Source organism: Citrus clementina, unplaced genomic scaffold (assembly GCF_000493195.1).
Source record: "Citrus clementina cultivar Clemenules unplaced genomic scaffold, Citrus_clementina_v1.0 scaffold_8, whole genome shotgun sequence".
In the NCBI taxonomy this organism is placed as follows: Eukaryota; Viridiplantae; Streptophyta; class Magnoliopsida; order Sapindales; family Rutaceae; genus Citrus; species Citrus x clementina.
The window spans coordinates 14037523-14099140 of record NW_006262022.1 but is presented as its reverse complement, the minus strand read 5'-3'; the positions used below and the strand labels follow the sequence as shown (position 1 = coordinate 14099140).

The window sequence follows — 61618 nt, the reverse complement described above, 5'->3', positions numbered from 1 at the left end:
AGCCTTGCCTAGGAGATGTGGAAATTGCTGAAGCCTACACGATTTTAGAGGGAATAAAGCTGGCTGCAGATGTTGCTCTCTCTCCTTTACTTGTAGAGTCGGATTCAAAGAATGTTACCAACTTTATTCTCAAGGGTCACTCTAGCAGAGGAGAGTTGGATTGGATAATTAGTGAGATTGGAGCTTTTACAAGACAAAAAAATAATCAATATAAGGTGGCTTATACTCCTAGGTCATGTAACTTAATGGCGCATGAATTAGCGAAAATGTCCATGTCAGTTCGGAACCTCAAGTGTGGATTGAAGAGGTCCCGACAGAGATTGAAAACTTATTGTAATTGTTTTGTTCTAGTGGAATGAAATCTCTTTACCATAAAAAAAAATGCTTGTAATATCATTCGTAAATAATGTCTCGCGAATTTCTTTGGAATATAAATTCCGTTTTCACAATATGTTAAAGAATTTTTTTTTTAAATGCACGGCGATGTGTATCCAAGAATTTTATTAAATAAAAAATAATAACCGAAACATTTATTTAGAATAGGATATAATAAGCCTTATTCCTAAGATAATTTATAGTACTGAGAACAATAAAGAAAGAAACTCAATATAAAAAGAATTCAAATAAAGCATATTAAATGAAACGATATTTAAGAAAGCTATTAACATCTTGAGACAAGAACTGTTAAATCTCCACAAGAGGATCGTTCCACCAAAAAAGCTCATCATGATTAAGACCTAGATTTTCAAGACAATCTGCAGCACTATTCTTCTCCGCAAAACTGTGTGAGCAACGAAAATCTAACGCAGAAAGCTTTATCTTGCAATTTACTCATCTGTTCCTTGGAATCCAAGAGAGTTCCAAAGATTCTTTTAGAAAGAAATTTATGGCAAGCAGTTAATCAGATTCTAACCAAAGTTTAATGCCAACCATGATCATAAGCAAAGTCAATAGCCAAAATGCTGCCATTAAACTCTGTGTAATTAGCCGAATTGTGACCAAAAGCCATGACGGCAAAATTCCCCAATTGCTCTCGCAAATTAAATAATTAGAAAAATAGAACCACAAGCTGAAGGGTCAGCGTAAACTTAATTTATTAATCCAACGAGCTTGACTAGCAATGATATATAGCTTTTAAAATAATAGTTGTTAAATATATTATAGAAATAATTAGGAGGTTAAAAGCCCATTTAGTCTCTTTATTATTAAAAGTACTTCAAAATATCCTCGGCATCACTTTTATTATCGTTAATTCTAGATTTACGAGGGCAAAAATATATTTTTCTTGCTAAAATTTAAAATTAAAAAAACTATTACGATCACCTAGATTTGTAAGGGTAAAATCATACTTTAACACTAATATGATTTAAAAGAAAAAATCTCTGATAATAAAATCAATAAATTTTACTTTAGATATTGATACACTCAAATCTCAAAGAATAAGGAATAAAAAACAAACTTCTCATCCTATCTTATGCCCTTCCTATTTTGACTCTACTTTTGTCACAAAAAAATTCTTTGAAACCCTAGCTTTAAGAACTTCTATGACTTGCTTTTTCAAAGCTCTTAACAAATTTTCTTGCTATATATATATATTTTCTTTAACGGAAACGTGGTCCTGTTGTAGACGTCAAAACCATCAATAAAGGAAATTGGTTCACTCTGGTACGTGTCATGGTGGGTCTTGCTTATTTTATTTTTTATCTTCCATGTGTATTTCAGTATAAACAAATCATTATTTTTTTCACTTGAAAATCTTTTCCAAAAACTAAAATTCCATTCCTTTTTGGCATATTGTAGTTGAACTTTTTTTGTTTTACTTTTTTTTTCCTTTTTCCCCCTTTCATGATTGTTTTGTAGCTTAATATTAGTAGTGGAATGGATTTGTAATTGAAAAGAAATTATTTTAACTTCACTTGATTGATTATTTAAAAAAAAATCATAATCATACAAAGTTATATAATGTCAATTATGTATTTTATGAATTCATATGTAATAGTCTTAAGTTTCTGATATTTTTTGTTCACCTTTGTGATGGTAGATTCAAAATGAGTCAAATCAATATTTCTGTTCAATTTTTAGACAAAGATGTGGAGGATGCATATGATCCTGATTGCTTGAATCTGAGTCTTGTATCCCTCATCAACAATGTCTTGAATAATGTCTTTGTAAGGAACAAGCATTAGGATGAGAACTTTAAGTATACTGGCATTGTCCCTTGGTCAAATAAAGGGATTAAATTAAACAATGATAAAGATTATCAGAATTTGGTTAACTTAATTCAGGCCAAGGGTCTTAATTCTATTAATTTGGAGATGAATGCGTTATCCTCGATCACCTTGTCAGCTATTACAACTCAAATTCACCTCGACAATAATCATTTTCCTCATATGCTATTAGTGTTGATTTTTTATGGTGAAAATGATGCTGCAATCAATGTTGAGTCTATGGACTGGTCTGATGAAGATATATATTTTTTTAATACTGATTACACACCAAATTACCACATTGCACAGATATTTACAATTGTTATATAGCAGATATTACACTGATATTTACAATCAGATATACATAACTGGGACTTACATTATTACATTAAATTCTATGAAGTACATGCTCAAATAAATAATCCTCACAGAGGAGGGATGTCCCTGCTCCACTCGCATTTTGCAAGAGGGAAGAACTTATAAATATTTAGCCCCCACAATGTTTTTGTGGGGGCTTGAATTGCTATCCTTACGCTTGTGAGGGCAGCAGCCCAACCACCAGGCCAAGGGCCCAATGGCGTCTGATGAAGATATTGGTAATGCTATTAAGTCTGATAGTGAACTTGAAGTTGATTTGGGGTTTGATATTAATGGCATGCAGATTGTGAGAGTGATAATTGTGGCTATTCGAAGTGGTGAAGTATCTTTTTTGTATGGCTTATTTAATAGTTACAAGTGCTTTTTTAATCCCATAAGCTCTTATTATAATTTTTGTTGTTGTTTGGTTGTTTTTCTAAAAGAGTTTTTGAAGTTTAAATAAGTTATTTTGCCTCTGCTAGCAAAGCTCAAATTCTGGGCTTTTAGGAGTACAGGTTGAAAAGCTTTTTTTTAATGTTATAATATCTAAAATATCCTCTACTTATTTTACAATCTTATTTTATTATTTTCATAACTTTAAAAAACTTATCCATTAAACTAATTTCATAAATTTTTAATAAAAGTTCTTATAGATAACCAAACACCTAAAATTTTTTTGGTCAGAGTTTTACTAATAAAAGTTATATTTAAATAGCCTCTATTTGAAAAGTTATACCAAATGGAGCCGAAGAAGATGATACTATAATATTGAAGATGACTAAGGATTTAGGAAAAAGATTGTTTAGAAAACCCGAAGGTGATGATGATGATGATATTGTTTTGGAAGTTGGAAAAACTTCAATTGTGCTCAAGATTTTAAGATTGTATTGAAGGATTATGATATTCAAGAGTCAAAAGTTCTGAAGAGGAAAAAGAATGACAAAGGTAGAGTTATAGTTACGTGTGGTGGGAAAGACAAAGAAGGAGAGGAATGTCCATGGGGAATCCATGCATCTTTGTTGGTTGACAAAGTTGCATTCCATATTACAATTCTAAAAGTGGTGAATGTTGAGTGTTAGAAAATGTATATTTATAAAGGAGAAAATCGTCATTTTACACTTCAAGTCTTACTAACAACCGTTACTTTTATGTAATTAAGGTTCTTATAATTTAATTATGTGTGTTTTATTTTAATTAAGTATTTTATGTATTTTAGGGGCATCATAGTCATTTCACAATAAACGAGAGATCAAACGGCAAAACGGATATCACTTTTGAACTCAAGACGGTCAAAAACCTTAGGAGGAGTATAAAAGAAAAAATGGCGTTGTTCACATGTACAGTACTATTCACATGTACGGTACTATCTACATTACTGTTCACATATACGGATTGATGACGTGGCATTGACCGATGATGTGGCATTGACTGATGAGGTGTCATGATCCTGTTGGTCTAAAATTCTTATGAACTGTTGATGGTGATGTAGCAGCATATTAATGGACCAAAACTTGCGCGTACGGTACATGCATTACACAGGATTATTTTCAACCAAACCGCGTTACTATTCAAAGCCTGGTCAAATAGTGTTACTGTTCACCCGTGTGGTCAAACTGCGTACTGTTGACTGATAACGTGGCGCAATCTTGAGCGTCCAAACTGTTTTTAATCTGATAGCCATGATTTACTCAATGTATCGATAAAAAGGGGGCCTCCCCCCCTAATTTGATATCTCTGAATCTATTTTTGGACTCTATTTTCTAAAATTCTTATGAACTGTTGATGGTGATGTAGCAGCATATTAATGGACCAAAACTTGTGCGTACGGTACATGCATTACACAGGATTATTTTCAACCAAACCGCGTTACTATTCAAAGCCTGGTCAAACAGTGTTACTGTTCACCCGCGTGGTCAAACTGCGTACTGTTGACTGATGACGTGGCGCAATCTTGAGCGTCCAAACTGTTTTTAATCTGATAGCCATGATTTACTCAATGTATCGATAAAAAGGGGGCCTCCCCCCCTAATTTGATATCTCTGAATCTATTTTTGGACTCTATTTTCTGTAATTCTTTCTCCATCTTGTATTTTCTATGTGTTTTAATAAATTCTCATTTTGCCCCTAGTTCAATTATGAGTAGCTAATTTTCTTTCAAGCTTGGGTTGAAGGTGAAGTCTCAACATGTGTCATGGGCTTTATTTGGTAAATTTATTTTCTCTTCCCCTCTAGTTTTTGTGGATGTTTTGACTTCTTGTCGACAAATAATAATAATTTTGTTTAGATACCGCCTTGGTTACACTGGCTCTCTAGTACAAAATTATTATTATTTGGCACGATAAGCCCTTAGCATCATTTTGATTAGAGTGTGGTTCATGAGGTGTGGATTCCCCCCTCATGATTTAATTGGTATTAATAAGGAATATTTAGCTCATGGTGCATGTTGATACGGATCCAGATACCCAAGTATGTCAATTTAATAGATTTTCACTTCAATTTATTCTCATCATTTCAATTCCAATTTTAAGATAATCTAAGTCACTTTCACCACAAATCCAACCACACTCATACAAAATTAATTCTACATATAATTAAAATTCACCTCCTCGTGGGATCAACACTCGTCTCCATTAATCTATTCTACAATAGATTAATGCACTTGCGAGTTCAATAAAATTTGCACAACAAGTTTTTGGCGCCGTTGCCGGGGAGGTAAGTTATTTTAATTCGTAAAATTAATTTTTGTGAATAATTTCTTTTATTTATTTTCTTGTATTTTTTTATTTTTAAAAAAGAAAAAGAAAAAAAAAGTGAATCTACATTTAAAGGTTAGTATTTCTTTTCTTTTTCTTTTCTTTAAAATTCTGTAATTTATTTTTCTTTGTATATTTTTTTTTGTTGTTTATCTTATTAATTTATTTTTAGTTAATTTATTTCACGTATTTATTTTTGTGTGTTTTTATAGAAAGGTTGTAATAGCGCAATAAGGTTAGTATTGTAATTTCTCCCTCTTATTTATTTTTGTTTGTTTTGTTTCCATCTTTATTTTCATTTTATTTGTTTTGTATGCATGGTCGGAGGTCATTATTACCTAATCTTGAACCTATAGACCTTGAACTTGAGAAAACACTTCGCACACACAAACAAGTTAAAAATAAAATGGATTTGCAACCACAGGAGAGGCCATTTAAGGACTACTTCAGTCCTTTAGCTAATTTGAGCACATCATGCATAAGATACCCAAATGTAGCTGCTAGGAGTTTTGAACTAAAACCTAGTGTGCTAAATTGTCTCCCAACATTTTATGGCTTAGAAAATAAAGACCCATATAATCATCTGAATGATTTTCATGCTATTTGTCAAACTTTTAAATACGAGAATTTTTCAGACGATGATGTTAAACTCAGATTATTCCCATTTTCTTTAAAAGATAGAGCTCATTCATGGCTTAACACATTGCCTGCTAATAGCATTGCATCATGGGAACAAATGGTAACAAAATTTTTGAAAAAATATTTCCCAGTGCATAAAACCGACGCTATTCGCAGGAAAATCTCGGAGTTTGCCCAGAGAGAGGATGAGCAGTTTTTCGAAACATGGGAGCGATTCAGTGGGCTACTCTTGAAGTGTCCACATCATGCGTACAAAAAATGGCACCAATGCCAATACTTTTTTGAGGGATTATTGCTGAATGTGCAAGAATGGCTAATGGCAACAAGTGGAGGAGAGCTGATGTCAAAAAATGCATCAGAAATTTGGGAATTCTTCCAGCGACAAGCAGATAATTCCCAACAACGGAGTCAATCACTCAGGAATACTAGAAGAATTAAGGGAGTAAATGAGGTTCAAATTGGCGAGTCAACTTTGGGAATCAAAGAAGTCAATGAGATGGTTGAAGGTCTTGCTCGACAAATAGCATCGTTATCGACTACTAAATCAACAGAACCATATGACCATGACTCATACTCAGATCAAGCTAATGTCATAGGTGTAATGAGAAAACCATCAAATTACAACCCATACTCCAACACATATAACCCTGGATGGAGAGACCACCCCAATTTTTCATGGTCTCAAGGATTCCAACAGAATGGACCAGCAGCTCCAGCTCCACCAATGCAACAAATTCCTCAAGTTCCTCAAGCCTCTCAGCCACCATTTAGACCATACAATCAGAACTAAAACTACTCTCAACCCAGACCATGGGAGGATTCATTCCAGAATCTCAAGAATCTTACTCACTCCATGATTGAGCAACAAAACCGCACCATTGATGGACTGCGAAATGAGTTGAGAGCAGACTTCAACTCACAAGCTTAATCAATTTCAAGCCTCAAGAAGATGGTGGGACAACTAGCTTCTTCAGTTTAGACCTTGGCAATGACTGTTGAGAAAGGCAAATTTCCAAGTCAACCAGTGCCTAATCCTAAAGGAGTACATGAAGCAAGTACCAGTTCACCACAGCAGCATGGAGAGGTCAAAGCAGTAATGACCTTGCGAAAAGGAAAGGAAGTCGACAACAAAGTGGAGATGCCGGTGACAAAAGAAAATCAAATTGTACTTGTGAGTGTTGAGGACTCATCACCGGAGGAGAAAGAAGAAACCAACCCACGAGAATATGTTCCCAAAGCTCCATTTCCTCAGAGGTTAGCTAAAGGAAAGAACGGAAAATCCATGGTGAGATTCTTGAAATCTTCAAATAGGTAAGTGTTAACATCCCTTTGCTTGATGCTATTAAACAAGTTCCATCTTATGCCAAGTTTCTTAAAAACCTTTGTACTAAAAAAATAAACATTCATGCTCAAAAGAATGCATTTTTAACAGAAAACGTTAGTTTTATCCTCCAATATAAAATTCCTCTAAAATGCAAAGACCCAGGCTCCCCCATTATCTCATGTAGCATAGGGAACCACACAATTGAGAATGCTTTATTGGATTTAGGAGCTAGTGTAAATTTATTGCCTTACTCTGTATTCGTGAAACTTGAACTGGGAGAATTACACCCAACTCCAGTGGTGTTGCAGCTTGCAGATCGGTCCACAAAAATACCTCGTGGTATTGTGGAGGACGTGCTTATCCAGGTAGACAAGTTTTATTTTCCTGTTGATTTCATTGTAATTGGCACTCAACCAATCCAAGATTCAAGGAAGCACATCCTCATTATTCTAGGCCGACCTTTCTTGGCAACTGCCAATGCTCACACTCAATGCAGAACTGAAAATATACAGTTGTCCTTTGGCAACATGACTATGGAGCTGAACATTTTTAACATTGCCAAACAACCTCACAATGCAGATGATGAAATTGTTGATGTGGATTTAATTAAAGCATTAGTTGATGACACTTTTCTTTCAAACCTTAGTGATGATCCTTTGGATTTTGATATTGACAGATCAGTCGATGAGGTCAACGCCCTGCTTGACTGAGCACCATCCATAGACACTAATAAATAGAAGTCAAGAGTTGAACAACTAGCACCATCAGAAAAAAAACTCATCCCATCATCAGAATCACCACCGAAACTCGACCTCAAACCATTACCCAACACTCTGGAATATACATTTTTGGGAGAAGAAAGTACTCTACCGGTAATCATCTCATCATCCCTAAATGACGAACAAAAAGGTAAGTTGTTGGATGTTTTAAAAGAGCACAAAGGAGCATTAGGATGGACCATAGTAGACATTAAAGGTATAAACCCAGTAGACTGCATGCATTACATTCACCTTGATGAAAATGTTAAACCTACTAGGGAGATGCAACGTCGGTTAAATCCTAACATAAAAGAAGTTGTTAGAACTGAAGTCCTTAAGCTATTAGACGCAGGTATCATTTATCCAATTTCTGATAGTTCATGGGTCAGTCCTGTACAAGTTGTTCCCAAAAAGTCATGAGTCACAGTAGTTACGAATGTCGATAATGAATTGGTACCCACGAGAGTAACTACACGATGGCGTGTATGCATTGATTATAGAAAGTTGAATTCTATCACACGTAAAGACCATTTTCCTTTACCATTTATTGATCAAATGCTTGATAGATTAGCAGGCCATGAATTTTATTGTTTTCTAGATGGCTACTCAGGATATAATCAGATTCCCATAGCACCAAAAGATCAAGAGAAAACCACTTTCACTTGCCCTTTTGGCACTTTTGCATGTAGGAGGATGCCATTTGGATTATGTAATGCACCTGTTACATTTCAACGATTCATGTTAAGCATTTTTTCTGATATGGTTGAATGATTCCTTGAAGTCTTTATGGCTGACTTTTCTGTCTTTGGTGATTCATTTAATCAATGTTTACATCATCTAACACTAGTTCTGCAGAGATGTATCGAGAAGAACTTGGTCTTAAATTGGGAGAAGTGTCATTTTATGGTAAAACAAGGTATTGTTCTCGGTCACATCATTTCGAACAAAGGTATTGAAGTTGACAAAGCGAAGGTGGATCTCATTTCTAATCTTCCTCCACCCAAAACAGTCAGAGAAGTAAGATCTTTCCTTGGGCATGCTGGTTTCTATAGATGTTTCATTAAAGATTTTAGCAAAGTTTCTAGACCTTTATGCAATTTACTTGCTAAGGATGTACCATTTATCTTTAATGATTCATGTCTTGTGGCTTTTGAAAAATTAAAGCAATTGTTGACATCATCACCCATCATTCAGCCCCCAAACTGGAGCTTACGATTCGAGCTCATGTGTGATGCATCTGATTATGCAGTAGGAACAGTATTAGGACAAAGAGTTGATCGAATTCCTCATGTTATTTACTATGCTAGTATGACATTGAATGATGCACAGTTGAACTATTCAACTACTGAAAAAGAAATGTTAGCAGTAGTGTTTGCATTGGAAAAATTTTGATCTTATCTCATTGGTTGTAAAATAATTATATTCACAGATCATGCTGCTCTTAAATATTTTCTCACAAAGAAAGATGCAAAAGCTAGACTAATTCGTTGGGTGTTACTTTTGCAGGAGTTCGACTTGGAATTTAAAGATAAAAAAGACATAGAGAATGTTGTAGCCGACCATCTCTCTCGTCTGCATTTTAACACAATTATGGAATCATTACCATTGAATAAATCATTCCCAGATGAACAATTGATGAGTGTGGAAGTATTACCATGATATGCTGATATAGTTAATTATCTTGTTACAGGTCAACTTCCAGAGCATTGGACCAAGCAAGACAAAGCCAAATTCTTTGTAGAAATAAAGAATTTCTTTTGGGATGACCCGTATTTGTTCAAGTATTGTGCATATCAAATTGTCAGACAATGTGTCCCAGAAAGTGAAATTCAAAATATCCTTTCATTCTGCCATGAACAAGCTTGTGGAGGCCATTTCAGTGCTAAGAAAACAGCTACAAAAGTTTTACAATGTGGTTTCTATTGGCCAACTATATTTCGAGACGCTTACACTTTCTGTTCTTCATATGATAGGTGTCAACGAATAGGGAGCATTACACGAAGGAACATGATGCCACTAAATCCAATTTTAGTGGTTGAGATTTTTTATGTATGGGGTATCGACTTCATGGGACCCTTTCCCCCTTCTTTTGGCCATCAATACATATTGGTTGCTGTTGACTACGTATCCAAATGGGTAGAAGCAATTCCATGTAGAACGAATGATCACAAGGTGGTGATAGGATTTTTGAAAAGCAACATTGTTTCACGCTTTGGATTCCCTCGAACAATAATCAGTGATGGTGTTGTCCACTTTTGTAACAAAGCATTCAAAGTTCTTTTGACAAAGTATTCAATCACTCACAAAGTGGCGACCCCATATCATCCGCAAACCAGTGGCCAAGTTGAGATCTCCAATCGAGAAATAAAGCACATATTAGAAAAAACGGTGAGGCCAGACAGAAAAGATTGGTCATTAAGACTTGATGATGCAATATGGGCATATAGAACGGCTTTCAAGACCCCGATTGGGATGTCATCCTATAGGCTAGTGTATGGAAAAGCTTGCCACCTACCTGTGGAACTCGAGCATCGTGCATATTGGGCTATCAAGAAATTCAACTTTGACATGCAGCAAGCCAGCTCAGAAAGAAGATTACAGCTGGGAGAACTTGAAGAAATTCACAATAATGCATACGAAAATGCCAAGATTTACAAGCAACGAATGAAAGTCTTCCATGACAAGCAAATTATGAGAAAATCTTTCACTCCAGGTCAGAAAGTGCTTTTGTTCAATTCTCTCTTGCACCTATTCCCAGGTAAGTTACGCTCTCGATGGTCTGGTCCCTTTATTGTTCATACTATTTTTCCACATGGGGCAATTGAAATTAAGGACCCAAAGAATGGTGTCACATTTAAAGTTAATGGTCAAAGATTAAAGCCATATCTAGAGTACCAACCACATGGAGAAGACACTGAAATAAATTTGAGTGACCCACCAGATTTGAATTGATTTTTTTTTCTTTTCGGTGGTTTGATTTTTCTTTCTTTCTTTTTATTATTCTTTTGCTAAATTGTAATTATTTTTGCATAAGTGTGTTTGTTTTACCATTAAATTTTCTCTTATCATTGTTAATCATGAGTACCATACTTAGACCGTTCCTCCTGAACATTCTTAAACCACTTCAACGTGTTGAAACTCATCTCAAAAGGCAGATTCAATTTTGTAAAACACGTCGTATTTGGGCTCTGCAACCGCCAGAGTTAGTATCCTATGTTGAGGGTTTAGAAAGCCAACTCAGAGACATTGAGAGAAGTGTTTACGACATCCAGTTGGAGCTTGAGGTAAATTCAATAAAAGGACGATTTTAATTTTCTTTGTGTTTTAATTTATTTTTCTATTTGTGTGCTTTAGTTTGTTACCCCGGTGAAGTGGCGGATAATGGTATTCTGTGACAATTAAGTCAGTTACTTTAGTTTTCCCATAATAACTGATATTCTGAGGCGAAGGTATGGACAGAAACGTGATTCTAGCGAAGCTTCACAAGCGATTCCCTTCACTTCCTCAGAATGCCCTCCTTACAATGTATAAAGCCCGGTCCGAACACATGCGATTGCTCATGAGGAATAACATACCTGCTGACATCTGTTGGTTAATCGAGGCTAAAGTACGATTGGCAAGTGAGTTACCTCCAAAATTTATTGCATACATGCCTGGTTGTGGTAAAGGAAATTATGCAAGAAAACGACGAGTTCGAAGAATTTCTGTTGCTTGTCATAAGTGTGCCAGAATGAGTTGCGATAAAAAACCATGTTCTTTAGGAATGGTGTCTGATAACAGTGAAGATAAGATTCAATTCATTAAGGATGGCTTGAATAAGGAGTCATTGGATGATATCCTTTTGTCTCTTGAAACGCATCCCAGTGGATATGTGCAAGGAGCGATTCTCCACTTATGGCCATTATTCCAGAAAGAGCATGCACGATATAGTCTCGGGAATCTGACTCTAAATGACCATGTTTGCCAGTTTATAAGAAAACTGGATGGGAAGCCTATCCTCGACCCATAGAGGGCGTTCAAGCCGTTTCTAGACGTAAAAGCAGAGGAAGATGTGAGCCACAGTCGCAACTACCTGTAAATATCATTTCACTTCACTGTTATTTTATTTCACTGTTGTTTTATCATTCGCATTATTGTCTTTAATAATTTTATTTTATCATTGTTTCTTTTTCTTTTTACTGTTTCCTTTTTGACTCACTAGTCATGTGCTTTACGCGCTATTTGACATTGACATGCCACCTCATACACAGTTGTGACCCACTATCACCAAGATTCTTAAATATGACTTTTTGTTAAGCACTCACAAATTATTTTTGAGAAATATTTCAATGGTAGCTACTCCCAATAGACAATTCAAGAACATTTGTGTGCTTTCTGGATCTAACTATGGCAAACATAAAGAGTTCGTTGAGGCAGCCGTAGATCTTGGTCAAAGCATAGCAGAGAGAAAATTACACTTGGTGTATGGAGGAGGTAACCGAGGGTTATCAAAATTGGTCTCAGAAGCTGCTTTTGTCAGAGGAAGCCAAGTGTTAGGCATCATCCCAAGAGTCCTAAAACCTTTAGGCAGTTTGTCTGACTCACCGACTGGAGAAGAGTTAGTCGTCTCAGGTATGCAAGAAAGAATAACTGAAATGCTTAATCATGCTGATGCTTTTATTTTCCTTCCAGGAGATCTTGCAACACTAGAGGCACTTATCACATTAGCATCTTGGGCCCATCTGCACATTCACCAGAAACTCATCGGTTTGTTAAATGTCAATAATTTTTATGATGGCTTTATTGCATTTCTTAACCATGCAATAAAAAACGACTTCATTCCTTCCAATGCGAAAAAATTTTTTATTTGTGCTCACACTGCTAATGAGCTACTTGATATGTTACAAGCTTATAAACCGGAGCCAGACCCTTGGACCTTTGTGTTGGAGCGTCCAAATAATGACGGTAACAGTAGCCGCAGTAAGAAGTACAAATTAGATTTAACTCTCCGCTTGTAAATATTTTCTTCTGTGTTGCACCACTCAGGTGATCTCTTCTAAACTCTACTTCTTTCCTTTAAAACATTGAGGACAATGTTTCGTTCTGGTTGGGGGAATAGTTGACAATTGTGGAATCTTGGTTAAGTTTTTACTGATTTTTATTGTAGAAACTAACTGTTGCTAACTTTTTGTGTTAAAGATGGCTGAATATGGAGTGTAGTGACTCTAGAAACGCATCTTCATCGTTTGAAAAAAAAATAAAAACAAAAAAAATTAAAAAAAAAACTATTTTCTTCCTCTTTTTAATTTCTCCTTTATAAATATACATTTTTAAATTTTTGAGTCGAAGATGGCTGAATATGGAGTGTAGTGTCTCTAGAAACGCGTCTTATTAAAAAAAAATCATTTTCGTTTTCTATCATTTTAAGTGTAACTTTTCTAATTAGCTTTTCAGCATCATTTTCACATTTCTGCATGTATATTTTCCTTTCATGTTTAGAATAGGTTGGGGGGTAGGATGTTATTTAAAAACAAAAAAAAAATTTGTGTGATTTGTTTTAACATTGGATGACATGATTAATTTTAAATTTTAGTATCTGTATTATCTTTGGTCTTAAGTGATGTTACACTATGTTTGCTACTCTACATGTTGATGTCGGAGAAAAATATGAGTTGCTTGAAGGATTGAACATGTCATAATAAGTACCAAATGAGTTTTTGAGCCTATCATTTTTCTTGGAGAGTAACCCTTTTGCCCATTATTTATATAGCTTAGCAGTTTATTATTATATACACGATCTCTAGATTTCTTTTGAGTTAACCTTTAAAAAAATTGTAAAATTAAAAAAAAAGAAGAAAAAAAATGTGTGTTGCTACATTTGGAGGCACATTTAACTAGTAGATATGGAAGGTTATTTAGAGCCCTAAAAGACGATGGAAATGCCATTTTTGATCCGTTTGAGCCTTTCTAGCCATCCCTTTTGTGAAATATCCATAGTTAACCATTTTGAGCCTTTAAAAAAAAATAAAAAAAAACCTTTTATTTGTTAAACTTATCATCTGGACCCACTCCGATTTGGAGTATTACCCGATGTCTTATAAGTTCCATCACCTATTTATGTTTGAGAAAAATGTAAATAATTATTTTGTTCAGCGACGTTGTGCCACGCAAAAGCAAAAAAAAAAATTGTTTCAAAAAAAGAAGAAGAAAAAAATATAACAATAATAGGTGAAATCCACCTTGCAACTTCCAAAAAAAAAAATTCCTCTGCATTTTTCTCAAACATACACTTTGTTTTCCTTATTTCTCTTCTTTGTTAGCCATGTCCCTAACCTACATTACGTCCTAATAAAAGTCCTTCTTGATTTTAGGGAACTATAGTCTGAAGTAAAATCTAGTTATATGGGCTAAAAAGATGTAGTGATGTATAATAAAAAAAAAGAGAAAAAAAAAGATAAATAAATTGGATTGACTAGCATTTTTATTTGACTTGAGATCCTATTATTTCTAAGCTGATGGCATATTTCTTTCATCTTGGTGAGAGCATGTGATATCATTTTTTTTATTAGTTTCTCTTAATTACCATTCATTGGAGTGACTATTTTTATTGGATTTAATTTCTTTGTGAGAGTGTCACTACTTCCAGTGAGATTTTGGGGTTTAACATGTCATTCTTAAAGGTAGCTATGACAAAGTCTACTGGGCTGATTCATGTGGATGGTTGATGTGGGTGTGATGTTTCTTTAGACTTGAGATAATGCTTATACTTTTATTTGATTGTTATCATTAGTCTGATTAAATAAACATGAGTGTTTAAAAAAAAAATCATTTTGTGTTTGAATTTTGTTTTCGCTTTATTTGCTAGGGACTAGCAATAAGCTGGTTGGGGGTGTGTTGAGTGTTAGAAAATGTATATTTATAAAGGAGAAAATCGTCATTTTACATTTCAAGTCTTACTAACAACCCTTACTTTTATGTATTTAAGGTTCTTGTAATTTAATTATGTGTTTTATTTTAATTAAGTATTTTGTGTATTTTAAGGGCATCATAGTCATTTCACAATAAACGAGAGATCAAACAGCAAAGCGGACATCACTTTTGAACTCAGGACAGTCGAAAACCTTAAGAGGAGCATAAAAGGAAAAATGGCACTGTTCACATGTACAGTACTATTCACATGTACGGTACTGTCTACGGTATTGTTCACGACACTGTTTACATAGACGGATCGATGACATGGCATTGACCGATGATGTGGCATTGACTGATGAGGTGTCATGATCCTGTTGGTCTAAAATTCTTATGAACTGTTGATGGTGACGTGGCAGTATATTAGTGGACCAAAACTTGCGCGTACGGTACATGCATTACACATGATTATTTTCAACTAAACCGCGTTACTGTTCAAAGTCGGGTCAAACCGTGTTACTGTTCACTTTAAGAGGATATCCATAAATTTTGATACACTACGAAATGGGTTCATAAGTAGATGTTGAAGGTTCATTGGAGTTGAGGGCTACCACTTCAAGACATTATCCAATGGTATCTTACTAACAACTGTTACATTTGATGCTAATAACGACATAATCCCATTGGCAGTTTGCGTTTGTGAGGTTCAGTGCAAGGATAGTTGGAAGTGGTTTCTTGAGTTGTTAAAGGAACATCCTGGTATGTTGAATGATATGGCTCGTACTATAATGTCTGACAAATGGAAAAGGTTTAACTCAGGCAATTGATGAAGTTTTTCTCGGGTGTGCCATGAGATATTGTGCAAGATATATTTATGAAAATTTTAAGAAGTAAAACTCTACTGAGGGTTTAAGGAGAATGTTTTGGAAGGCTGTGAGAGAGCAAACAAAGTGGAATTTGAAAATGAAATGAAAAAAATTAAAGAAATCAAGAAAAAGGCTTATGAATGGTTGATGCATGATGAACCAGAAACTTGGGCATGTCATACTTTTGATCATTTTCCCAAGATTGATCATGTTACTAATAATATGTCAGAGGGTTGGTATTCTCTAATCAACAAGTACGAGAAAAAAACTAATCCTTCAATTGCTTGAATTTACAGATTGAAGATTATGAAAAGGCTCATTCGAAAATAAGAAAAACAATGTTGAGGCATTCTCTCCAAAAGTGCATAGAAATTAGGCAAAAGGCTTCAAGGTAATTGATTGTGGTGAAAGCTATTAAAGCTCAGTATGAGGTGTTGGAATTTATAGACGATGAAGAGAGATATTATGTGGTTGATTTGAAGAAATTTAAGTATGATTGTGGGGGCTGGCAAATTAGTGGCCTATCTTGTAAGTATGCAATAGCATGCATTTTGATACGACTTAAAGCATTTAATTTACTCTCAAGTATAAGAGTGCCTAATTATACTATATTTCAGTGAGTCTGAAGTTGATCCACAGAGAAATGATTTAATTTTATCTAAAAAAATGATAATAAAATTTAAATATATGCAATTTAATTTGAGAAAAACTATAAAATTGAATTAGTTAGGGTTATGGATCCACTCCTAGTAATAAATACAATTTAATAAATTCTTTTTATTTTTATTTTATTGCCCAAAAGATTAATTGTATAAATTACAATTATTTTCCCATTAATTTTATTATGGATTAAGTACTTAATGTGCCAAAACTTAACTTGTATGCAATAAGTCAAAATATCATTTTATCATACTTTATACTAAGATATTAAGAATTTATTATGCCAAACCCCATGTTTGTCTACAATAAATCAAAATTTCAAAATATAAAATATGGATAAAATTAGATGAAAAATAATTTAATTTATATAATTAAAAATAAAATTTGATTAAATCATATTTTTTTACTAAGAGTTTCACCTTCCCCTAACTATTAGTATTTAGCTAAACATATTTGAAATAAAGGAAATTATTAAAATTAAAAAAATAATTATTAAAAAAATTATTTGAAAATTGAAAATAAAACTAATTTTATAGATTGAAAATATATTACGAAGAGAGATGAGAAAAAAAATTTAAGGGAAAAGAAGAGAAGGAAATGTGTGGAAAAGTGTGTTCCCCCCTCTCTATTTATACTAATACATGATTAATCTACACCACACAAATAAATAAAGCTAATTAAATCTTAGCAATAAATTTGTCCCACTAACAAAATATAAACCTAACTTAATATACTCAAGTACATTCAATACATTCCACTAACAATTACAATACATAACATAGTAAAACTTATAATTTCACAATTACCTCATTTACCGCAGTAAAAACTTTTAAACTTACCACAAAAGTGGCAGATCCTTCTCGACAATGACCTAATTTCTTGGACTTCCAGAATCTAAATTTGACATCTGTACATTTGTTTGAAGCCTCAAATTACGTGAAATTATTATTTTTACCTAATAAACACATAAAAATACACAAAATCAAATATTTAGAAAAATAATTAGAAATTCATAATATGTTACATAATTACAAATGTAAATTATATTATAAGTACAAAATAACATTTTTACCCTTAATAAACATATAATTTTTTACACTAATCACATTTCATGTAGTCATCTTGAAACTGTTGACTTTGTTGATAAGAGTCTACGAAAAGATGTGCATTTACGGACTTACTATGAGACTTTATGCCCAATACTGGACCGATGTAATTGGCCTCCAATTGACAAGCCTGTCCTGTTGTCTCTCTAGTGAAACATGTTAAAATTGGTAGGCTTAAGCATAACAATAAAAGAGAAAGAGAAGAAATAAAGGACTAGCTTGAAAGGAATGGTACACTTTGACATGTAGCTAGTTCAACAAACTTGGACACAATAAGAGTTGTCCCATTCAATAAAGAGGTATTTAATAGCATTTAAAATGTGATCATTCTCATATTGATTCAGGTCACTAAATGTTCGGACATGGATTGCTAACGTTACATTTTCATTTTGATGAAGGATACAAATACTGATTCAGCTTTCGGCACAACCTATTCATCAAGTCATTGTGATTTGATTAACCTTTTAAATGCTTATTTAGTAATTGTAGTTTTTATTAGTTTATCTTAATTTAGGGGTTGAAAGTTTTATGTATGTGATTGTTGTACATGTTTTTGTACGTAATTTTTAACAAACAAAAATAAAATTAATTTATCAACCAATTTAATAAATAAAATAAATTTACTATATCATCCTTTTTTACTTCAGCAAGGCAATTGAGTGGAGGTCAAATCCAATTTGGACCTATTGGAAGTCAGCCGAATGCTAAGAGACAATATGGAAGTTGGTTCATCCTCTGGCACAACCAAACAAGCAGGTCTTTAAATCATTCTTATTTTTATTTTTAGATTTATTAGTATAATAGTGTGCTCATCTTTTTATTTTATTTTTTCTATTATTTCAGCAATATGGAAGTCAACCAAACCCTATGGGACAGAAGCAAAAAGGAAAAATAACGGTTTCTCTAATGCAACCCTCTCAAACTTAAATGGGAACAACATTATAAAAAGTAAATAAAAGGTATGTTATATCTTAAATTCTTTAGCATGTTAGAGTACCCTAAGGTAATTCATTTACACACAATTTTAATTGAGAACTTATTTACTTAAAACTGCAGCAATGATGATGCAACTTTGATCAACGACTGTTTATTTGCTGATGGGGAGAAGTTAACTTCAAGTGTTCAAAACTACAAAGCCAAACATAATCCATTTGCCTTTGTTTATTGGTTTCTTTATTTTGTGCTAGTTTTAGCATTATTAACTAGTTTACCAATGGTAACATTTTTTTTCAGAACTTCTAGTGGTAGGTACTTCTTTTTTTAATGATATTTTAATCAATAGCTGCATGAATCTTATCATTGACTTCATTTGCAATTGCCAATGCATTTATCTTTTAGCACTTCATCAAATAACGTTTAAGATTGGAGAAGTTTGAACATTGAAAAGCTCATCTAGTGCTGAAAATTATCAAAAATGGTATGGAAAACTACTAAGTGTGCAAAAGATAAATACGTGAGCTTTTACAAAAACTAATATATATATTTTTTGTTTTTATTTTTTAGGTTAAATTAGTAATTTAATTATTTTCTTTTTATTAATATCCAAATAAAAAAGAAATATTATTGTAAGAGCGTAATATTGTAAAAGTAAGCAAAAAAGAACAAAAAGTCACGACAATAGTGTTAATAGTTTAACGGCGAGAACATTTTGAGGCATTTTTAAAAATACAATAATTAAGCGGGCACTAACTTCAAAATATAAGAACTAAATGAGCTTTTATTAATGACTAAGAGTAAAGAGAATCAGTTAAACGTTAAGTAAAATTTATTTTTAAAAGTGCTCTGATTTTAAAAGCAATTGTATGTGTTTGGTAAATTTTATTATTAAACTAGGGTGAGAATTTAAATAATTGAATTTGATATAATGATGAACAAAATTTATTAACACATTTATAAACATGTATATAAAAATATTTTTTATTTTTTATGTATAATGATCAATAATTACTATTAGTTTTATTTTTTTATTTTGTTATCTCAATATAATAAGTAATAATAATAATAATCTCTTTAAATTTAATGATTTTATATCCTAATTAACAATGATAATTTTAAATTCTTTTAATATGTATGAGAATATATCTAAAATTATATCAAGTATAAAAATCACTTCTCAAAATCAGAGTTTGAAAAATTATTAGTTTCCTACTTTTTAAAATCTCCTCAAACTAATTTTATTAAAAGTGACCTAAAAAATTATTAAATACTAAAATTAATTTTTTAAAATCACTTTTGACAGCAAAGTAATCCTAAAATGCCGTAAGAGCTTTTGTAGGATTAATTAGTTATATTGTCGTTGCGTTAATTACGCTGTTTATTTTAGTTCTCTCATAACGAATAGCCGATTAATAAACAGCAAGGTTACAGTATTTGTCTTACAATCCAGACTTTGCTCCAACGTGACATTGAAATCTATTCACTAGATTTCAGTTCTTGTCACCCTTCATAATCAAACATCTCCATCCACAATATGCCAAGATCCTAATAATGCTCAAAAATTAAATTAAAATCATAATTAATTGGATTTTAAGATCTAGGTTGAAATTAATTAACGTAAAATCATCATCATCATGACTAGATGCTTCAGCTTCACGGCTTCTGGTGATTGGTTCTTCCGATACTCCTTCTCGAACGCTGGTCTCCGTTCAACATCAACGGACCTCGGAGACGGCACCGTCATGCAGTGTTGGGTCCCTAAATTCCCAAAGATACTGAAACCGAATCTTCTCTTACTTCATGGTTTCGGAGCCAACGCGATGTGGCAATACGGGGAATTTCTCCGGCACTTCACGCCGCGATTCAACGTGTACGTTCCGGACCTGGTCTTCTTCGGAGAGTCGTACACGACGAGGGCGGACAGAACGGAGTCGTTCCAGGCACGTTGTGTGATGAGGTTGATGGAGGTGTTTTGCGTCAAGAGAATGAGCCTTGTCGGGATTAGTTACGGAGGATTTGTGGGGTACAGTTTGGCCGCACAGTTTCCCAAAGTATTGGAGAAGGTGGTGTTGTGTTGCTCTGGGGTTTGTTTAGAAGAGAATGATATGGAGGAAGGTCTATTTCCAGTTAAGGATATTGACGAGGCTGCCAACATTTTGGTTCCTCAAACGCCCGACAAACTAAGGGACCTAATCAGGTTTTCTTTTGTGAATTCTAAGCCTGTTAGAGGAGTTCCCTCTTGTTTCCTCACAGATTTCATTGACGTAAGTCCACTCCCATTTTGGAGAAATTTTAGAATACTTAAGATTTATTACGTCAACTATACAATAAATATACGTTACGCATGCATTGATAATTGTATTATTTTTTATATATTTTAAAATTCTTATCCATACTGCTCATACTTTTCATTAATGATGTTTCTCAAATCAGCATGCATTAATCAAAATCTTTATTTTCAAGCAAAAAATTGATAAAATTTTAGTATTTAATATAAAGGTATAGATAAACGAATTGAGATTGAAACGCACAAATAAAAAGGAATAAAATATAGATTAAATTATGAATGATAATAAAAAATTTTATGGTAACATTATAGAATAAAAGTAATCAAAAGGACCTATCAGTTATTTTACCAGAAGCTGAGACATCTTAGCCCACTGGTGGCATGCATGGTAAGTAGGGACGGACCTATGCTGTATCCCAGTCTAGGGGAAAAAATTGTATTCGAAGAAGATAACAGTTGTAATGGAAAGTTACTAGCTCAATTGTTTGAAAATTTTACTTTTTTACACTCTCATTTTATTTATTTATTTAAATTTTGGTCCTCTCATGTTTGTAATTTATTAATTCTCACCATGTTGAACCAAAATTTTGATTTCGCCAGTGATTGTAAACTTTGCACATGCAGGTCATGTGTACAGAATACGTACAAGAGAAGAGGGAATTGATCGAGACCATTTTAAAAGACAGGAAATTTTGCAATCTTCCCAAGATTGCACAGGTAATTTAATTATTCTAGTCAGTAATTTTGGATAATTATATCATTTTGCTTACAAAAATAGTCTATATCTTCCTTTTGGTTTTCGTAAAGCAGCAAACATTAATAATATGGGGAGAACAAGATCAGATATTCCCATTGGAACTAGGGCACAGATTGAAAAGGTCTTTTTGTTTGATTAAAAGAATCTCGTTCAATATTCTTAATTCATTAATCATTATCTGAATTTAAGTTAATGTGTTATTCATTCTATGGCATATTTAGGCATATTGGTGAAAGTGCTCGGCTGGTAATAATTGAGAACACAGGGCATGCGGTTAACCTAGAAAAGCCCAAGGAATTACTGAAGCACTTAAAATCTTTTCTTATAGTTGATTCTTCACTTTCATCTTCTTCTTCACCATTAACTCTCATGGATTTACTACAAAGTGACGATCTGTAGATTTGCAATTTCCTTTAGGTAACAAATAAAATTCTAATTCTACTCTTTAATTAATGCCAATGCGTCACATTGTTTTTTTTTTAATCCTTTTATAAGGAAACTAAATCTTTCATTACGGGTCAAAACAACCAATACACCGTTGTAAGAACAGAAATACAATGCGTTATACAATTTAGTTATTGTAATTAATAACCACAAATTTAAAAAGAATAAATTGATAGCCAAATGTTGAAATGTGTACAAGCCTTCACAATTGACGTTAAAGATTTTGACACTTGGCCTTTAAAAAATTCTAAGGCTTAAATATTTAGAATATTCATTAATTATTAGATGCCAAAAACATAAGTTTTCAAAACTAATTAAATTACTAACGGAACTGACTCTGCGCAAATTACGTCTCTAATTCTCTTCTTTCTTCTTCAAAAATCCAAGAAAAATAAACTGGAAAGGCTTCTAAAAACAATTAGGTGAAAATTTTTCTCTCTCTGTTGTGTTTTTTCTTTCCTCATTCTATATCATCTCGATATCTTAAACAAATATTAAGATTAAATCAAATTTAAATTATTTCTCCTCTTTCTTCACAAATGAATTTTGATTTGGGTCCAACTACAATGCAACTGTAGTTTCATACCCATTTTTTTTTTTTTTGTGATCCAATCATTGGATCCAACTCTGGAGTTGCAAAGGCTACTCCAACGGCTTGGATGTTGTTATTTGGTTATTAACGATGTGGTCCCTTATGTTTACTAAAAGAATAAGAAAAGATTAAGTTTCAAAATTTTGACACATTGGTTTGTTAAAAAAATTTATTATCAAAGGTAATTTAGTAAATGAACATATTTATATAGTAAAAATATGGATGGATTATTTTAACTTGCTAAAATATTCTTCACTTCTATCTACTTAAAATATCAATTGGATTTTAATAATACTATTTTGTATTTAGTGTAACACAAAATTGGACAAGGTTTTATATAAATTTTGACAATATTAAAATAAAAAATAAATAAATGCTTGGACAGTCATTTAAATTCATTATAGAGTTTATAAATAATATTTCCAAAATAATAAATTTCTATATGTAAATTTGAGATTATGTAAAATTACTTATACTTTATCACACGTATGAAGTTGATTAATTATTTATTTAATATGAAAACAAATAAATTGTATAATATTTATTCTATCACTTAAATTAAAAATTATAAAGAATGAAACTTAAATTTAAAATTGGTTGAGAAGGAGACAGAGAGAATAATTTTTTAGAATTTTAAAATTATTATATTTTAATTGTGTTTATTACATAAAATTATTAAAACTTATAGCTTTTATTATTTACAGAAAACAATAGGGATTGTTGAAGAAAATGCCAAATAAATTTTTTAGAATTTTGAAATTATTATATTTTAATTGGGGCTTATCGTCTAAAATTATTAAAACTTATAATGTTTATTAGGTACAGAAAACTATAGAGATTGCTAAAGAAAATATCAAAATGGTGTTTGGTACAACATCACTAAATAGTTTTGCCCATTTTGATAATTAGAAAAAAATGAAAAAATCTTTTAGTGACCAGTTCAATTTCTATTATATTCAAGGTTCAATAAGATCAAATAGAATAAAAATAATAATCTAACTAGATTTTTTCTTTTCTTGAAATTTTTTCATGTTATTTTCTTTCCTAAGATTTACAACTAAAATTTAATGGAGGCATATAGGAAGAAGGCAATAGAGAAAGAAGTGGAAATTACAATAAATTACAATTTATCATGAAGGTTTGAGGAGTGATAAATAAGTTTAAACTTCCGTTACTCTGCAAAAATTGTAAATAAATTAAATCCTAATTAAAATTTTTTTAAATGGCATGCATCAAAATCTCGTTCAAAAATTAGGAAAAATCAGAGAGGATTCAGAATCTGTATTGCCGTATTGACTTGGGTTTGGCGTCTCTTTGTTACTTAACATCCCTTAAATTTGAAAAGACTCGCATACCCCCATACTCAAAGCCATAAGTTTTGACCATGCATCTTGTTTTAATTCTGAGATTTGATAATATTCGAGACATTTGTATGAAAATTCTCCGAATATCCCGAATTGTCTATAACCAATAGAGATTTTTAGTGCAAATAAATTCCCCTTTAGGCCTTTATATACATAGATTTGGCTTCTCTTAAACAAATAAAGTCTCTCAAGCGGCACCCGTAAAACAGCTATTGCCCCCATCCCTATCAAACCTTAAATTACAATATACAATTCTACGGTCGAAAATGCGCCTACAAATTTCTTCTTCATTAGTCATCAAAATCAACTGTACGCCACCACCCCCATTTCCTTTGCATATATATCTCAAAATTTATTGTTCTCTTAAGCCAAACAACAAGGAAAATAAATCGAAGAAGATGGGCATGATGGAAAACACACCCAGCAGCATCAGCGTAGCCCCTTTGCTTCTTCGTAACCTTGCAACTTCCATTTTCATCTACGCAGATAAATCGTTCTTAAGCTTAGCCAGAAAATACAAACTCCTCGAAATCATTCGATGTATACTCATCACTTTTTTTCTTTTCATTTTACGCTTGCTTGCTTCCTTTCTCCCTTCTTTTTTCAACTCCAATTCTCTCTATATTTACGCTCCCAAAAAGGACAATTACGTCTCCGCCTCAGCCTCACCCTCTGCTGACTCGGGTATCGCTCGAGCACTTTCACAGTTGTTATCAATCCTTAATGATATCCCCGTTAATTCCCGAAAGTATCAAGTTGTTAGATCTTTAGCTGAGAGGCTTATTGATGAGAATCATAGGGATAACATTCAAGCGTTACGTGAAGTCAACAGAACTGTTCTATCGGTGGCTTTTTCGAGGACACTTGGACAACTTGAAGCCGCAGTTTTGGAACTGGGTGGTTGCGGGGATGGCGTTGTCCCGGTTCAGTGCAGGTTGAACCGGGTTTTAAGGGCAGTGTTGACCCGGTTTGGTTTGGGTTCGGACGAGGTGAACCGGTCTGGGATCTCGGCTGACAAACTGGCAGCTGAATTGCTTTGGTTGGCTGAGAAATTGGCGGCCTGTGGTTATATTGATGATGCTGTTGGAAAGTGGGCATCGGCTTCGAATCTGGCTTGCCTTGCTCTTTCAGCTGAGCCGCGCCTCCAAAGTTCCTTGGTCAAGATCTCAGGTGTGGTTTTTTACAGTTTTATTTAATTATTTTTTAATGGCATTTACATTTCAATTTAATTCCGCATCAATTTTTTTTTTCAAATGTGTGTGAAATACAAAATTTTAAATCTCTCGTACAAACTTAAACTTTGTTTTTTCAAAAACTGCTAAGAGATGTCTTATAATAAATTAATTCTCATAAATACGAATTTTGTGAGCGACATATCTCTTAAAATATAATAAGAATATATAGAATTTTTTTTTTAAGTCTGGTAGTAGAGATCTCATCCGTCATCATCTTAAATAATATTAGATTGGTGTTCTAAATTCTTTAAGACCTCAGTTAGAATTTTCTTAAAATGACTTGTAATAAATTTATTCTCAAAAATGTGAATTTGTGGGCAATATATTTTGTAGAATATTTGTAAGAACAGATATATCTTTTTAAATCTAGTAGTAGTGGTCTTGTTCTCTAATTAACTTAATTTATGGAACTATATTCAATAAACTTATGGATATATCAACGAAATAGTACATTTGAGATAATATGAAACTTAAAAACCATTAGAAAAATTGGAAGTGTAAAGTAAAAATTTCAACGGTTCAACACAAAAATTATAACATGGATGGAATAATAACGAATCCAACAATAAAAATTCTGGAGGCTAAATTGCAACACTTGTGTTGTTTTGATTTTTGGGCAAAGAATATGCTTTTTATTCTCAAAGCCAATTCTTCTATTGGTTACTACTGATCGTTGATGTCATCGTCAACTAGAAAGTTTTTACTATTAGTTAGTTGCAATCATTTGTTCTTTTGCAATAATTTTATGTGCTTCAAACTTAAAAGCTTGCGGTGATTTTGCAATTAAGTATATCCAGGACATGTGAAGCTTTTCTTTTGTCGCACACGTATATAGTCAAATAAAAATTGTGAACCAACCAAATGGAGACCCTTTTTATAATGCTATGAATGATTTAATAAAATTATTGAAATAAACTTTTAAATAAAATCATTAACATTGGAGTCAGTAGGAGTGAATTTTAAAATCCAAAAGCTGTAAAGGCAGAGTGCCATTCTTCGGTACATTCATATTTGGTTTAGCGGAGAAGAGGGTTTTTTTAAGCCTAAAATAGCAAACCTTGGAAAAAATTATAAAAATTTTACACTCACAACAACTTAGAGAGACGGAACTCTTGGTGTTATAATGATGTGGGAGTCATTAACGTCTTGACCAAAGAGTGGTTGACAAATAGAATTAATTATTAGATTTAAATAATCGGTATAAGACACTTTTATGTGAATTTTTTTTTTATTAGATACAAGTATACAACTACGGCAGATGATAGTTTAATTTATTGAATGACACGATTTTCTGTGACGGTAACCATGTTGGATTATAACTTTTGTAGTGGTAGGACATCTTTGGTCAGTAGACTAGGAATGTACTGTATTGGATAGGATTGAGATATACTAAGATTGAACTAGATTCGATTGCTTCTAGTAGTGTGTTGTGTATTGGGTATATAATACAAATTGTATGTGTAATTTTAACATTAGTTGATTTAAAAAATAAAATGAATAAAATTTTTAGTTTAATATATATATTTCTTTTATATTTATATTATTTATTTATAATAACGTTTTTTATTTCATTTATGACATATCAACATTGATAAACTACGCACTAAAATACAATTATAAAAATAAATAATGTCGCTGATGATGCATGCGCCCACACACACATATATGGAATAGCGATCACGAGAACTTTTGTTATAAAGAGCTACAGGTCCCGCTTCATAGATGTCTTAATTACAATTGTACACATACATCTTTCACTTAATCAAAATCCTAAATATATGTGTTATATGGGTGTGGATAACTTACGATAGTGTTGTAATTTACAACAACCTAAGAATTGCACCAATTAAGCCAAGTAGAATTTAATTATCAAATAGTTTTAAGTTTTTGGGAAACAATTCTTAAGTTACTGTAAGTTACAATTTTATGTAACTTGACCAGATTCATATTATGTTATGTTAAAATTTTTCAATAGCTGCCTTTATTGACCTTTCAGGCCTAATAAACATATGATAAGGAAATATTGCAGCATATGAATGATGAATTAAACACATGATAAAATTTGAAAGTGATGACTGCTATTATGGTAATTGGGATTCAAAACTTTATCGTGAATTACTATGACCGCGTCACTAAAAAATAGTACACTCTTTTCAAGCTGTCATAATTATGATGATACAAGTTGATAGCAATCCTTAATTGACCTTTCACATAAAACCAGAAAAAATTTCCACAAACTATATTTATCCGAGGCACACCACATGCCGTAGTTCAATTAAAATTTTCAAATATTAGTTTACTATTACCAGATTTCTGGGCGGGCCATGGAGAAACGGTCAGCAAAGCCCAAGGTCACTGGAGGCCAGCGAAGAAAAGAGCCCGAAATTTGAGGCCACGATACCAATCTTCAAATTCTATTGAACAGGCGGATGGCCTCGAGAAAATTGGACCTCAAAAATCGGGGCGTCGAGAAAATTGAATCTAAAAAATAGGTCCAAGTGTTTGATATGGTTCTCTTTAAAACAAATTGAAATTTATGGTTTGCATCGGTTTGGCTTAAGTTTTTATTTGGTTTAAATTGTAGGATCTAAAATCCATTAGCACAATCCAATGCACTCAAGCTTGAGTATATAGAATTGAGTTTTAATAATAGATATTTTTTTGATATTATGTGAGGATTATAATTCGTATTGTTATAGGTTTCTAATTAAAATATATCAGTGTATTAGAAAAAATAATTTTAATTTATTTTAAAACCGTAGAATTTGACATCGACACATAAAATCAATCTTATGACTTTCTCATTAAGCAGTGTTTAAACACAACAAATATTTCTTGGTATACTTATCGAATGTTGCTTATTCAATATTATTTTACAGCATTCTTTTTCAAGCATGCCAAAGACCTCAGCCTAGAAGAACCCGAAGAAGGCAAGAAAGAGGAACAAAGGAAAACGAACAAGAAGATGCTAGTATCATGGCTACCATTGCTTTGCCGAGGTAGCAATGGCGTCAATGTACCTGTAATGAGTCTGAACGAAAGAGCTGAACTTGAGAAAGTATTAGAAGAGACTATTGATATGCTTGAACAAGAAGATGAACAAGAACAAGTGTTGTCATTATGGCTTCATCATTTCACTTATTGCTCTTCTGCTGACTGGCCTAACCTTCATGCTTCTTATGCTCGCTGGTATAATGCTTCTCGCAAGCAATTATTGCTCCTTCAGTAATATTAATAACTTGATACTTCAGATATACTTCAGATATTATTAGCAAGAGGGGATTCTGTATATATAATATTAGTAGAACTCAATCAAGGCGTCTTATTTGGTTGGTTTTGTCAACCACTTGGAACACTATTATTATCTGTGAAATCATCTGTATTTCTTACGAAATCTCAAAGTTTATTATTGATTAAAATTTGAGAGTAGAAACATTACGTAGTTATAATCTCAGCACATCTTCGCAGGATTTGCACTCTCTAGATTATTATAATTCTCAATTTTGGTTTGAATGAGAGAAAGTTGAAAAAAAAACAAACAACTCAGAGGTAATTGTATAAAAATCAACACTTTTGAATTCATTAACGCTAATTTAATGAAATTATAATATCATTATTTTCTTAATTTGTATAAAAATTGTATTTAACGCTACTATTTGATTTTCTATAATTTTCGATCTTTTGTCAAAATTTTGTAGAATTCTTGTCCAAGTAACATTGCTGAGACAATGATTGCATTTGCATAAAACAAAGAACAATTACATTACTGTTAAAGTCAATTTGTAATCTAGAATGTTGGTTTGTGAATCTATGAATTCTTTTTCAGATATGTTTTGATGGGATTTGATTCTGGCACACCAAATGTTTGATAAGTTTCCCAACTGAGCAGAACTAATCTTCAGTCCTTAAGCAAGCTAGCTGTTTAGCATCTCTCGCCTCCCTTAACATCTTTCCTAGCTTGTTTCATGATTCCTTTCCATTCTTCAACTTCAACTTTTTAAATTTTCTTAATTCTTACTTTCCAATTCTCGTCCATCCCTTTCCATATGGCTGCCGTGGAAGATCTCTACGCTGAGATGGCGGCACTGCTTACACGTTACCATGAATAAAAATCTCAGGCTCGTAATGTCATTAGAGATATTGAGTGTTTGTTGGCTGAGAAAATGAAAAAAAATGAGCTGGATCTGAAAACTTTTATTTCATTCAATTCTTGTTAAAATGAATCAGTACATTGAACAGCCATTATATACAAGTACAGCTACTTAGCTAAAACTATCTAACTAATTACAATTGTTAGCTACTAATTAGAATAGCTTTAACTAATCATCACGTGTACAAGCAACCACAGAACAACCAGGTGCCAGTTGGCAGTCCATGTCATCGACTCATAACTAAATGCAGCAGTTGCTATGATCCTGTATTTTGTTGACTTCTTTGCAAATGTGAGCTTCCTTAACATTTCTCCTCAAGCTCAAAGGTCTACTTACAACATTCAGCGGACTTGAAGTAACTGAATTTTGGAAATGACAAAGCCTTGGTGAGAACGTCTACAACTTGTTCTTCAATTGGGATGTATCTGAATTCTAATTCCTTTCTAAGCACCTTATCTTTGATGTAGTGAGTATCTAATTCAATATGTTTAGACTCATTAGAATTAAAAACTTGTTTTATAGCTAAATCACCAATACTTTGGTTATCACACCAAAGAATTGGAGTTGGTAACTTGACAATGCTGAGCTAAGAGAATAAAGAGTGTAGCTATCTGAGCTTGTTGTTGATACACTACTAGAAAAATGGTCTTTACTGACTTTAGAATAGTGTCAGAAATTACTTTTACTGACACTTGTTAATTGTGTCAGTAATCTGGGAGTCAGAAAAATAGTGACACTTGTAATTGGTGTTAGTGATTACTGTTACTATAGTATTACCAGATTTATGACAGTATGGTATTAGTAATTACTGATAATGATCACTTGTTAAAAGTTACTTTCACCATAGTATCACAAAATATTATGACACTATAGTAATAGTATTTACTAACAATTATTACATGTCAATAGTTTGTTTTACACTGGGATATGACATGATAGAATAAACGGATACTAATACTTTAGTGTCAGCAATTTGTAATACTATAGCATCACTAATATTATGATGCTGAATCATTTTTTAGCGCTAATGGCTTCGATTAAATGGTGCTGAAATTATTGTTGTTACTCGATTATTTTCATTATTCTTTTAGTTTTGACAATCAAATAATGGTATTCAAAGAAAATCTATTCAAATTAAACTAAAATACAAATTTGAATACTTAAATATAAGTATATAATATTCGTACCAACATTTAAATAGATATCAAATAAAATAGTAATACAAATATCCAAAATATTGTTTGAAAACATGTCAAATATTTACATGAACACATAATGACAGTTTGCAGGAAACAATCAGTACATCTACTCTTTGATCTTTGCCTTTCCCTTCACCTTTGCCACCTATAATTGCAGTATATAGAATCAATTAGCTACTATGCTACAAAAATCAATTCTTTGATATTTACAAGCAAAAATATAATTTACCTCATTATTGTATGCTACAAGTAACTTTGCAACATACATCGCCCACTGATCGCGAAGTTGCGAAAGATCGTCCATAGTGTACTCATTACAGCCCTTGAACTTCAAAAATAAAGCAACAAAATATATTCATATATTATAGAATCTGTCCTAAAATAGAACAACACAATAACAACATATATTTTTAAGTTTGCCAGGATTAACATCAAAACTGAAGAACATGCAAATAAATTGTATTACCATAGCAAACAACGGTTACCAAAGCTGTCTAAGAAGTTGATAATTTATAATATATTATTTGCTTTACTCAATATTACTTCTAACACTCAGCAATGGGATTTATATGCTTTATATCTGTACATGCAGCAGGTCCAATCATTGCTCAATAATACTTTAACACTGAACACTGAGATTTATATGCATTCTATTTGTACATGCAACAGCTCCAGTCATTTTGGTTTCACTAAAGTGCCTTAAATACATAGTAGAACACAGTAAAAATTGGCATTAATTTTTCCAAACATGTTGAATGCATTCAGTAAAATGTATATAGCGTTATAGCTTTTACCTATAATAAATATGGCAAATGAAGTGTATGTGATTATCCTAAACATACACAACACTTCCTCTAATCCCTAGCACAAGATATGATTATATTGCTAGTTTCAAGCATAAAGCAGCAAACTGTTCACCCATTAACCATCTTCACAATTCACTTAAGAAAATCCATTTCACAATGCATTCTTCGAACAAATATTAAACAAGTTCTGGAGAAACTCACATTATTTTCAAGAATGCACAAATCGCAAACAATATCCTGGATGTACTTCATCACATAGTAACCACATTCAAAGGTTCCAGCTTGTTTCGGACACTAAAAAAAAATAAATAAACTTAGTTTCAAATATACTGATGAAGTAACAATGGAAATCATAACTTTGTTTCATTAATACCTTCACAGAGACACACTGCACAACCTTCTTTTTATTACTCTTCACTTGATGCATTGTTATCCCACTATAAATAATAAATAACAGATGCAACAAATTAATCTACAACATAAAAAATTAATAAAGAATTAAGTAAACTAATTAAACTTACTCATTCACCATTTGCTTCAACTCATCATCAGGATTATCACATAATGGATCAAGATAATAAATTTTTCGCCTCACCATATCAATTGCTACTAGCACCCAGTGGCCACTAAACAAACAAGTAAAAAAAACAAACAGATTACAAGATAAATTTAAATAATTTATGTTAAAAAATAAAATAGACAAAAAATAAATAAACTATACCCTGGGTTATATGGGAAGACAATTATTTGGGCTATTTGAATCTTGTCCAAAAGGTCTGAAATATAGGAACACCTATTTGGGTAGCTTGCTTGACTTGGGTGTAACTTAGTTATGCATCCAAATTGAATTGGAATAACACCACTGCCATTATCCATCTCTTCATACAAGTGTCTATTAAAAAAAGAAACTTTCATGGCATGAATATAAGAAATAAATAAATGACAGTTTGCAAAATCAGAAAACATAGTAAGAACATAAATCAAGTTTTTTATTTCTTACTTGATCCATATCTCCAAAACAGAATTTGAGAGCTCTGTAAACTCAATGACTTCATTGCAAATCTGCTCGTCCAATCTGCTCTCCCAGTAGACACCAAAAGTCTTCAAATCATGGGCAATCATAATCGTCCGTGGCAGGGAGCTCTCAATCATCAAAGAAAAGATATTCATTTGTGAACTTTTGTTCTCTTTTCTTGCTTTCACAGCTCCACGGGTATTCTTTCTCAGAACCAGTTTCCTTGTTGTCACTGGTTTTACAACAATGGGTTCCTTTGTTGTTCATTTCTGTTCATACAGATATACCACGACATTTGTAGGAGACCTTCAGCCATCCACTTTTCTCTTTGAAGGAGTTAATCTTGGAGATCTTCTTGGGGTGATTTTTGAAGTGGCTTCACAAACTACTGGGGGTGGATTCTGTGCAGGGGATGGCAGGGGAGGTGTGTTGATGTTTTTGTCAGGTTTTGGACAAACAGTGGGGTCATTGGTCACTAACTTTGGACTAACTTTGGTCACCGACTTGGGGGTAGCTTTGGGGTTGTTGTTGGTCACTGATTTGGGGTAGCTTTAGGGTTGTTGGTCACTGACTTTGGAGTTGCTTTGGGGTTGTTAGTCACTGACTTTAGAGTAACTTTGCTGGGTGATCGACGATATATCTCCATCTTAACACTGCAACCACCTTTGGAGTTAGGAAAGTTGGAACTGCCAACTTCAATGTTGTTGCAGGCGTTGATCCTTGCATTCATTTGATCTAATTGAGCTTGCATAAACTGAAACTCTCCTGATACATTCTCCGTTCTCGCGCCAACTCCGTGGGGTCAGGGACATTGAAATACATGGATGGGGTGATGAATTGACCCAATCCTTGCACCCGACTTCCATTAGGCTTCTTTTGAAGTGCTTCACCTAGGATATCATTCGGTCCTTGGGATTGGAACGTTCCCTGCTCAACTTGACTTCTTAGCTCACTCTACAAAATAAATACAAAAATAATTTGATCAAAATTAGGAATAAAAAAACAAATAAGTTAAATAATGACAGTGGTGGTGGAAACTTACAATTCTCTCAGCCACTTGCTGCACTTCAGGTGTATAAGTTCCATCTTTTCTCCTATGAGCCAATAACCATGCTTTACTACGGTCAATCTCGCGCTCAGTAACTCTGAGGTCTAACTGTTGTAATAATTCAACAAAAATTGAATTGAAAACTGGTATGAATCATCCTATTATTTGTATTGAAAATGTCATAAGTTTGTATAGAGTGGTTATTATACTTACTCTTTTATGCAACAACCCAGCATATCCTGTGCTGCCCAAGTGATGATTGTACATATTCTTTGCTCTTTTTTCCTTTGCTGCCTAACTTTTGTCCTGCACAAAGCGGATATTGATTAAAATGGTTACATGAACTCAATAATATTATCTAACTAACATAATTTTAAACATACCTGAAAGGCTTCAGATAAAATCTTATCAACAAAGCTCTTCCAGTCCTCTTTTCTAATGCCTTCATACTCAAGAGGAGGCTTTTTCAGTGAACTCAAGTTGTTTGCATTGGGCAGAATATATTCATTGGCCAACTTACATCTAAAGCCCCTTAATGCAATTCCCATCCACTTCAACACTTGGGTTTTCGCCTTAAGACTCAACTTAAACTTTTTCTGAAAATGAGTCCATAACGTCTCATTGATGTCTAGTGGCACTTTCCTCCAATCATTATAGATAATTGGAACTCTTTCTCGTACAATCACCCCAATGTAGTTCCTCAGATCATTTCTCTTTTTGCCAACTGGAACTCCGTAGGAATTGTACATAACCTCAGTGTCGTCACTAGCTCCTCTCTGCAGGTCTTTCTTTTTTGTAAGGTTTCGTCTTGGTCTGCCTTCTAGATCTGGATAAAATGTTGGCTCCTTTTTTCTGCCATGTCTCCAACAAACCTGTAAATACATCAAAGTGGATGAGTGCACCACATACCAATCTAATATCCTAATATATCCTAATATAATAATAAAATAATAAAAAACAAATTTGTTGGTGACTTACGGGAAGTAGTGGTAATAAGCCATAGTAGCTGGATTATTCATTTTCCGCACCAATATTTACAAGAAAAACATCAACAACTACTCTGACACAAACTCCTCATCACCCAAACCTAACTTACATTCTGGAAAATTGTTGGTTAATGGTGCATACTCATCGATGCCATCACACAAGTCCTCATTTGAATAATTACATTTTGAGCTCACTGAACAAACAACTGATTTACTATTATCTAACTGATCTTTCACATAAAACACTTGCTTTGCATGACGAGCTAGAATGAAACAGTCAGATTTGTAGCCTATTCGATCTAAATTGACTCCAGTGAACCCTAACTCATCAACATTAACCCCTCTATCATCTACCCAATCGCACTTGAAAAGTACGTTCTTAACCCCTAGATAATTAAGCTGCCAAATTTCACTGACAACCCCATAAAAAGGCATATCCCCAGAATGAGGATTTTTGTCTTTCGAACTTGAAATCTGTAAAGTGTTAGCAACTACATAAACGCCACTGTTTTGTGTTATGCGGTTGCTGTCCCGATCTCTTGTAGCAAAATTAAAACCATTAATACAGTAGCCATCATATGTAACCACGCTTGAGCGGGGTTTGTTTGCCAGCCACCATACTTTTTCGTCAACCACTACATTATTTGCTTTATCAGTTGTTACCTATTGTTCAATTAATAAAATCACAATTATTAGTTGAAAGAGAAAAGTTTGTGCGCTTTTACTTGGATACTTTTATTAGATCTAATGAAGTTAATCTAACCTTTTGTTTCAGCCAATCAACAAGCGTACGGGAGTGCTCGGTTGGCAACCATAAAGGCTTTTTTAATTGACGAGGGTGTGTTGATTGCAATAAGGCCAAATGCTCCCTAAATTTATACCAACAGAATTATTAAAATTGAAAAAAAATTAATGAAAAAGAGGTTCAAATTTTCAGTCACATACTCTATGTATGGTTGAATCTCGGGGGTGTTCACCAGAACACATTGGTGCGCTTGCGCCAATGTAGGGCCATCAACCACCTTAATATTTGCACCTCCGAGTGGCCTTTCGAGTGTAAAATCAATTAGACAACCAGTAGGTAGTCCGATTGAATTACAATTTGAAAGGTATTCAACACAAAATTCAAGTGCTTCCTCAGCAATATAGCACTCTGCAATGCAACCGTCAGGACGGTATCGGTTGCGTACATAGCCCTTTATAGGTTTCATTTCTCTCTCAAATGGATACATCCATCGAAGGTAAACCGGGCCACATAATCTAACTTCTTCAACTAGATGGACTGTTAAATGGACCATTATATCGAAGAAGGTAGGTAGGAAAAATTGTTCTAAATTGTATAAGGTGATTATAAGTTCTTTTTGCAATTGGTCTAGAGAATTGTGCTCTACTACCTTAGAACACAAAGAATTAAAGAAAAGGCACAACCTGATTATGACAGATCTGACATTTTGAGGTAAACAATTTCGAATTGCTAATGGTAGTAGTTGTTGCATCAAGGTATGACAATCATGAGACTTAAGCCCGTGAAGACGACAATCATCCATTGAAACAATATTTCTAAAATTAGAACAATAGCCATCAGGAACTTTAACACTTTGCAAGGTTTCACAGAACATTTTTTTTTCCTTCTTACTTAAAGTGTACGGGGCAGGGGGCAGGACTTTGTTTTGTTCATCAGGAGCTAATATAATCAATGCTTTGTTAATTTTTTCTCTAAGGTCTGGATGTGTAAGATCTTTTCTAGCATTAATTCCATTTTTTGTTTTCCCCAGTTGATGGAGTAATGTGCCATAGATGCTCTCGCATACATTTTTCTCAATATGCATCACATCTAGTTGATGGCGAACTAACAAATGTTCCCAATATTCTAAATCAAAGAAGATTGATCTCTTTTTGTACAGCAACTGAGCTACATCCCCTTTACCCTCACCCTCACCTTCAATCTCACTATCTCCCTCACACTCACCCTCACCCTCACCCTCAACATCACCCTCACCCTCACCTTTACCCTTACTGTTACCCTTACTGTTACCCTCACCTTTACCCTTATGTGACCCTCAACCTAACCCCGTTTACGCTTTTTTTGGACCTTTTTCCCAAACTTGGTGTCAATGTCAGCCACCAAGTTTAAGATATTTGTACCAGACAAAAGCTTAGGAGAATTTTCAATAAACAGCCTATGACCCATATATGACATTTTCTGACTATGCAGTAGCCAACATGCACATGTGTTTATCCCACAAACTGGACAACCATAATACCCCTTAACAGTACACCCAGACAAGTTTCCATAAGCTGGAAAATCACTAATTGTCCACATCAACACAACTCGTAAATTAAAAGTTTGTTTCCTATAACCATCAAACACATCGACGCCTACATCCCATAGGGTTTTTAAGTCCTCAATCAATGGTGCTAGGTATACATCTATGTCATTTCCAGGTTGTTTAGGACCAGATATCAGTAGAGACAACATCATAAATTTTCTTTTCATACACAGCCACGGAGGAAGGTTATATGTTATCAATGTAACAGGCCAACAACTATAAGTAGTGCTAAGTGTGCTATGTGGGTTAATCCCATCAGATGATAAAGCGAACCGAAGATTTCTCGGCTCTTGGGCAAAATCAGGCCATTTCTTGTCAATTAACTGCCAAGCTAGTGAATCTGCTAGGTGGGGAAGCTTGCCATCTCTAATTCTTTTATTTTCATGCCATGTTAAGTTCTCAGCAGTTTGTGGTGATTGAAACATTCTTTTCAACCTAGGAATTATAGGAAAATACCATAACACCTTTTTAGGGACCCCATTTCTAATTTTTTTTATCCATATTTTCTTATTTGCCACTTAGATGCTCCACACCTTGGGCATTCACTAAGATTCTCGAACTCATTCCTATAAAGAATGCAATCATTTCCACATGCATGTATTTTCTCATAATCTAAGCCTAATAGCTTCATTATTTTTCTGGCCTCATACATGGACTTAGGCAAACTATTATCATTTGGCAATATCTCATTAAGCACTTCCAATAAAATTGAAAACCCACTATCAGACCAACCATAAAGTCCTTTTCTATTGTACAGTTTCATTAGACTCGATAACTTTGAATGCTTTGAACCCAGATATAGGGGCTTTTCAGCATCTTCAAGCACATTCTTAAAAGAACTAGGATCTTTATCACAATGCTCAAAAGCATCATGAACCATGTCATCTACATAACTATAATCCGGACATCTAAAACGTTGATTTTGTGGCTGGTCTTGGCATTTTACAGAGGTAGGTTTCCGGTCCACCTCACCATGCCAATTCCAAACTAAATAATTTTCTAGAAAACCTTTTTTAAATAGATGTAGCCTCACTTGTTGAGGACTCAAAAACTCCATATTACAACAAGTAGTACAAGGACATCTAATTGACATTCTATTTTCAGAATTAAGAATGGCAAACTCCAAGAAATCATCAACCCCATCACTATACTCATCAGACAATCTATCATAGAATATCCAAGTTTTGTCCATAACTTGTATTGTTACTTGTTCATTTGTTAGATGCTGTTAGTTTAATAAGTTTACTTAAATTGCACAAATAACTCCAAACTTTAGGTTTAAATTAAAAAATATAAATTGCAAAATAAATCTAAATTCTATTTGTTTAGAGTCACTTAAATATATGTACGCATTCAGCAACCCAACAGAGCATATATGTAAGCATTCAACAACACAAAAGAGCATATATCTAAGTATTCAGCAACGCAACAGAGCATACATGTACACATTCAACAAGCCAACAGAGCATACATGTACACATTCACCAAGCCAGCAAATCTAACTTACATGTACACATTCAGTAAGCCAACAAAACATGCCACATCCATATTTTTCAAAATTTCTTTTTCATATTAGAACAAACAAAAGTATATATTAGAATAAAAAATTTTATTCCAGAACAGTCTATGCAACAAAAACGAAAGTAAAACTATACATGTCAATATTTAAAACATCTCAGTACAAGTAAAACTTAGAACACAACGATAATATAAATTGAAAGTAAGTGAGTGATTTAAAAGAATTACCAAATGAAGACAGCTGTTACACTGTAAACTTTTGTGATTCTTCAAAAGTGACAGATTGTTAATTACTATGTCAGAGAGCTGTATAAGGGAAATCACATAAAAAAAGATTAAGGACAATACTTGTTGTTGTTGAAGGGTTTGCATGTGAGATATTGCATTTATACTAAGTCTAGCAAGTGCATTACAGGGAAAGGATTGATGAATTGACCCTTTGTTAATATGTATCTTTATCTAGCGCTAATTAAATGGAACAAGTTAGGCCCAAAATTAAAAGCATCATGCAAAATTTAAAATGCAATTTCGAGAAATGGGGAAAATGAGAAAAACCCAAATCTACATTGACATTGTATCCATCAATTCCAGTTAAAGTGTACATGAAATTCAAAGTCCAGTGACAAGGCAACTAAAGAAAGAGACGAAAGAAAACTGATTTGAATCAGGCACTTATAAAACTACTCTTAGTTAAAGACTCTAGTACAATAATTCAACTTCAGTTACCTTTACCTCTCTGTTAGGTTTTCCCAGGTCCCAAATTATAAACAATCAAGATTACAAAAAAAAAAACTAAGAATTTTAAAACTCATTCTACAGTTAAACCGCAACAAAACAACATGCATGAGGAAAATAGGCATTGTAAATTGGAAACATAATAATTAAAAATAAATAAAAATGAATAAATGGCACCTTCAGAAACAAATTTATCGCAGTGAAGAGAGAGAGACAGAGAGAACCGAATCGTGATAGAAATGAATTCCTCTGCTTCGAGCTTGGTTGGGATCGACGTGAAGTTTGATTACAGTGAGGGATATGATTTTAGGGTTTGGTTTACTTAGCTTTGACAGAGAAGGAGAATCGAGTGGTGAAAGACTGATGAGTGAATGACTTAGAAAAAAATTAGCTTCGATTTTGGTCTTAGGGTTGTATAAAACGATGCGTTTTACTTATCTTTATTTTCCTAAGTGAAACGATACCGTTTTTAATTGAAAATATATTATTTACTAATAAATTTTCAGCCAAAACCCGCTAAAAGTTTTAGTGAGCCGTGCTCAATACATTTCAAGTGCTTCATATTAAAATTATAATATTCTACTAATTCAGTTGCATAACTAACAAAAAGTCAGAACGGTTCCAATTTTAAACTTAAATGCTTTGGCTTTGGAAAGTCCTGGGTTCGAAAATCAGTTTGGAACGAAATTTATATTTTATTTTCTTTTACTGATACCTTAGTGTCACCAAGAAAAAGACCAATGGTCTTTTTCTTAAACTTAAATGTTCCGATGTTCGAGGTGCCAGGTTCGAATTCCATCTGTTACGTGATTAGAATTATTTTATTTTTATTACTAATACTTTAGTGTCAACGATTTCTGATGTCACAATTACAGACACCATAGTATCATTAATTTGTGATACATATGTGTTAAACACGGAAAATGGCCCATATGTATACAAATACTGATACTTTGTAATAAAGTGTCACAAACCAAGTGTCAGTAAAGACCATTTTTCTAGTAGTGATAGAGCTTTATATTCACTTTTCCATAAATGGATTTAGCTATAATATCTTGCTTTTTTTAAGACTGTGAAACTAAGTTATAGCAAAATAGATGTAATAAGCTCCATTGGATTTTCTATCATCAAGATAACATGTCTAGTTAGCATCAGTATATCCAGTTAAACCAATAACTTCGAGTTGTCCCTCATTCTGAATGTAATGGCCATAAGTGACAATGGTTTATAGATATTTGAGTGCTTTTCTATAAGCAAGCCAATGTTGAAGTGTAGAAGCACTGAGATATTGGCTAAGCTTGTGGATTGAATGTGCAATGTCTAGCCTAGTGAGAATTAAATATTGAAGCACTCTAACATTGCTTCTATAAAGAGTTGAATTCTCAAATTCTTGACCCAATGGACCTTTAATTGTCCTCTCTATGTGGAAAACTATACAAAAAGGAGTATCACATCCTTTGCACTCTTCCATTGAAGTTTTAGCTAATAAATCCTTGATATACTGCTACAGCAAGGAAACAAGCCACTAGTCCTAAGTCTTTCAAGGCAAAGACTTTACTAAGTTTGTTAATGAAATCTTCCAACAAAGTAGAATCAGTGACTAGTAAATAAAAATGTCATTGTAATGCCCACTTTTATTTATTTAGTTATTTTCTCTTTTACCCTTATTAAATTGACTAGGATAGTTATTATTAAGTGTTTGTGTTTGAGTAAAATTTGTCAAATTGCTTTAAATAGTTACGTAACTTATTAGTTTTTATAAAAAAATATTTTACTTGCCAAGTATTTAAGAGGAAGCCATCTTTTTAAGAAGCCGTCTTTTATTTTCTATACCGTTACAAACCCTAAAAATAAAGAAAAAAAGAAAGAAATATAATCCTTTGGAGAAGAAATAGAAAGTTTTATAACTTATTTGCTTGGTGTTTGCCTTAAGGTATTAAGTATTTCTTTGACTTATATGATTTATTTTTATTAGTTGTTTGCGTTTAATTACCTGTGGTATGATCTAGGTAATATATGTGTTTGTAATGTTGTGATGATATGAACAGTCTGTATTCTTTGCTTGAAATCGTTTTCTTTATTTAGAATTACATAAATACGTTTACAAATCATGAAACTAGACATCCTAAGCTTTCCGTTGATAGGTCTTGTGTTGAAATCCTCTGAGTATGCAAATTGTTATGGTTTTTCGAAATGGGGTTACTGGTGCTGGAAAATTCTGATTTTCAGTAGCGGTTCTCACTTCTGGAAATTTTGCTGTAAGGTTACACATCCTTAAAAATTATGACAATTCTTGTATCAACAGATCTATGTCTCCTATGTTGCATGTTTAATTTCTTAGTTTTATTCTTTATGGTTAAATTATTAAAAATCGTAACATGCAGCTGCTGCAGATCTGGAAACTGTTTTCCAGATATTGTAGAAGCTAAAACGTGTACCAGTTTGGGCTAATTTATGGTTAGTGCATGCCATGCTAGGGTTTTATAATGAAATTTCAATCTTTCCTCCATCTTTAAAATCTAGAATCGCGATTTTTGGGCTTGTAAAATAAAAGATATGAATTTTTGAAATCCTGTTTTCAAATCTGGAATTTTATGGACAGGTTATATGTTCTCGGAGATAAAACACTTTTAAAATAGTTTCAGGCATCCAAAAATTATGAATTTCAATTACATGCTTTATGGATGTGTCTGCTATAATTAGAAAAAAGAAACAGATTATTTCAAGTACTAAAGAGTATTTGATGAATTTCCTAAGTGATAAAGGTCTGATTTGGTCAATGCTGGACAGTTTTGCTACTTCGGTGAAAGGTCAATATTCTGATTCGATTTTGACTTGTGCTGGTTTTTGTGAAATATTGTATGCAATGCTATGCATGTTCACAGTGCCTCTGTAAATTTTCATGGTTTTCCGACATGTGTATAGGTTATTAAAAATTAGTACGTGCAAGATACTCATATTTATGTCTAGAATATGTATAAGTATTGAGATAGTATAAGTGCCTATGAATTAACGATGATTGAGATTATGTTTAAAGTTAGAGATAATATTGATAAAGATATTTTTATGATGATTAGAGGACGTGGATGAGCTCGTTGGTTTGTTCTTGAGGTATTGAGTTGATTGTTGTGGATCGAGGTAAGTAGATTCATGCATGATGTGTTTTATAATAAATGCAATTTATGTTATAAGAATTATGTTTAAATGGAAGTTTTTACAAAACTGATTTCTAAAATATTTAAATGAATTTTGCAAAATAAAAATGCTTTTAAATGAATTTATATAAATGTATTTTAAAATGCATTTTTCTTAAGAAATTAGTTTTCTCAAAACAAATGTTTTCTTAAAGAATTTTCTAAAAGAATTAAATGTTCAAAGAAAAGTTCTTAAATGTTTTAGAAGACTTTAAATGCTATTTATGAAAAGATGTATGGTGGATTCAAAAATGTTTTGGCTCATAGTCTGTAATAATGTATATAATGTTAATGTTATGATGTTATGTAATGCTATAACCAACTTGCTGGTATGATAATGATCTTGTGCTCAAGGATGTTATGAACAATGTGAGGTATAATACCCTAAATGAGGAACAATGCGGGGTATAACACCCTAAATTATGAATGATGATGACTACGAGGTATGAGCTACCAATGTTTATGTTTTAATGTTTTTATGAATGTTTTAATGTTTTTAATGCTTTTATATAAATCCACCCCTTATGCTAAATGAAGATGTTGTTATCAAATGTTTAAAGGTACATGACAAAGGTTTTCAAATATTGTGCAAAAATTTGCTTACCGAGTTGACGGTTCATCCCTCGTCTCCAATATTTTGCTTAGAGATGTGGCTTGGGTTCTTAGATGGAGAATTTTCTTAGTGGATCTTTGGAGTTGCTTTAAAGATTAAATTTGGCTAGACTTTTTATTTTGGATTAGAGACTTTTCTTTGAAGACTTTATTTCAAATGTTTTATCTAAGGATTCAGTTGGAGTATGAATAATGATTGTGTATCTTGAGATTTATTAATAAAAATAAATGATGTGAGGTTTCATTTCAAATTTTACCCTTGTGTTTTCATGGTTAATTTTTTGGGTGTTACAGTTGATAACTCTAGGAAATGAGAGTTATTACATCAATTCTAGACTTGAATAAAGGTCAATTAGAAAGCAAATAATGTGTTTTGATTACATTTTGGTGACCTTTTGCATAAATATTCATTTTAGTTGAGTCTTAACAAGTTTTGCTTGAATCATAGTAATTTGTGCTAAAAACAGGTTTTAATTTGTAGGTTTTAAATTCATGAAAGGATGTGGAGACATTAGATGAGAAAGAAGAGGAAAGAAGATGGCCACAAAAGAAGAAAAGTACAATAGGAAATAATACAGTGCTGTTGCGGATGTTAGAGTAGCCAGTGCTACAGCAATCTGGGAGCAACGCGGGAGAAAATATAGGCACGGGTCAGCAATTAAATCACGATCTGCATGTTTCCTAATTTAAACACATGCACGCTCATGGGCTTTGGCTTTAACCTAATTTGCAATATATAAAGGAGGCATGTACCGCATAGAAAAGGGCGGAATAAATTATCATCCAAAAACAATTACAAAGGCAAGAAGAAGAAGAAGATCAAGATTAAGGAGTGTTGTTCGGTGTCATTGAAGAACCGAGGAGGATCATTAGTCTTTTATCTTGCTCTATTCATATTATCTTTCTACCTTTAATTGATTGGCTGTATTATGTGATCAATATATTTATGTTTACTTTTCTCATTTAGAATATGAACTGAATTTACTTGTAGTTGAGTGACAATTAATCCAATGGGTTCTTGATTGTTCTTATATGTGGTTATGATAATGCTGTAGCATTATACTCTAATAGTTTTTATGAACATAACTGTTATTTCGGTTGACCATCCATTTAATAGTTTTAGTTAAGATAGAGTAGCAAAAGGGCATGTCTTAGCGGATATTATTAGAGTATTACTTGTTCTTAAATCGAGTTTCCTGGATTAGGTTAACTTAAATCCCATAAGGGCGATACTTGAAATTAAGTTTTGTGATGTCCTAGACATAGGTGTTCACCTTGTAGGGTAGAGAGATTAAAGATCATAAAGCTATACCTTAAATTTATGAGCAACTAGTCATTGTTAGTAGATTTAAGGGTATGGGATTTCCAACATGCGATAGCTGCGGGTGCAGATTTGTTCTGCCCAGTGCTGCAGCACTTATTATAACAACTGGTGCTAATTCGGTAATCAACAGTCACCCCATTAGGAGAATTTGATCATTCAACTACTATATTCTCAATTGAATATTAGACACATTTAACTTAGTTTATTTTATTACGGTATTATTTTATTTCCATCTCTCGCAATTATTTGTTACGATAAAATTATTTGGCAATTGTTGTTTCGGTCTTTAGTTGACTTGCATTATTGTGATTGCTTTAGCATTTTGAGTAACATCAATCCCTGTGGAGACGATCTTGAACACTCATCACTTTATTACTTGTTGTGTATACTTGCACATTGGCATTGATAATAATTGATTATATAAATCAACCAACAACAGTCGTCAACATATATTAAGACAATTATTATTTCTTTTGTAACATGTCTAATAAATAAAGAAGTGTTAGCCTTGGGGTTAAAGAAATTTTAATTAGTGAGGTTGCCTTTAAGTTCAGCATGCGTATGCTCCTGGAGCTTCCTTTAAACCATAGAGAGCTTTGTTATGTTTGTTATAACTCTATGAAATGAGAGTTATTAAGATTTAAATCAAGATTACTTGGATAGTAAATGACATGTTTTTATTGCTTTTTAGTTATATTTTGCACGAACATCCATTTTAATTTATTTTTAATAAATTTTGTTCGATTTAGAATAATTTGTGTGCTTAGATCATGTGCATAATTGTAGGTGACCGGAAGCTCAAATTTCAAGGAAGGAATGTTGCTACAATAGGTTTGCAAAAATAAGGAAAGACTTGGTTACAGAATAATTAAAACAAGTCTGAAACTGTGCAGATGTTGTAGCTGTTGCTGTAGCAATCCTGAAGCATTGACAGAGAAGATTTCACACGAGATACTTAGACGATTGCGATATGGAGTTTCCAAATCTGGAAGATACGCACCCTAGACTTTCGGTTGCCTTAATTCTAAGCTATAAAAGCAGCACACACATAAAGAAAAATGGGGAGCCGTCAACCAAGGAATAAACCGGAGAGAAAAATAAAAGAAAATAGAATTCAAGAGAGAGATTGAAGGCCGGCATAGGAGAAATCACATAAATAAAATAGAAATAAATTATTCTTATTCTTTTCTTATTTTCTATTTATCTACGGGGATGTATTTGATGGTTGAAATTCTTTTGTTTACTTTTCTTTCGCAAATCATGAACTGAATTTGATTGTAGTTGAGTAATAAACAAACTTAATGGATGTTTGGCTAATATATGCGTGTTGCTTTGTGTTGTTATAGCATTTCATTTTAATTGTATTTATTTTACTCTCTATTTTGGCCGACTACTCATTTAGGGATATTAGCTAAAAAAGAGCGTAAAAAAAGTCTTACTTAGTGGATCTCATTAAGACAATACTTGGTTTTATATTGGGTTTCCTAAGTTGAGTTAATCTCAATTTGAATGGAGCCATGCTTGATTTAAAATTAGTGATGAACTAGACATAGGGATTCACCTTGTAGGGTAAATGGAACCTAAATCGATTAATGCTATATTTAATGTTTGCGTAACAATTGGTCATTGTTAGGTTGCATTAGATATAAGATATCAAACATGCGACAACCGAGGATGCATGAGAGATTTTGCCCAATGTTGTAGTGATGTTGTCACATCAGTACTGTAATTAAAAAATAGTCAATGCCATTAACGTGAGTTTATTCACTCAACTACTCCATTCCCATTGGTTTTATCATTGCGTTTGTCGTGAGAATTTTCTTTACTGTATTTTTATTTATTGCATTGTTTACTTTTATTAGATTATTAGTTTCATAAAGTGTCTTATTTTAGTTTAAAACAAAACTGCATTGTTAAGATTGCTGTAGCAAATCTGATAACATCAATTCTTGTGGAGACGATATGAATACTCATCAGCATATTACTTATTGTGTACACTTACACATTGACACCCATATCATTAAAGATTGCACACACCAAGTTTTTGGAGTCGTTGCCGGGAATTGATTGTTCATTGTTCATTGTGAAATTAATCCTAAACGGTGCGAATTTTTTATTTTATTTTGATTTGTTTATTTTATTGATAGGCAACCATTGCATGTGCAAATATAAACCTGTTGAATTTCAGCTTAAGCTAGAAATTGAAAGAACTAAAAGAAGATTAAGAAAGGAGCAAAAAAATTCAAAAGAAGTTGCATTAGTGGATGATTTTCAAAATATAGAAAATTTAAACCCTCGAGCAGAAATACAGCCAGTGAATTCGCAAGAAAGTCAAAATAGGTAGATTATATATGGGCAACCAGGGAATAACAACCTTATTCATATGGCGGATGATATAGACAACATTAAAGAGTTACTTAGGAGATGTCCTTATCATGGTATTCATTACTACATATAATTGGAAACTTTCTATAATGGTCTCAACCCAAGCACTCGATTAATGGTAGATGCATAAGCAAATGGGACCTTGTTATCTAAATCTTACAATGAGGCTTACGGAATTTTGGAGGGCATAGCCAACAATAATTATCAATGGTCATCAACTAAACAAGTTGCAGTAAGAGTCTATAATATAGACGTCTTAACAACATTGTCAGCCCGAGTAACCTCATTAACAAATATGGTGAAGGCTATGACCACTGCTCCAGCAATTGTCAATCAAGTTGCTAAAGTATCTTGTGTTTATTGTGGAGAAGAACATTTATTTGACGGTTGCCCTGAAAATCTAGCTTCGGTCAACTATATGGGTAACTTTAATAGACAGAATCAGAACAATCCATACTCAAACACTTACAACTCTAGATGGAGACAATACCCAAACTTTTCATGGAGCAATCAAAATCAGCACGCTGCAGCATTAAGTGTACAAAATAGGCCTGCTCAACCACCTGAATTTCATTAGCAAAATCTCTTAAAGCTTTCATTAAGGAGCATATTGTGAAGAATGAAGTGGTTGTCCAAAGCCAAGCTGTAACTTTAAGAAATTTGGAGAATCAAATTGGACAGCTAGCTACATCATTGAGTAATAGACCTCAGGGCAGTTCACCTATTAATACAGAGGATCCGAGAAAAGAAGGAAAAGAACATTGTAAGTGATTAACTTAAGGTCGGGAAAAGATGTTCATATTCCAACTGGAGTACCAAAGAGAAGAGTGGAACACGTTTCAATCCAAGAGGAAACTCATATTGAAAAGGAACCACAACAACCCACTTTCCAGCCTATTGATGTAAATAGTCAGGCCACAACATCAGCAGAAAATAATGAACTAGCAATTATGGAAAAAGATGTTGTAGTACTAATAGCGATAGGCCATAACATAACAAAAAAGAAGTAGTCCGTACAAACTACTACAACACAGCAGTCCACCATTCCCTTAAAGATTTCAGAAAGAAAAACAAGCAAGCAATTCAGCAAGTTCCTGAAAGTGTTGAAGCAACTAAATATTAACATTCCTTTTGTAGAAGTTCTCGAATAAAATGCCAAATTTATATGAAGTTCTTGAAAGATATTTTAGCAATGAAAAGAAGGCTTGGAGAGTTTGAAATAGTTACTTTAACACAAGAATGCAGTCATATGCTATGAAATAAAATACACCAAAAGTGGAAGGATCCAAGGTGCTTTATATTTCTATGCTCTATTGGAATTAAATACAGTGGTAAAGTACTTTGTGATTTCGGGGTAAGCATTAACCTTATGCCATTATCGGTGTTCAAACAATTGGGAGTTGGAGAAGTTAGGCCAACAACGGTGACTTTACAACTTACGGACGGATTAAAGATGTGTTAGTGAAGGTGGATAAATTTATTTTTCCAGTAGATTTCATAGTGTTGGACTTCAAGGCAGATGAAGAAGTGCCAATTATTCTAGGAAGACCTTTCTTAACTACGGGGAAGACTTTAATTGATATGCAAAAAGGAGAGTTAACTATTTGGGTGAATGACTAGCAAGTTACATTTAATGTGTTGGATGCTATGAAGAGTCCTGATGAGGTTAAAGACTGTAATTCTATTAGTGTTGTGGACTTTGCTATGACAGAGATGTTAAACAGTTGCTGCAGTAGTAAGGAAGAAATCAATATTGTAACATTTGAAGAACTTGAAGATGATGATCCTGAAACAACAAATATAGCATGGTTACGAGAGAAGCAACCAATGAGACATGACAAACACTTTGAATCTCTAGATCTCTCAAACAGGGAAGTAAAATCGTCCATTCCGTCTACTGAGCCACCTCTTATTTTAGAATTAAAACTTTTACCTTCACATTTAAAATATTTTTATCTTAGTGACAATAATACATTCCCTGTAATTATTTCATCTTCTTTGAATGCAAATAAAAAAAAGAGCTTGATGGATGTATTGGGGAGATACAAGAAGGCTATTGGATGGACCATGCATATATCAAATGAATTAGTCCATCCATATGCACGCACAAGATTTTGCTGGAGGGCTGCTACAGTAACTCGGTAGAGCAACAGAGAAGATTGAATCCCATCATGAAGGAAGTTGTGAAGAAGAAGATCATTAAGTGGCTTTATGCTGGAATTAGATAGCTCATGGGTATGTCTAGTACAATGCTCTCCAAAGAAAGGTGGATTGACAGTTGTAGCAAATGAGAAGAATGAGCTTATTCCCACAAGAACAAAGACTAAATGGAGAGTTTGCATGGGTTATAAGAAGCTAAACAAAGCTACAAGGAATGATCACTTTCCATTACCTTTCATAGACCAGATGCTAGACAGACTTATTGGAAAAGAATATTGTTGTTTCTTAGATGGATATTTAGGCTACAACCAGATTGCTATAGCACCCTAGAATCAGGAGAAGACAACATTCACTTGTCCTTATTGAACTTTTACCTTTAGAAGGATATCATTCAGCTTGTGTATGCTCCAGCAACCTTTCAGAGGTGTATGATGTCCATTTTTTCAGATATAATGGAGCAGACACTTGAGGTATTCATGGATGACTTCTCGATTTTTGGGGAATCATATGATGATTGTTTGCACAACCTAGAAAATGTGCTTAAGAAAAGTGAGGAGACCAATTTGATGCTAAATTGGGAAAAATACCATTTTATGGTATAAGAAGGGATAGTCATAGGCCATAGAGTTTCTAGAAAGGGAATAGAGGTGGATAAGGCAAAAATAGAGTTGATTGATAAACTTCCGCCACCCACCTCAGTAAAGGGCATTAGGAATTTCCTAGGCCATGCCGGGTTCTATAGAAGGTTCATTAAAGATTTTTCAAAAATAGCCAAACCTTTATGCATGTTATTGGAATATGACAGACCTTTCAATTTGGAAGAAGATTGTTTAAAGGCTTTTATTGAGTTAAAGACAACTCTTGTTACAGCACCGGTTGTTATAGGACCAGATTGGATTATGCCTTTTGAATTGATGTGTGATGCTGGTGACCATTCAGTTGGAGCAGTGCTAGGGTAAAGGAAAGACAAGATATTTCACTCCATTTATTATGCCAGCAAAACCTTAGCTAATGCACAACTCAACTATACCACCACTAAAAAAGAGTTGCTAGCGGTTGTTTTTGCATTTGAAAAATTCAGAATTTATTTGGTTAGCACCAAAGTGATTGCTTATATAGATCACTCAGCTATAAAGTATTTAATTTTAAAGAAGGATGCCAAATCAAGGTTGATTAGGTGGATCCCATTGCTACAAGAGTTTGACTTGGAGATCAAGGACAGAAAAGGCACTGAGAATCAAGTAGCAAATCATCTTTCAAGGCTGGAAGAAGATAAAAGCACTTTGACAAAGCAAGTTATCAAAGAAACATTTCCTGATGAGTAATTGTTGATGCTATAATACTCTCAGATGCTACAACAATCGGGATTCCCATGGTATGCAGATTTTGCCAATTATTTTGTGAGTGGACTATTGCCACCAGATTTGAGTTACCAACTGAAAAAGAGGTTTCTTAATAATGTAAAAAGTTATCAATGGGATGAGTCCTACTTGTACAAGATGTGTTCAGACTATGTGATCAAAAGATGTATTCCAGATGAAGAAATTTTAGACATCCTGCAATCCTACTATGCTGCAGTATATGGAGGACACTTTGGAGGGCACAAGACAACAGCAAAAGTCCTACAATCAGGTTATTATTGGCCTTTTATTTTTAAAGATACTTACGAGTTTGTTAAATATTGCGACAGGTGTGAAAGGGCAGGAAACATCTCTAAAAAACATAATATACTACTCATTAACATTTTGGAAGTGGAGCTTTTTGATATATGAGGGATAGACTTTATGGGGACATTCCCACCCTCTTTTGGCAACTTATACATCTTAGTGGCTATGGATTATGCCTCCAAATAGGTGGAAGCTGTAACATTAGTAACTAATGATGCCAAGGCAGTAGTGAAGTTCCTTCAAAATAACATATTCTCAAGATTTGGCACTCCAAGAGCCATCCTTAGTGATGAAGGAACACATTTTTATAACTGAACATTTGCGGCAGCATTGGCTAAGTATAGGATCAAGCACAAGGTTGCTATAGCATATCATCCACAAACCAGTAGGCAGGCAGAGGTATCCAACAGGGAGATAAAGAAGATTTTAGAGAAAGTTGTGAGTCCCAACATAAAGGATTGGTCACTTAGATTAAATGACTCCTTATGAGCTTATAGAACAGCCTATAAAACTCCACTTGACATGTCACCGTACATAATTGTCTATGGAAAAGCGTGTCACTTGCCATAAGAGCTCGAGCACAAAGCATATTGAACAATCAAGCAATTGAACATGGACAATACTGTTATAGCAAAGCAAAGGAAATTACAACTTCGTGAGCTCGAGAAGTTCAGATTATTCTCTTATGAAAATGCAAGAATTTAGAAGAAAAAGACCAAACAATGGCATGACCAAAGAATCAAACAAAAAGAACTCATTCCAGGCACTCAAGTTTTGCTTTATAATTCAAGATTGAAGCTCTTTCCTAGAAAATTGAAATCTAGATAGTCAGGACCTTTCAACCTTGTCAATGTATATCGTTATAGGGTCATTGACCTCTTAGATGGAAGAATAGGTGAAGAATTTAAGGTGAATGGGCATAGAGTGAAGCATTACACGAGAGCTGTTGTGAATCACCCAAAGGAGGATTTGTTCTTGAGGGATCCCACATGAGCAAACAAGGATGGTCAGGCTAAAGAACCTAAAATCAAGCACTAATTAGGAGGCAACCCAATTATTAGCGAAGTTATTTCATTTTTTTATTAAGTCTAAATTTGCATGCTTTTCTTTAAAGTTTTTTTTTTCATTTTGAATTGATTATTTAATTTCTTTTCTTTCTTTTATTTTATTGTAGCACATATATATATAAACTAACACAAGTTGTTGCAGCATTACATACACAAGGCAGTTGGGCAATGGTTCTCATACATTAGGGCAATTTATCACTATTATTATAGCATCGAAATTCATTGCTGCAGCAGTAACTTTTACTGTTTCATAGACAGAACCGAGGAAATTGTTTTTATTGTTGGGAGTAATTTTGCCAGCTGGCGTCAGCAAATCAGAATTATGATAAAGAAGGATTGTGAAATCCCTAGATACTCGAGATCAAAATCCTTTCATTTTGAAAATTGGATTTGTTTTAAATTTTAAAAATATAATTTTCAAAGTTATCCTCTTACTTATGTTCCTCTTTCAACTTTATCACCACCTACAAATTAAGGATTACTGCAACGTCTTTTATTCTCACCCAAATTCTTTCTCTTTCCATCAACATTCTCATTATTATTTGCAATCCCTTTCACGATTTACTTTCCTGTAGCCACAAAACAAGTTTGTTCAGTCTGTTCCAACAATGACAAGGTACAAGAAGACTGCTGCTCGATTGAAGAATCCTTCACGCTTCCAGAGCTACAAAGTTAAGGATAATTTTGAAGAATTTATAAAGCCAAGGAAGATTTTGGAGGAAAAGGGTTTCGTATTCCCCGCACAACCCATAGGGGTAATGAGCAGCATCCATACTGCTGTAACAAGGCAAGGATGGCTAAAATTTTGTTCTCATCCTCAAGACCCAATTGTCCCAGTTGTAATGGTGTTTTATGCCAACATGCTGCAGCACGATCAACGTACAATTTTTGTGAGGCAAGTACAAGTCCCTTTAGATTTTAGAGTTATTAATGTTTTCTATGATTTGCCTCCCACGATTGAATGTGAGTACTAAACAATTACTGAGAATATGACTGAGAAAAAATAGAGGGAGATTTTTAAGACATTGACTATTTCAAGAAGTAATTGAATGAATGAGGAGGGAAGAGTGGTGAATAGAATTTATTTGAAATTGATTGCTAAGGTTTGAGTTAAAGTTTTAAAATCTAGATTAATGCCCACTACACAAACCACCATTGTTTCCCATGATCGACTTATATTGCTCTATGCCATAGTTAGGGGCCTAGCAATAGATGTTGGGAAGGTCATTCAGAAAGAAATTAGGGAGAGTGCATTGAAGAAACAAAAGACTGCTGCTTTGTTTTTTCCTTCACTGATCACTAGTATTTGTGAGGCTTTTGGGGAGAGAATTGAGGAAAAATTTAAAAGGGTGAAAAATGAAGGAGCCATCATAGCAAGAACCGTTGAAAGGATTTCTGTGGAATCTGTTGCTGCAGCAACTCCAGAGCATCCTACCATTGAAATTCTAGAGCGCCCTTCTCCAGTAAAAACAGAACAGGCTCCCGGGCTCAAGGAGATGATTCAAGCACTCAGTGAGGTAGTGCAAGCATGTATCTAGGCCCTGATGGAAGAAAATAAAAGGTTCTGGATATATTTGCAGCATTTAGAGGCCCAAAATCACCAGTTTACTTTGTACATGAAGAATAAGGATGCTGACTTCTCAGATTCACTGTTGCAGCAGTTTAATTTTTGAGAGACAGAAGTAGCAGCTGCAGTAGAGGGAAGTGAAGATGCTGCAGCAAGAAATGAGAGGGAATGAGAGTCTGAGGAAGATTACTGTTGATAAATTTTATAATCAATTGCTACTACTGACAAAGTGCAAGCATACACAACAAGTAATAAAGTGATGAATATTCAAGATCGTCTCCACAGAGATTGATGTTACTCGAAATGCTATAGCAATCACAATAGTACAAACCAACTTAAGTCCAAAGTTAACAAACGTAAAATGAGTTCTATCGTAATTGATGATTATGAGAGAATAAAGTGAAACAATACCATAATGAAATAAACTAAATTAACAGTGTCTAAGATTCAATTGAGATTATGGTAGTTGAATAAAACTCTCCTTATGGGCTGACTGTTTTTTATCAAGTTAACTCCAATTGTTATGGCAAGTTCTGCAGCACTAGGCAGAATTAATCTGCATCCTCAGCTGTCGCATATTGGAACTCTCATACCCTTAAATACACTAACAATGACCAGTTGCTAATCTATTCATGATATGGCTTTATGACCCTTTTAGTCTCTCCACCCTACAAGGTGAGCACCTATGTCTAGTGTGTCACAAATCTTAACTTCAAGTATTGCCCTTATGGGATTCAAGATAACTTAATCCAGGAAACTTAACTTAAGATCAAGTAATACGCTAATAATATCCGCTAAGACTTGCCCTTTTGCTGCTCTATCTTAACTGGAACTATTAAATGGGTGGTCAACCGAAATAACAGTTATATTAATAATAACTACTAGAGTAAAGTGCTACAGCAATGACATAACAATACATAAGAACAATCAAGAACCCATTGAATTGTTTGTCACTCAATTACAAGCAAATCTAGTTCATATTCTAAATGAGAAAAATAAATAAAAATATATTGTTCACGGGATACATCAAAACAATCAAAGAAAGAAGAAGAGTAAAAGTTGATAACAACAAAAAGCAAATCCAAATAACTCTGCTGGAATTCTTAATTTTGCTGAAGTCGTCTCCTTTTGTTCCGATCTTCTTCTCCTCTTTTCTCTAATGTATTAATGATAATCTCCTTGTCGCCTTTCTACGTGGTGCGCCCCCCTTTTATACTGCAAACTAGGCTAAACAAAAGTCCGTGGGCGTGCATGAGTTAAATTAGGAAACATGCAGATGCGATTCTGCAGCTGGCCCGCGCCTAAGTTTTCTTCTTCACTGCTCCCAGATTGCTACAGCACTGGTTGCTCTAACAATAGCTACAACACTGCACTGTTTCTGATTGTGCTTTACTTCTTTTGCGGCCATCTTCTTTCCTCATTTTGCTAATTTGGTGTCTCAGCATCCCTTCATGAATTAAGACTTTCTGAAAACCTACACTTATGCACCTGTTTTGAGCACAAATTACTTTGATTCAAACAAAACTTATTAAGACTCAACTAAAATGAATGTTTATGAAAAATATAACCAAAATGTAATAAAAACACCTTATTTGTTCTCTAAGTGATCTTGATTTAAGTCTAGAATTGATGTAATAACTCTGATTTCATAGAGTTATCAATTACCAACCAGAGGAAAAAGAAGCAAAGGATGCTGAAGTAGAAACCGACGACTTAGAGGAGGAAAAAAGGGGAAGAAGAGGGTGATATAGAAGATGAGGAAAGAGAGGAAGAACTCCTAAAGGTGGCTCATTCACACAAAGGCAAAGAGAAGATGTTGAAGGAAAAGGAGTCAGAATCCGATTAGGAGGAGGACATAGATGTGGCTATAGAGTAAGCAATTAGCAAAGTTACTCGAACAGAGGAAGCAAAAAGCAACTTAAGGGACCTCATTGCTAGTATCACTGCTGAGGAACCTGCTGCAGCAAAACTTGCTTCACCTACAATACAACAGACTCTAATCAAATCTCTGTTAACATGAATATATATTTTGATGATAACAAACTTGATTAAGATTGATTAAGTCTTTAAAAGGCCAAACGATTTTCATATATTTTAAATGAATAGTCATTTTTTGAAATAGCAAAGATTTATACTTAAATGAAAAATGATTTTATGAAAGTTGTTTTTCAAATTCATGCCCTTATTAAAATAGCTTTTGGACATTGTCGGTGATCCGATAGTCTAATAATGGCTAACCGATATCAAAACAGACTTGGTGATTAGTCTCTGGACACTGGCGGTGATTCGAAATCCTAATAAAGGCTAACCGAAATCGAACAGAATTGACGATTAGCCTCTGGACACTAACAGCAAATCGATTTCTTGAAAATGGTAAGCCGACATATTCCTTACAGGTCACTAGACGATAGCAGCGATTCGACATTTCTATAAGTGATCCGTCAATTTGAAAATATGTCCAATGGTAACTTGCTCAAGTCAAAACGGCAATCAGACTTCTAGTTAATGGCGATTCGACTTCGAGCAAATTGTCTGTAATGGCTAGTTTTTAGGTTAAACTATAAAAATGCTCATTTAAACTCAAACAACAACGATTCCAACCGTTATCATTGAGAAAATTATTGAGCATACAACTTTCATTGAGCTTTAAATTCTTGTATTAATCTCATTTACTCACACTTTAGAATTTCATTTGTAATCAAACACATTGTGTAAGAGAAATTAACTTGTAACTCTTTTGAAAAATTGAATTGAGAGGTTGTAAGTGTTGGGACACACTTGAGTTAAAAGATCGGGGACAATCTCTTGTTGTAAAGGTTTATTGATACATTAGAAGTCAATTGGAAGAGTGGTTAAAGCCTTGGAGGCTTGCTTAGAGGAATCCTCAAGCCTGGTGAGCTTGGAGGCGTGGACGTAGGCACGGTTAGCCAAACCACGTAAAAATCAAGTGTTTGATCTCTCTTCCCTTACTCTTTTATTATTGTGCTTTATTAAATTTATTATTTTTAATTTTATTAAGGCATTATATGGAATCGTTGTGTGGTGTGTTTTGCTTTTTTAAAAATCCCAATTCACCCCCTCTTGGGTTGCTTAGATATTATTTCATTTGGTATCAGAGTAAGGTTCTCTTATTATGACTTAACCGTCTAGAGTAAAAGATCCATGGCAACCCAAAATGACTTTACCTTTAGGGAAGGACAATCCACAACTAGGCCACTATTCTTTGATGGTAATGACTACCCATATTGGAAAACTAGGATGAGAATTTATTTGCAAGCCTTAGATTACGAAATTTGGGAAGTTGTTTGTGATGGTTCATTCATACCTATGACTAAAAATGAAATAGGAGATGATATTCCAAAACCGTAAAGTCAATAGAATGAGTCAGAAAAGAAAAAGATATCTTTAAACTCCAAGGCAATGAATGCTTTGTTTTGTTCTCTTGATAAGAAAGAATTTCATAAGGTATCTAGTTGTGAGAGTGCTCAAGAAATATAAAATAAACTTGAGATTGTCTATGAATGGACAAATCAAGTTAAAGAATCTAAAATCAGTAGATACACTCGTCAATACGAATTGTTCTAAATGGAGCAAAATGAAAGTGTGTATTCTATGTATACACGAGTTATAGACATAGTGAACACCCTAGGAGCCATAGGAAAAACTTTTTCGAATAGCGAGAAAGTCAAGCAAATCATTAGGTCACTTCCAAAATAATGGAGACCTAAGAGGATTGCCATTGAAGAAGCCAAAATTTAAATACTTTACCTATTGATGATTTAATTGGCTCTCTTATTTGATATAAAGAAAACTTGGCACTAGAAAAAAGGCATGAAGAGAAAAAGAAAAGAATTGCTTTCAAAGCTTCAAAACATGAGAATGATGAAGAAAGTGAGCTGGATGATGAGGACATTGCTAAGCTAATTAAGAGATTCAAAAAATTGTACAAGAAAACTAGTGAACGTAGAAAGTTCAGAAACTTCAAGAATCAAAAGGAGGAGAATGAGCAAATTACTTGTTACGAATGCAAGAAGCCCGGACACATACAGTTGGAATGTCCTCTTCTTAACAAGCTCAAGAAGAAAGTAATGGTAGCCACATGGGATGATAGCGATGAAGAATCGAGTGATGATGAAGAGCATCAAGAGATGAAAAATCTAGCTCTCATGGCAATCGGGGAAGAATCATTTGATGAACTTGATGAGGTAAGTGATCTTCCAACATATGATGAGTTACATAATGCTTTTAAAGAACTGCATGATGTATGGATAAAAAATGGTAAAAAGAATGCATGCCTTAAAAAGAAAATGCTAGAACTTACAAATGAAAAGAATGCCCTGCAAAAATGCAAGGATTCATTGAATAAGAAGATAAAGGAATGAAATTAGACAATAAAATATTGCAAAATAAGATTGCATCTTTTAAAGGTAAACAAAGCACTTCATATGAGCATGAAAAATCACATGTTGATGAATTGATAAAAGAGAATGAAGTGCTTAAGAAGAATAATAATGAGTTAAATGAAATTGTGCTAAAATTCACAAATGGTCAAAAGATTTTAGATAACTTGCTTAACTAACAAAAATGTGTGTTTGACAAAGGAGGTATTGGCTATAAGCCAAATTTGAAACGAAAGTATTATCATAATTACTTTGTGACGAGTACCTCTATTAATAATCAAGTTGTATGTCATTATTGTAATCAAGACGGTGACATGAAAAATAGATGTCCAATGAAAAGAAATGCATATTATGATGTCAAATGTATTTGGGTTCTAAAAGAAACCATTTTTAACACTCAAGGACCCAAGAAGTTTTGGGTACCTAAAATTAAAAAAAATTTTCTGCAGGGATCAAAGAAAAGGAAAAATAAGTGGTACTTGGACAGTGGATGCTCAAGACACATGATAGGGAATTACTCTTGGTTTTCAAGTTTTACCAAGATCGAGAACGGTGGAAATGTTTCCTTTGGAGATAATTCAAAAGGAAATATCATTGGTATTTGCAATGTCGGTAATGTATCATCTATTCTTATTGAAAATGTGTGTTTAGTTGAAAATTTAGAACACAATTTGCTTAGCATTAGTCAATTCTGTGATAAGGGTTATAAATTTATTTTTTTATAAGACTAGATGTGTTATTGAAAATACGTGTGATGGCAATATTTTATTTATAGGAAATAGATGTGTTAATGTGTATACCATTGATATAGATTGTGCATCTACACATGATAAATATTTTTCCGCATTGCATAATGATGGTTGGTTATGACATAGAAGATTAGGACATACAAGCATGGATTTAATTTCAAAGATTTCTAAAAATGATTTAGTTAAAGGTCTTCCAAAAATCAGTTTTCAAAGACAGAATTTGTGAAGTATGTCAATTTGGTAAATAAATCAAATCCTCTTTTAAAAGCAAAACTCATATTTCAACTTCAAAACTTTTTCAACTACTTCCCATAAACTTATTTGGACCTTAAAGTTATGCTAGCCTGAGTGGGAATTATTATGCTTTTGTAATTGTTGATGATTTTTCAAGATATATATGGACCTTCAAGATAAGAATGCCTTAGGAGTGATCATGGAGGAGAGTTTGAAAATCATGCATTTGAAACCTTTTACAATAATTTAGGCATTGTGCATCAATTTTCATCACTTAGAACTCCACAACAAAATGGAGTTGTTGAGAGAAAGAATAAGTCGATTCAAGAAATGGCTAGGACCATATTAAATGAAAATTCTTTGCTTAAATATTTTTGGGCCGAGGCCGTCAACACCGTTTGTTATATTTTAAATCCTGTGTTGATTAGACCTCATCTCAATAAGACTCCCTATGAGCTTTGGAAAGATAGAAAACCTAACATTGGTTATTTTAAAGTTTTTGGATGCAAATGTTTTATTTTAAATACAAAAGACAACCTAGGAAATTTTGATTTAAAATTTGATGTTGGCATCTTTCTTGGGTATTCAAACTCAAATAAAGCTTATAGAGTTTATAACAAAAGAACTTTAGTTGTGGAAGAATCTATGAGTTTAACCCCTCTTCTGTGGAGAAAGTTGTTGTTGATAACAATGCATATGAAGAATTACAAGAAGAGTCATCAAAGGAAAACCAAAAGGATGCACCACATAGAAATTGATAACTCTATGAAATGAGAGTTATCATGACACTTTTAGACTTAGATGAAGATTACTTTGAAAGTAGATGACATGTTTTTATTGCATTTTAGTTTTATTTTGCATAATAACCATTTAGTTTATTCTTTACAAATTTTGTTTGATTGAGAATAAATTGTGTGCTTAAATCATATGCATAATTGTAGGTGACAGGAAGCTCAAATTTCAAGGAAGTAATGTTAATGCAATAGACTTGCAAAAGATGGAAAACTTGGTTATAGAAGAATTAAAACAAATCTCGAATTGTGCAGTTGCTGTTGTCACTGCTGTAGCAATTATTGCTGTAGCAACCATTGTCATTGCTGTAGCAATCATAGAATAACGATAGAAAAGATTTTACAGAATGTCGCAATCCACAGTTTCATAATTTGGAAGAAATGCGACCTAGGCCTCCATTTACCTTAGTTTTCAGCTATAAAAGGAGCACATATCATAGGAGAGAGAGAGAGAGAGCCGTCAATCACAATTAAAAGAAAGAAAGAAATAAATGAGAAGATTGAAGAGAAGGATGCAAGTCTGCACCAATAACAAAAACTGCAGAATATTTGGAATTCAACTTTTCTCATTCAACTCTTGTTCTTCTTCTTTATTCTCTAGTTGGAAAGATGTACTTGATGGCTGGAACTTTGTCATTTGTGTTTTTTTTACAAGTTATTAACTAAATTTGATTGTAGTTGAGTGACAAATAATCTAAATGAGTTCTTGACTGTCCTTATGAGTTGCTGCATGCCTGCTGTAGCACTTTACTTTAATAAATCTTATTACATTCATTATTTTGGTTGACCTCCTATTTAATGATATCAGTTAAGAGAGAGCCACAAAAGGGTATGTCTTAATGGAACTTGTTAGAGCAATACTTGATCTTAAGTTGAGTTTTCTAGATTGAGTTTAACTTGAATCTCAAAAGGGCCACACTTGATTTACGATTTGTGATGAACTAGATATAAGGATTCACCTCATAGGATAGAGAGAGTACATTCTTGTAATGCAATATCTAGTGTTGACATAACAACTGGTCATTGTTAGGCTGCATAAAGGTATTAGATATCTAACATGCGATAGCTGAGGATGCAAGGTAATTTTGCCCAGTGCTGTAGCAAATGCTGTAGCTACAGGTGTTAATTTGACAAGACAGTCACCTCATCAAGAGAGTTTGATCATTCAACTACTCCACCTCTATTGAATTCTCTTTGTGTTTGAACATACAATTACGACATAATATAGATGCAATTACGACATTATCAGCCCAAGTAACATCATTGACCAACATTGTGAAATCTATGACCACTATTCCAGCAATAGTAAAGCAAGTTGCTGAACTATCTTGTGTGTATTATGGAGAGGAGCATTTATTTGACAACTGTCCAGGAAATCCAACATCAGTAAATTATGTTGGCAACTTCAACTGACAGAACTAGAACAACCCATATTCCAATACTTACAACCCTGGATGGAAGCAACACCTAAATTTTTCATGGAGTAACTAGAATCAACATGCTCTAGCACCCAGTGGACAGAATAGACCTGCTCAGCCACTGGTTTTCATCAACAAAGTCAAAGGCAGAGACACACCAACAATGATCAATTTAGTTCCTTGGAAACACTTCTTAAGGAATACATTGTGAATAATGAAGCAAATGTGCAAAGTCAAGCACGCTGTATCTTTGAGAAACCTTGAAAATCAAATTAGATAGCTTGCCACAGTAATGAGTAGCAGACCTCAAGGGAGTTTACCTAGCAACACAAAAGATCCAAGAAGAGAGGGTAAGGAGCATTGCAAAGTGATCAACTTAAGATTTGGAAAGAATGTTGATATTCATGTTGATGTGGCCAAAAAAAGGTTGGAACCTACTGTTAAGTGTTAGAAAGTGTATATTTATAAAGGAGAAAATCATCATTTTACATTTCAACTCTTACTAACACCCTTACTTTTATGTAGTTAAGTCTCTTCTGATTTAATTATGCGTGTTTTACTTTAATTAATTATTTTATGTATTTAGGGGCATCATGGTCATTTCACAATGAATGAGAGATCAGACAGCAAAACAAACATCACTTTTGAATTCAGGACAGTCGAAAACCTTAGGAAGAGCATAAAAGGAAAAATATCATTGTTCAAATGTACGATACTATTCACATATACGGTACTGTCCATGTTACTGTTCAAGACACTGTTCACATATATAGGATGATGATGTGGCATTGATCGACGATGTGGCATTGACTGATGAGGCGCCACGATTCTATTGGACTAAAATTCTTATGTACTGTTGATCGGTGACATGGCACCATGTTAGTGGACCAAAAATTGTGCGTACGGTACATGCATGTACACGAAATTATTTTCAACCAAACCACATCATTATTCAAGCCGCCTCACTGTTCATACCGCATTACTATTCAAACAGCGTGGTCAAACCATGTACTGTTGACCGGTGGCGTGGCGCAATCTTGAGCGTCCAAATTGTTTTTAATCCGATGGCCATGATTTACTCAATGTATC

General features: G+C 33.5%; 3 protein-coding genes across 3 annotated transcripts; 2 read left to right on the top strand and 1 right to left on the bottom strand.

The window, feature by feature from the left end:
- Positions 1-20119: 20119 nt before the first annotated feature.
- On the top strand, positions 20120-21937 carry LOC18033743 (monoacylglycerol lipase ABHD6). The gene is made up of 4 exons (XM_006423796.2): positions 20120-20758; positions 21406-21498; positions 21592-21659; positions 21760-21937. The coding sequence occupies exons 1-4, from the start codon at positions 20129-20131 to the stop codon at positions 21935-21937; spliced, it is 969 nt and encodes a 322-aa protein (XP_006423859.1). The 5' UTR covers positions 20120-20128.
- A 2311-nt stretch (positions 21938-24248) lies between these two features.
- Positions 24249-28622, top strand: LOC18033785. The gene is made up of 2 exons (XM_006423794.2): positions 24249-25108; positions 28053-28622. The coding sequence occupies exons 1-2, from the start codon at positions 24337-24339 to the stop codon at positions 28400-28402; spliced, it is 1122 nt and encodes a 373-aa protein (XP_006423857.1). The 5' UTR covers positions 24249-24336; the 3' UTR covers positions 28403-28622.
- A 2007-nt stretch (positions 28623-30629) lies between these two features.
- On the bottom strand, positions 30630-32451 carry LOC112096380. The gene is made up of 7 exons (XM_024179810.1): positions 32330-32451; positions 32051-32221; positions 31851-31955; positions 31703-31766; positions 31531-31623; positions 30753-30851; positions 30630-30668 (listed from the first exon to the last, which is right to left on the bottom strand). The coding sequence occupies exons 1-7, from the start codon at positions 32449-32451 to the stop codon at positions 30630-30632; spliced, it is 693 nt and encodes a 230-aa protein (XP_024035578.1).
- Between the last annotated feature and the right edge of the window lie 29167 nt (positions 32452-61618).

Bases quoted from the DNA above. Each gene is read 5' to 3' on its own strand.
- LOC112096380 (XM_024179810.1), bottom strand. From the start codon at position 32,451: ATGATTGCCCATGATTTGAAGACTTTTGGTGTCTACTGGGAGAGCAGA. The intron at 31,956-32,050 runs GTATAGTTTATT...TTGTTTGTTTAG, and splicing joins GTCTTCCCATATAACCCAGG to TGGCCACTGGGTGCTAGTAG. The intron at 30,852-31,530 runs GTGAGTTTCTCC...TTATTTTTGAAG, and splicing joins TGTGCATTCTTGAAAATAAT to TTCAAGGGCTGTAATGAGTA.
- LOC18033743 (XM_006423796.2), top strand. From the start codon at position 20,129: ATGACTAGATGCTTCAGCTTCACGGCTTCTGGTGATTGGTTCTTCCGA. The intron at 20,759-21,405 runs GTAAGTCCACTC...TTGCACATGCAG, and splicing joins TCCTCACAGATTTCATTGAC to GTCATGTGTACAGAATACGT. The intron at 21,660-21,759 runs GTCTTTTTGTTT...TGGCATATTTAG, and splicing joins CTAGGGCACAGATTGAAAAG to GCATATTGGTGAAAGTGCTC.
- LOC18033785 (XM_006423794.2), top strand. From the start codon at position 24,337: ATGGGCATGATGGAAAACACACCCAGCAGCATCAGCGTAGCCCCTTTG. The intron at 25,109-28,052 runs GTGTGGTTTTTT...ATTATTTTACAG, and splicing joins TTCCTTGGTCAAGATCTCAG to CATTCTTTTTCAAGCATGCC.